This window comes from Lemur catta, chromosome 18 (assembly GCF_020740605.2).
Source record: "Lemur catta isolate mLemCat1 chromosome 18, mLemCat1.pri, whole genome shotgun sequence".
Lineage (NCBI taxonomy): Eukaryota > Metazoa > Chordata > Mammalia > Primates > Lemuridae > Lemur > Lemur catta.
In genome coordinates, this window is record NC_059145.1 from 43,652,599 (window position 1) to 43,716,372 (window position 63,774).

General features: G+C 47.5%; 2 protein-coding genes across 2 annotated transcripts; one reads left to right on the forward strand and one right to left on the reverse strand.

Annotated features, from left to right (window-relative positions):
- The first annotated feature begins 2,758 nt into the window (after positions 1–2,758).
- Positions 2,759–4,695, forward strand: CCRL2 (C-C motif chemokine receptor like 2). Its single transcript, XM_045529834.1, has 2 exons — positions 2,759–3,018; positions 3,575–4,695. The coding sequence occupies exon 2, from the start codon at positions 3,587–3,589 to the stop codon at positions 4,640–4,642; it is 1,056 nt and encodes a 351-aa protein (XP_045385790.1). The 5' UTR covers positions 2,759–3,018; positions 3,575–3,586; the 3' UTR covers positions 4,643–4,695.
- A 12,461-nt stretch (positions 4,696–17,156) lies between these two features.
- LTF (lactotransferrin) lies at positions 17,157–47,260 on the reverse strand. Its single transcript, XM_045529835.1, has 17 exons — positions 47,146–47,260; positions 42,106–42,269; positions 39,818–39,926; positions 39,297–39,479; positions 38,797–38,944; positions 37,685–37,740; positions 34,317–34,495; positions 33,680–33,854; positions 32,693–32,847; positions 31,567–31,657; positions 30,717–30,764; positions 29,581–29,736; positions 27,689–27,830; positions 23,320–23,387; positions 20,100–20,284; positions 18,751–18,940; positions 17,157–17,373 (listed from the first exon to the last, which is right to left on the reverse strand). The coding sequence occupies exons 1-17, from the start codon at positions 47,186–47,188 to the stop codon at positions 17,339–17,341; spliced, it is 2,127 nt and encodes a 708-aa protein (XP_045385791.1). The 5' UTR covers positions 47,189–47,260; the 3' UTR covers positions 17,157–17,338.
- Positions 47,261–63,774: the final 16,514 nt, after the last annotated feature.

Here is a 63,774-nt window from a genome sequence, read left to right on the forward strand (position 1 = left end):
TGTTTTAAAGAGACAGAAAATATTTTTGCCAATTTTTCCAGGCCATTCTCTCTGTTACATATTCCCCACTGTCAATATTTCCCTTCCATATCTCTGGGAGGAGGGGTGACTGCTCTGTTATACACACAGCACCAGCAGGTCAGCCCAAGGAGCAAACACAAAATAAAAACAAATTCTAGAACTGGAAAGAAAAGACCTTGCTTCTTATTGTGACCCTCCCATGACTTCTACACCAGCTGGCAAAGGAGAAATGCGTGCAGTGTTCAGCTCTAGAATCACAAAGCAGGGCAAAGATGAGTGAGATTAGGGTCTGGAAGACAATAAATTGACAACTGGTGCCTTTTGCTTTTTTATTGAGGGTCAGTGTACTAGGAGGAATATTGCTGCATCGTCTGTAAAATTATTGCTAACGTTTTCACCCAGTGTGTGTTTTCAACCTCCCTGATATAAGAACTTAGTAACGAGAAAGAATGAGATGATGAGCATTAATTATTGGACCTAATCATTTGCTGCTTCGGCGCCCATCTCCTTGCAAGGCTTCCCCTGACTACTCTATTTAGAATGTGAGCCCCTGGCCCATCTTATTCTCCTTCCCTGCTTTGCTTCTCTCCATAGCACTTCTCTCCTACTAACCTACAATTTAGTTACTTATTTTGTCTTCTGTCTGTAGAATATGAGCTCCATGAAGGTCAAGATTTTATCTTCAGCACCTAGAACAGGGCTGGGCACTCTATAAACATTGTAGAATAAATGAATTGAGCAAATGAGTGATCTCCACATAGGGAGGAATGAAAGTATAAAGTGATGGTTTCTTAGGCTGAAACTAGTGTTGAATGATAGCGACAAAGAGGAACCCAGACCTTCAAAGGTAAGATCTGTGGGCCGCATCCCAAAGCCATAGCATGTAGTGTGGTTTCACCAACACGGATGGCCCTATTGGGGTTTAGATTTGGGAATGGTACATAGAACTTTCCTTCTGCCTCAACTTGAGATTGTAAACTATTCCTTCCTACCAATTTAGAAGAAGTTTTAAGAATCCATGGCTGGAATGTGGGTATGCAGCACGTTGGGAATTGAGCCAAAATAAAAGAATACTGAAAATGAAGGCCTTGCTAGTATTGTGAAATTAGGGAGATCCCAAATTTACACAACAGTGTTTTTCTTTGGGAAACTTCACATTTCACATGATTCTGTGGCATAGAGTATATGAGGTGCCTGCCTGCCGGGTTTTTCCTCCATTGAACCATCTAATGACCAGTGTGTATAAATTCATGGGGTTTTTCAAGTTTCAGAGTTTGACCCGACTCTCCTTCCCTTGTCTGGGACTGATCAGTGAGTGTCGGGAATAAAGCATCATGAGCCACCACCGCCTACTCACTCAAGGCGCTGGATGTCCTGTTGTGGCTCCAAGTCACCCAGCTGCGGGAGGGAGAGCCCCTAGGAAGAGGGACCACTGCTGACCCCAGGCTGTAGCCACCACCAGTGGGCAGGTAGAGCTTCCCAGGGCATGGTGGCCCTCACTCACTCCCAGGAACCTCACCCCAGGGAAGAAGAAGATAGTCACAGCCCGGATTCCCACGCGCACACACCCTTCTGAGGTCAAGCATCATTACGTTTAGTTTTTTGCCTTGGCTGCCGTAGGCTTGGGGTTAAATTTAGTGCTCAACCACATATCTGCCTGGGCTCTTTTTATGTTTGTTTTTCTCTTAATGGTTTCTTCATTTTCTATTTTGACAGGTACACATTTTGCATTGAATGCTACCGCAAACACATCTTTGGCATGAAAAAGCATGTCATTTAACCAGACATAAGGGCTAAGCACATAGGTGGGACTGGTCCCAAATTAAGTCAGTTACAGCTACGGAGAGTTCTTGACCTGAGAGGAGCGCATCCAGGTATGTTCAGTCCTTTCAAGTTGCTCTTCTCAATTCATCCTTCTTCCAAGCTGCACCCTGCCCCTCCTGCTTCCCCGCCTCCCACCATTCACAGTCTGGGCTGCTCTGTTCCCCTCCTCTCTGGCCTTGGATCCACCCCAACCCCAGCCTCAGTTTGGGGTTAAACTTGTCCTCCTTGGATTCTCTCCCGCCTGACTTGAAGACTTGACGTCGCCTCAAAAACCTCACCCGGGGATTTCCCTCCGTGGTTCTCCTTTGCAGAGCAGGGTCAGCTCCCCCAAGTGTCCCTGCACTAATTGCTCACCACTGCTTACAAAACTCCTTGCTTTCCTCAATATCAGTGTCAGGGCTGCCCTACACTCACTGTCACTGAGGCCCCATTTTTGTCCCCCACCCCCCGCCTCCTTCCCAACCAACACTTTCCCAAAATTCTCTCTTGAGACCTCATCCCTCAACCAAAGCACACAGTACCACTCAAAAATGACAGTAAAAACCCAAGCACACACCACTCACTGTGGTTCTCACTGCAGCTTCCTGACCCCTGCAGTAAATCAGGGAGTGGGCTTCTGCAAGTGCTGGTGACAAACTGCATGGGAGGGTCACGACCCTGAGGTCTGGGCTCAGGGTTGCAATGAACATTCCTCTCCTCGGGTGGTAGCTGGTAGCTGTCACCTACTCAGAAAGTCACATGTCAGCAGCCGGAGGGGTCTCCGTTTGTCTCAGCCCTTGACATCACTCCCTCCGTATCACTCGGAGCAGCATAATTGGTTTCCTTATCTGGGCAGCCAGGCCACGGCTGTCTGCAGGCCACAGAGAAATCAAAGGCGGGGTGCAGGCACCGGGGGTGGGGGAGGAGAGAGCAACTTCCCGGTTTCTGGCAGGCACTCGAGAGAACCTCCGGAGGTCCGAGGGAGCTTTAGAGTTGCTTTATTTCCGTTGGTCCCTGAGAGCTGAGACTGGTGGGGTAGAGCCACCAGAGGAATAAACAGCGGTTTCTTGTGCCCCTCGGGGTCAGGAACGGTCTGCTCAAAAGGAAGCCATCCACCGCCCGGGGCCATTCCCACGGCTCTACGGATGCCAGGTCGGCAGGCTGTGTCCTCGCCCCCAGGAACCCGCTCCGGTGGTAAGTCATCTATGTATTTAGCCAGTTATGGCCATGTTGGTGCTTAGTGTGGTTTCACTTTTGCAAACATTTGTCTATGTCCTTCGAGAGAAAGACATTTCAGCCTGTCACAGGCAGCTGCTTCGGGGGGGTGAGTAGACTTTTGAAACACATAAAAATTAGTTTCTACACCAATTTCTTGAAATTAAGCCGCAATACTTGGTTCTCTTTCATTGTGTATTTTCTTACATGTTGTTTTCAAGTCGACAAGTCTTGTTTCTCCCAAAAGAATATTATACGTTCTGTGAAGATAGTGTCATGCCTGCTTTATTCCCGTGGCGGCTGGAACCCCGCAGGGCACCTGTGTGCTCTGACAACTGATCCGGGGTAGCAGCTGCTCCGGGGAAGTGGGCACATGCCGAAGAAATGTTTATCTTCTGAGATGGAGACCCGTTGTGGCTAAAATTAAGTGCCAGAAAAGAGAACGTGGGGCTGTATGGGCACTAGTCCTGTTTGCTGTTTCCTCCAGGACAACATAGCTGTAGGAAGGGAAAGATAATCTCCCATTTCTCCACAGGGCAGCCTGAGGATGGCTAATTACACGTCAGCACCAGAGGATGAGTATGATGTCCTCATAGAGGGTGATCTAAAGGACAACGAGGCAGAACAATGTGACAAGTACGACGCCCAGGTCCTCTCAGCCCAGCTGGCGCCGCTGCTCTTCTCCCTGGTGTTCCTGGCCGGGCTCCTGGGCAATATCGTGGTTGTGCTTATCCTGGTAAAATATAAAGGACTCAAACACGTGGAAAATATCTATTTTTTAAACTTGGCAGTTTCAAACTTGTGTTTCTCGCTTACCCTGCCATTCTGGGCTTACACTGCTTCCCACGGGGGCGGTCTCAGTGATCCCATGTGTAAAATTCTCGTTGGACTCTGCTCCGTAGGCCCATATGCTGGGGCACTGTTCAATGTCCTCCTGACTGTGCAAAGATACCTGGTGTTTTCCCACACGCGATGCTTTTCCCGGGCCACCAGGAAGGTGCCCTGCCGCATCATTACAAGTGTCCTGGCGTGGGTAACAGTCATCATTCTGGTCATTTTGCCTGAATGCATGTTTTATAAACCTCAGATGGAAGCCCCAGTCTACAAGTGCACCTTTAGCAGACCTCCCTTCCTGCCAATGGAAGAGACATTCCGGAAGAATTTTCTGACTTTAATGATGAACATTTCAGTTATTGTCTTCCCGTTGTTCGTTTTGATATTTTTCTATGTGCCAATGAGAAAAACACTAAGGTTCAGGGAGAGGAGGTTTGACCTTTTCAAGCTTGTGTTTGCCACAGTGGTTGTCTTCCTTCTGATTTGGGCACCCTACAATGTAGCACTTTTCCTGTCTGCTTTCAAAGAATACTTTTCCCTGGATGACTGCGAGAGCAACTACAATCTGGACAGAAGTGTTCAGATAACAAAAATCATCACCACCACTCACTGCTGTGTCAACCCTCTCCTCTACGTGTTTCTCGAAGAGGCATTTAGAAAATACCTCCGGCACCTTCTCCACCTGCGTAATAGCACCCCACTTCAATCCAGTGAGGAATCTGTACAAGGCACATCAAGGGACAAACATAGCCATTCCACCCAACTGTGAACTAGTATCCATCAATGGCAAGACAAATAAACATGGGTTTTTGTGTCTTTGAATTGTTTTGTGTTTTTTACACATTTGTATATCAAATAGAACGGAGGAAGACAAAGGGGGTAAACATTTACTGAGCACTGAATTTGTCTCAGGCACTGTGCTAGGCTCTTTACAAATGTGAGCACCTTCACCTCTCCTTACATGTCCATGGTGTGGATGGGACTGGTCTCATTTCTCTGAGAAGGACACCATGGCTCAGAAATTTGGCCAAGCTCATACAACTAGAAAATGACAGGACTGAGACACAAATCCAGGTACCACTTGCTCCAGCATGCCAAAATTCCAACATTGGGCAACAAGATACATGAAATCAATATATTTTAAAACATTTATTAAATGTATCTTAAAACAATTAAGAAATTGCTTTTAAAATCAATTTGACCACATTCCAAATTGGAAGCAACCTGTTTATATGGAAGTAGCTTTTCAGACACATTTTCTTGCATGTAATTAAAAAAAACTGTCTAGTTAGAGGCTATGGGGAAAAGATGTATGTTCTATGGAAGTTCTCTTGGCTACCTGCCACACCCCAAGTCCCTGGACCCCACACCGGCACCCCAACCTGTGAGCTTCCCAAGGTTTCTAGATTTTCTCCTATTTTATCTTCAAGGCTATGGAATCTTAGGACATTTAACACAGTAAGTGCACAAAATTATGTTTAGAAATGTGTAATAAAATGGATGCTATGCCCTTTTAAATATAACACATACCTCAGGCCTCACCAACCTGTTGTTATAAAATGATGTCTCACTTCCTTCCTATGGCTGAGTTAGTAGAGCATAGGCTCTCCCCAGCCACATCAATGGAAAGCCAACTTGTCATGTAGAGTTATGTCCCCTGGGATCCCCCAGATCTGTAAGGGTGGCTCATCCTTGATTCTAAAACCATCCTCCTGTCTCTGGCGTTCAGAGCCGGACTCCACACTTACTGATCTCTTGATAATCTTGCCCCTGGTTCTTGAGGCCTCAAAGCCACCACTGCCTTGCTGATATGGAACAGCCATTGCTCGTGACTGAGTCCTGCAGACACAGGTCCTCAGCTGGCTGCCTCCTTCTGCTGGTCCAGCTTCGCGCTTGCCCTGGACAGAACTCGAGGCTCAGCAGTGATCCTTGCTGAAGGCCTAACCAGGTTGCCCTCTCCTGCTGCACTCCAGAGCACAGCACACTCTGCTCCCCTCCCGGATCAGGCATCCGCTCCTGCCATCGAGCCTTCGAGGAAAATGGTGGGTCCCTGTCCCTCCTTCACAGGAGGCTCCTTTCTCCCCAGCTGAAATCGATGGTGCAGACTGGGACACATGGAGACCTCTGGCCCGCCGAAACCACACTGGCCAACGAAAAAGTGTCCTTAATTTCTTCCTCAAGAATAATGGATAGAAATTTGCTGTATATTGATGAAATGAGGTGGAAAAAATCTTGTTTTCCAAACATAGGAATTCGCCATGTACTACCTCATAACCCAAAGACCTCGTTTGTGTTAGAGGAAATATCTGAAAAGCTTATTAGAATGGTGGAAGAGCACCTCAAGTGACATGCTTGGATAACAACAAATGGCTCCCAGCTAGATTCCATGGCCGTGGGTCTCAAGCATTAGCACACATCACAACTACCATGTTGAAACACAGATTGCTGAGCCCACCCCAGAGGTTCCGACTCAGTATGTCTGGGGTGGGTGCCCAGAATGTGCATTGCTGACACGTTCCCAGAGGATGCTGATGCTGCTGGCCTGGGGACGTCACTCTGAGAACCACGGTGCTAGGGAGAAGGAACTCAGCTGACTAATGACTTTGGTCTTGTGCTGAAGACTCTGTGGAATTTATAGCCAGCAGTGAATTGTTCAGGAAAGTAAAGGGGTTTGTGACATGGGGTGGGGAGTGTGATAGAAGGGGGCAGAGAGGATAAATGAAGCAGCTGTTGGTTGGAGAGGAATTAGGAAGAGGAACAAAATGACTTACGCCAGTGATTTCAATTTTGCTGAACCCATGATGAAAACCTCTTCTCTGGCACCTTGCACCACTCACTGAGGCCTTGCGGCTGGGTTTACTCTTTGTAGATAGGGCTATGGGTCTGGCCCCAAGCTGGGCTGGAGTGAGCCCAAGTAACAGGTATAACTAAAAGAAGTCACTCACGGTTCCTTCCCAGAACAAAGGATCCCTCTATCCCAAAGGTGAATGCTAGTCCCCACCATAAAAGAAAAGAAAGAAAGAAACTAATGGTGACATTTGAAATGGCAGTTTTTCTAACTTCAGAAAGATGTGGAACAATTGGAACTCTCATACGCTGCTGGTAGGAATGTAAAATGGTGCAACCACTTTGGAAAATGTGGCAGTGTTGTAAAAAGTTAAGCCTATACCTACCAGACATTCTGCCCCTGAGTGTTTACCCAAGAGAAATGAAAACGTACGCCCACACACAGGCTTGCACACAGGTGTTCAGAGCAGCTTATTTACGTAAGTAAATAAGGGACAGTTGGGAAATAACCCAACTGTCCCTCCACAGGTGAATGGATAAACAGACAGTGGTACATCTGTATAATGGAATACTGCTCATCAATAAAAAGGAACAAACGACTGACATACACAGTCACATGCATGAAACCTCAAAATGCTGAGGGAAGGAAGCCAGATTTTTTTTAAAAGAATATTTATGATTCCATTTATATAAAATTCTAGAAAATGCAAATGAATCCATAGTGACAGCAAATCAGTGGTTCTGAGGATGTTGGGGGTGAGGGGGGGGAGGAGAGATTACAAAGGGGCACAAAGCAACCTGGGGGGATGGTGGATATGTTTGCTATTTTGATGGTGGCGATGGTTTCACTGGCATATACATGTGTGAAAACTTATGATATTGTATGTCTTAAATATGCCATTTATTGTATGTCAACTATACCCTGAGACAATAATTTAAAAAGCCTCTAAGATCTTCCTGTTACTCCATTATGTGAGTGCAACTTGTCTTGGCAAGGCACTGTAAACATTCACCTGAGGTGATCCAGTGCCCACGTCTCTGTCATGTCTCCAGAGCTTCCAGTAAAATACAGGACGCTCGAGGACCTCAACTTCCCACCTCCTTCACTGACCAGGGGGAGGGGGAGGGTGCTGGGGGTGACCCCACAGGGAGACCAGTCTCAACCAGAATGACGTTAAAGGGGAAAGCAAAACACCATGACAAGATAAGAGACAGACCAGGGAAGAAAGCATCCCAGTAGATTAAAAAAAAAAAAAAAAAGCTAGAAAAGCTCAAGAGGAGAAGAATAAAGAACAGAGAAATTCTCTTCATAAATTTATAGAAGTAGGTCTGGACTCTTCACCCACTTCTCCTATTATACCATAGGACAGAAATCTCAGAGCAAATGGACTATCTTCAGATATTTCCAGACACAATGATGAGCTCAAAGAAAAATCTCGTCCGAATTTTCAAAATGAAAACACGGAGTTTATAGAGAATAAAGCTCTATAAATTCTTACCGTGATTGAGAGTGTGTTGAAAATCAAAAGTTCCTGAGGGGTGATCCAGCTACGACGGCCCACTTAGGTAGCATGTTTGAGACGTTAATAGTCCAACAAGGTCTTCCTGTCACGTCAGACCAAGAAGACAGTTTCCTAAGGATGAAACAGTGTGTGCTTTTCCACTTTTGCACAAACTACTGCATTAAAGAGCTAACAAACAATGAAAAGCAAAAGAGAAGATGGATAATGTGTTTAAGAAAAACTGACAGTGATTCTGTTTTGCCTGTAAATTATTTTGTAATGAAAAAACGTTTCCTATGAGGTAAAAATAATTCTGATGAGGGCCACTTGAGAGAAAGATTGAAACACATCTCACAAACTGTCTCCTGTGCATCTCAATTCTGTGTATTTGTGGGTACAAATGGAACTAATTTAAAAATGGGAAACAAAGTTGATGTGGTGAATGGAAAAACAATACAGTTTGAAGCTGAAAAAACAATACAAGATGCCCAGTTAAATTTGAGTGTCAGTTAAGCAACAAATAATTTTTAAGTATAGGTATGTCCCATAAACCACAATTACAGTATTTGTTGATTGTCTGAAATTCAAACTCAACTGGATGTCTTATAGAGGGGGAGGATTCCTAAACCTGGCAACTTTAATTTCAACGTATTTACTCATTTTTACAAAATAGATCTTTTATGACAGCCAGGACGAGAGCAAAGATAAACGGCCCCAGGACTCCTTTTAACGGGCTGTTAAAAAGCGCTACCATGTGGTGGGTGGCAGCCCCTGACCAAGCCTTTCCTCTCCCCGTTGCCCTAAACTGACGCAGGGTGACTGCAACACTTAGGACTCCCAGAGCCTGTGTGGGCAGCCACATTGGTGTCTGGAAGGAATCAGTGCTTTAGCTTGAGGAGCTGGGAATGACTCTCCCAGTTTTCTTGTTGGTCGAGCGAAAATCAGCTCAAAGGTGGCCTACACTAAATGTACTGTAGAAGTGCCAGAACTTCCTTGGTGTAGTAGAGAAGAAAGTGTCCAAGTACTTAGGGAGATTAGCATGCTGGCAGATCTGCTGTGTCAGGTAAGACTCGCTCACCCACCCAGGAAGGGCCTGGAGGACATTCCCTTTGCCGCACTGTGAAGGATAAATGAGTTCCAACATCCTTAAGGAACTCTGTGTGGCTCTTCTGTGTAGGTCAGGAACTGTAGTGAGAGTTGCTACTGTCAAACTGGGATTCCTAAATACACTGGGGATGGTGGCACTCTAAAGATGCAGGGACCATATGGTGACACTGAATTGCCAGAGACAATGTGTGTGTGGCTACCATGATGGACAGTGGAGCCGAGGCAGTGATCAGAGCAGTCTGACCCCCAGAGATCTTTGGCATTGACTATTGATCACGGTGTCCCTACAACGGAAACCCAGGGACAGTCTACTAAACTCTTACTTGATCTGTATAAGCAGAAGAGTTTTATCTCTAGTGAACAGAAGTCTAACTTCAATCACCAAAACGAGGAGGGGACTTTTAAAATTTGTTCTTGTGGTCACCTGCTATAGACTGAATGTTTATGTCCCCTCGGCCACCTACTCTTTGGAACACAGCCTGGAGCCATTCTCTAGGTGGGACCCTTTCGGAGGGTCTGTGAGGTCAAACTATTTTCATCGTGATACTGAGAACTTATTCCTCTCTCATTACCTCATGAGTGGCATTTTCCAGAGGCTATTTGGCATTTGATATTCCAACAGATTGGAGGAAGAAGGAGATAGAGAATCCAGCTTCTTTTATTAAGTCAGACATTAAAAGGAATTTGCAAAAATGTAAAATAATGCCTCTCTTGTCGCTAAAGTTTTTTCTTCTGAAAAATACAGATATTTTTCATAATAATATTTATGTTAGTGTGTAATAGGCTTATTATTGTTTAAAAAATCAATTAATGCTATCAATATTTAAAAATTTTTGTGTTTAAATGTCTAGTGCTGTAACTAGCCCACATAAACAGAAGCTCTATGGTGTCCTCAAGTTTTAAGCACATAAAAGGGTTCTGATATCCAAAAAGTTTAGAACCACTGCCCTGAAACTCTCTCTGGGTGCACAAGGAGATGTTTGTAAGAATGTCCAGTCAGGACATAATAAGAAACCAGAAATAGTGGAAATCTCAATGCCTATCATCAGGAGAGAAGACAGATAAATTGTGGCCTATTTCTACAGTAGGTACCATACAGGAGTCAATGGGTCAGTGCCTATCATAGATACTGCAAAATGAGCTAGTAGGAGGACTAGATTATGAGACTATATGCATAATTTTAAAAGCATAGTAAACCACACTGTGTTCTGTTTATGAGTACCTGAGCTAAAAACAAAAAAACATGACTCAGAGGGAGTGAGCAGGTGTATAAGGTGCTGGGCAGGTGCTTTCTTGCTCAAAGGACAAAATGTGCAGGCCCTCCCTGGGAGCAGCTCCTGGGCTAGGCCTTGGCTGGAGACAGTGAGGGGGCCAGTACCTGTCCTTGCCCAGGCATCTGGTGTGATGGGAGACTGGGACTTCTCTCTCCTTAGGGTATATTGCTGGCCTTGCCCGCTGCAAACAAGCGGCTTCTGATGTTCTTTACTAACAGGATTAGAGAAAAGGAAATTTGCCAGCTGCAAACCAGGTGCGAGGGGAAGTGCTGATTTGCCCCAGCAATGAAACCACACCTGACGCTGCAGCTGCAGTGGCAGCCCCCACTTGATTAAGTTTGCAGTGATCCACTTTCGTTCTCCAAGATGCCTTTGTCTCCTGCCCAGGACAAATAGGCAAGCTGAATGGGGGTGTGGTGGGAATCTTCACCCTTGGTCTTTCAAGTTCCTGCTGCAGTTCCTCCAGACATGCGGTATTGCCTTCGGTATTTGGCTGGTAGAGGCGGTTCCAAAGGCTTCCACTTGGCCCTCACTCTGTGGGTCAGAGAACCAGTGTGGGGACTCTGCCAGTTGCTGAGCATCTCTATTCCAATTACGCATCCTGAAACTGGGGACATAACTATAGGATGGACACAGGGACCCTCCGGGCCCGTTGTGAGACAGACCTGAGCTAAAACTCCGGGATCAATGACATCCAGAAACTCCTGCTTTGCCTGGTAGACCACGGAGATGTTTTAGGTCCCTTGGAATTAGTGTCAGTGCAGAGCCGTGTCCAGGAATCTCCAAAAAGCCTAATTTATTCATATTTCCTTTTCCCCAGTGCCCAGTCACCCTGGTAAATGGCCCTGGGTTCCTTTAGGGAAGGCTGGGAGAAAGATGCTGGGAATAAATTGCTTACAATGTCACAGGATCTTTCGTCAAGAAGATCCAGCCTCCCTTTCATTCAAGGGGTCTGGGGCTGCAAACTGCCTCCAACCTGGGAATTGATGGAAGGGCCATGACTCAGTTTTGGTGATTAAAGTTAGACTTCAATCTGTTGCAGTCAGACTCTGTAGGAGCACTGTGGAGAGAACAAGCCCATGCTTCTGATTTTACCCACAAAGGAAGCTGAGCCCAGAGAAGTTAAGGGACTGACCCAAGGTCACACAGCCACGACCCAGCAGCAAAGCTGGGACTGGGCTAGATGTCCTGCTGCACAGGCCACTTCTTTCTCCCACTCAGGCCTGGGCTGTGATTATTTCTGAACACAATGATCTGCCAAACGAGTCTGATGCCCTTTACGGGTAAAAGCCAATTCCGTGAGAAAGAAGTATGCACCACCTCAGGCCCTCAGTCGGCTTTCCCAAGACCTAGGAGCACATGGCATTCCTCCTGGTGTGACGTGGTGGGAGGTTCACAGCCCCACAGAGTACATGACTTGTCCAAAGCAAACCCACACTACCAGTGAAGAGGCCTGCATCAGAGCACACCACGGGGGCCCTGCGGCGGGCACGGGGACCAGCTTGAAGCCCACTGCCTCTCAGATCTCACCAGCACCCCTGGGCATCAGTGCTGAGGCACCGGCAGCAGAGAATGTTCTCAGGCAAAATGTCGACAGATGCTGCTAAAACGTCCCCGTAAATCTCTGTGTGAATGTACAGTCCTGCCAACACTACCTAAGATCACCTGCTTCATCACATCCTCATCGTTAATAACTTCAATTGTAAATCATGGTAATCTAACCAAAGAAAAGTGATTACCTTATTACTAGTGAGTTGGGTATCTTTTTAAAAGGTTATGTAACATCAATATTCCTTCTTCTGCTGTAGTATTTTCACTTATCATATTTTACATACATTCTATATGTATATAAATATCAGTAGAACATCTGGCCCAGTTTTCATTGTTCTTCACATGTTTAGAAACACACTAAGCACAAGGCAGGGAACCGATGGGGACTGACCCAGGGCTGCTTGGCGCTTGTCTGCAGCCGCTCTGAGGCCCTCAGCGACCCCCACCACACGCTCCTCAGCTTCCCCTGGTTTGTGCATTAGGTAAGTCCAACAATTTGCATGGGTATACGTAACAAAGACTCAGCTCCAATGGAAAATGGTGAGCTGGATTTTATGACTGGAAAAAGAAGGTAAAAAGAAATATGGGATTTGATTACATGGGGCAGGGGTGAAGGAGTTCAAACCCCGGTGGAAAAAAACATTCATTGGAATTGTTTGAAAATTCAAGGATTAAATAAAATTCTTTTTCCATTCAATAGGAATTAGATTACTCTAAATCCACAGACTATTTTGTAGAATGCACAGAAACATGGGAACAAGAAAAGCAAAGAAAGGAAGGCATGGCAAATAAGCTGGAAGAGGGAACAACTTCTTTTGAGAAAGCTCTGGGCCTGAGAGGCCCCAGGAGACAGATATAAAAATGATAAGAGGGTGTGCCCAAACCAGTCTTAGAGTTGTGGCCCGGAGTGGGGGGAGATGAAGCCATTACTGGGTGGCTGAGTGTGTCTGGTGTTACAGCTGGGTTTGGCGGTGGGCTAACATTGCTAGGTTTGGCAATGGAGGAGGGGTTTCTGAAATCAAACGTGAATGATTCCCCTGCAGGGAGCCCCATCTTGGAAGCCACCACAGCGCTCTGTGGGGAAGTGTCACCAGTGCAGGGTAAATTGTGAAATGTCACAGGAAGTGCTGAGGAAGGGGCTCGGGCATCCTGTACCTGGTCAGTGTTCTGTTTCGGGGTGGCCTGCGCAGCAGGCAGGCAGAGCCCTGACAGCGGCCTCCTGACCAGGGGCACATGGGACTGAGATCCAGCCACCGTGCTCATCAGGCTGTGCTCCCTGCAAGGGACAGTAGGTACCCGGGCAGAGGGCACCTCCCGAGGACCGCACAGAGCCCTGGGTGGCAGGCAGGGCATCCTGTGCCTCCTGGGCATATTCCCCGGTGCTAGCACACTGCACCCCGTGCCACGTGTGTGCACATGTGTGCCCGGGGCTTTTCCTGTAACACTGGCCCTGCCAGTGATTCCGTTTGCTCGGAAACGTCACACGTGTAGCAGGTTAATTCCACTTAGGGGAGATGAGAAGTCGTGACTTCCTCTTGAAAGGTCAGGCTCAAAAAAGAGCCTGATGTACCATTTTTGGCTTTCCTCTCACAGTTCTGAGAAGTGGAGTTAGACCACCCAGCCCAAGCCCGGAAGGCGGTAGGGGACGGGCAGGGGAGGGCTGAGAAAGGCTCGCCTGGCCACAGGGGCTCAGGTCTGTGGGGGACGTGCCTGTCCCGGGAGGAGAGCCTGGAACAACAGCGTCCTCGGTGCCTCTCTCCCTTCTCCCCACGTCCCTGGGGGGTAGAGAGTGCAGGAGCACACGCACCCCAACAGTTTAATAACTGGAAATAGGGCATTAGAGGGTGACCAGGAAATGACACGTTCGGGCTTTCTCTCAGCTCAACAGGGGGGAACAGAAAATCTCTCTGCTTACCTCAAAGTTCACACGCTGGTTCCTCCCAGTGACTAGAAAGCTCGGACTGTCGCCCTGGCAAAGCCGAGGCTGAGGAAACGTGCTTTCTCTTCCTTTTCTCCGTCTGTCCCTGCCTTCCCCAAGAGTCTCCCCATCCTCTAACATTTGGGGGTGAAATTCTCCCTTAAAATCCACATACTGTATCCCGGGCCCACCTCCTGTCCTGCAGACAGCCCAGGGCCCTCCTCAGAACCCCCTCACCTTCCCTGCCGCCTCTCACCTCCGCGTCCCCGCTGCCCCTCAGCTGTCGTCCTCCCACCCTCTCCTCTCGGGCCGCTGTCATCTGTCCACATGCTTGCCCCACAGGCAGACACTGGCTGGGTGGCCTGGGTGCTCCCCAAAGGGACACCACAGCTGACAAAGGCCAGTCGTGGATCTGTTCTAGGTGTCCACGACGAAGCTCCCTGGCAGTTTTCTAGTTGCTGTGTCTCTGGGGCCCACTGGTCCTCTCCAAGCAGGCTTTTCTGCCGCCTCCTTGCCTCTCCCACCTGTGGTCAGCAGAGAGTTCCCTGTTCATTTAGTAGAGCAGGTCGGCTCTCCTAGGCTGGAACCTGTCACCGCGGGGGTAGAGGGCTCACCTTGCCCCACTGACATGGCCTCACACACGCTTTCCTATCAGACTTCTCCTTTAAGATGGACTCTCTGGTTCTACCCTAAAATTCAGATGCAGCTTCTGGTGTTATTTTCATTTCTGCTCAAATAGTAGTAACAACCGGCCTCGGGACGGGGAGCTCATAGCCCAGTAGGACTGTCACTTTCAAGGGAAGGGGCAGGAGGTGCTCGGGCCACGGCTGCCACAGTGCCTGCTGAGCGCCTACGCTCCCTGCGTTCATGGACGTGGCGGGCCTGCGGTGCGGACGTTCCCCTGAATTCTGTTAACCCCAATGAATGTTAGAAAGAGGGACATACAGGGCTGTGGGGTTGAGATCACTGAAAGAACTGCCCCGGCTTTAGAGGTGAAAGGAAAGTAGAGTGTCCTATTTCCAAAATATTCACTGCCCCTTCCTACTGGGCCTTCAACCTCATTGAAGTTGCAGCCACATGGATGGCTTTGGCCAAGGAAATAATGGAGATGATAAGGCCTCTCCCAAGCAGAAATTTTAAGAGTCATGTCCCCCAACTTCACGTGAGCAGACAGATATGGTGACGGTAGATTTCATTTCAACCACGAAAAGGGGACTTCACTGGTAGGCCTTTAATTTTATTTCAGTATCTTATTTACAGAAGAAGTTTCATCCTATTCTAATATTCTGTTCTGGCATCATACCTGCTATGCTGCTCACTGAATAGTCTCAGACCAGTGACGATGGACAATATATCTGGCCATAATTCAAAGCAGCAAATAGAAAAGAAAGTGAATTTTCATCCTAGGATTATGGGCTCTTACCTACTGTCCTTTCCTGATAGGTTTCAGACCTACCTATGTCACTGACGGTGGGAAACGGTGGCCGGGTGCTCACCCCTTGCTGGAGGATTTCAGGACCCTCGTCTGACCTCTGCCTGCGAAGGGACAGTCTCACCCCGGTTGATGGATTTTGACTGTCGGCTCTGATGAGCCGATAGAAAAGCTAAAAGCAGGAAAATGATCCTTTCCCAGGGGAAGGTTGTGAATCTGAGAGAGCAGATGCCTGGACACCACCGGGCCCCTTCTACTGGTGAAGGGACTCTGCACAGTAGTAGCTAAAACGGGCCATGTGGTTCTGTCTTAACTCCCCTCCCTGTGTCGAGACAGTGGGTCAGAAACATGACTCTGGAGGAGAAAACTGTGGGGGGACGTGTTTAAAGGACAAAGCATGAACTGTCAAAAAGGCAGAGGTGGAATTCTATTAAGCCATAAGAAGAATGAAATCCTGTCATTTGCAGCAACATGGATGGAGCTGGAGGCCGTTATGCTAAGTGAAATCAGCCAAGCACAAAGAGACAAATGTCATGTTTTCCCTCATATGTGGGAGTTAAATCAGTGGATCTCAGGGAGGGAAAGGGTAGCGTGACAGATACTGGAGGCTGGGAAGGGTGAGGGGGTGAAGAGAGTTGTTGGTTAATGGGAACAAACATACAGTTAGAGAGGAGGAGTGAGTTCTAGTGTTTGATAGCACAGTAGGGTGACTACAGTTGACAACAATAGAGTGCATATTCCCAAATAGTTAGAAGAGAGGATTTGAAATGTTCTCAACACAAATAATGGTAAATGTTCGAGGTGGTGGATATCCTAAACAACCTGATTTGATCGTTACACATTCTATGCACGTATCAAAATATCACATGTACCCCACAAATATGCACAATTATGATGATGTAGCAAGTAAAATTTTTTTAAAGGCAGGGGAAGGAAGGCCAGAAAGGGGGAAGGGTACCACGGAAGGCAAGAGAACAGGTTTCAAGGAAAGCATGGTCAGCGGGACAGAGGGTGCCAAGGGGTCCCTTGCGGAGACAGCCGAAAAGCCCTGTGAGCTTGGTGACCAGGAGGGTGGGGTGTCCTTTTCCAGAACCTTTCAGGAGAGTGAATAGGTTAGATAGAGTCAAACTGCAGCGGGGGGAAGAGAGAACAAAAAGGGAGAAAGCGTCGTCAGCTTAGACTATGCTTCAAAGAGTGTGGTGGAGAAAAGTAGGTAAAAAACCAGCGACTAGAGGTTAACAGAAGTTGAGGACCACTCAGGCTGAGGGACAGAAGTATTTCACACATTATCCTAGTTTGTCCAAATCTGTACATTTACTATACCGGATGATATTTATTTAAAATGCCAAGTAATCGTATATCTTCCTGATATTCAGTTTCCTTCATTAACCCTTTGATTCCTAGGCTATCTATTTCTGCCCTGCCCTGGAAACACACACACACACACACACACACACACACACGCACGCACGCACTCCCAGGCATACTCATGCACACACGCTGAGACAACTATGTCAATAACCAGCCAGATCCCCTTGGGGAGAACAGTTGCTCGGGCCAGCCTGGCCTTAGGTTCCAGACCACTGGGCAGGAGAGAGGAGGAGCTGGGCCCGGAACACTTGGGAGGAAAGGTCCAACTGCACTCGGGCTTGTTCAGACACGGGATTTCAATATAAAATTCTAGAAAAGATGAAGGACACTTTATAAGGAGAGAAAGTCAACAATTTTTCTAATTTTATTTCTTGCGGAGATGAAAGCAGGGAATTGTGAAAACAGATGGCTTGGCAAACGCTGCCCTCACCGGGGAGGGCGAGGCCCAGCGCGGGACAAGGCTGAGCGCACAGTGGCTGCAGGCTCCCTGGGGAGGCTGTCCTCTCCTCCTTCTTCTTGGGTTTTACTTCTTGAGGAAAGCGCAGGCTTCCAGGAGTGCTGTGGGACACAACAGAGCAGGAGACTCAGAAACTGATTTCTTTACTTTAAATCAACAAATCAATTTGTAAAATCAATAAATCAAGGAGGATACCGAGGCAGTTTTCTCTGCCACACTCATGTTTTCCCCACTCGCCTACTCCTATTATTGCAGCCTCGGTGTCCAGGGGAGCACAGCCGGCCCTCGCCAGCCAGGGTCTTCACTGCTCTGGTCGGAGGGACACAGCCACCCCACCCCACTTGTCTCTAGCTGAATCAAGGTCACACTCAAGTTCATAAGACATTGGTAGTCCTCTAACTTCTTCTGGAATGTGAACAATTAAGGATGTCATCTTCATGCAAATCTGTCTGCAGTAGTGTTCATCTACTCATTCACTCATTCATTCACAAATACTGGCCGAGCACCTGCTCTGTGTCAGTCACTGTGCTAAGTGCTGGGGACACAGCTGGACAGACAGGTCCTGCCCTCGAGAGGTATGCAGTCTGTGCCGTCCTGAGCTGGCTGCTCACAAGAACGGTCCTGTAGCCGTATTTCTCAAAGTGGGGTCCTTACCCACATCACAGTGACCTGAACCTTGGCACTATTGACATTTGGGCCCTGATGATAATTCTTTGCTGTGGGGGCCGTCCTGTGCAGCGTTCAGGGGCATCCCTGGCCTCTGTCTACTGGATATCGGCAACACCACCACCTAAGTTGTGAGAATCAAAAGTGCTTCCAGGCATTGCCAATTGTCCTCTCGGGGGCAAAATTGGCCCTAGCTGAGAGTCACTGATGAAGAGATTCCTGGCCCTATCCCCACCCCTGGACCAACAGCACCCCAATGCCCCGGGCTCTCTGGCTGAGGGATCAGGAGTGTGAATCTGAATGATCACTGTGCACAGGGGAGTTGGTGCACACTGAATCTCAGAATTGTCACCGGGAGCCTTACAACAAACACTCTGTGATACTTAAAGGATTAAATTATTATCAGGATATTTTCCTGGTTAAGATATTTTTTCCTACATTTTAATTTTTGAGAATTCATATTCTCCATGATTGCTATCTATGGTAACTGTCTAGAAACCAGTTTTTGTCATTTCTCAATGCACATGTATGTAGATACATTTCATTTTACTGAATAAAATGGATTATCAGTTTCCAAAAACTTCATGACAATCATTATCAGCATTATAAAAATTTAGCATATTGTATACTGCTTTATTTTGTTCTCTAATTCTTTCACCCTGTCAATGAGATTATAATTTCCTGAAGTATAGAGATATTATATTGCCTTAACATTTTTAAAGCCATCTTCACTCCCAGAATGCTGTTTGACCCTCAAGACTTGACCTTCCTGCCTGGTGGTTTCTCAGGGATGCTAGCTGGGGTCTACTTACCAGAGGGTGAACATCGTCTCAGCTTAGCAGTGGCTGTGACATATTGTGGTCCCAGATATTTTTCATATGTTGTTTTGCCTTGGAGCTTGGCCAGACACTCAGTGTTGTCATTAAACAGAAGGTTTTTGGTTTCAGACTGGAATAAGCAAAATTCGCCCGGGCAGCCAGATCCACCTTTTCCAAACAGAGCCTGAGTTGAAAGGACAGATGATAAGTGTGTAGCCAAGGAAACAAAGAAGGCTCATGAATTAGGAGAGGTCAAGGGTATTTCTTCCATCCAGGACCAGCTCTGGGAAAACCAAGGTGGGGCAAAAGGAGCTCAGTTCTGGAGTGGTTCTGCCTCCATGGCAGACTCTTGCCCTGCCACGTTCATGGTGGCAGGCCCACCCTGGGAAGTGCCCAAGCCCCCCACCACTTCTGATTTCATCTCCTGCCATCTTTCCTTCCTTCTCAATTGGTGACCTCTTCCCATACGGCTTCTTATGGGTGACTAGGTGACAGCCAAGGATTTTTGAGATCTGCTCCCAAAAGCTGATTGCCTAGAACATTCTAAGATGCAGCTCTCCCAGAAAGGCAGACTTCATAGGAAAACCCAGTTTTTGCCACTAACCAGGCAGGTCCCTCTGCCTCCCTCAGCCACGGTTCCTCCTCCATGCCCAGAGCTCCCACCTGGGGAGCTGAGACAGCCAAACGCCCCAGTGACGGTAGAGCCCCTCCACACCAGTGAGTGTGCGCAGTAAGGACTCCATAAAGGCAGTTATTGAGGCCATGATTATCCCAAGGCCATTGCCTTTAACAGCACACTTAGAGACACGATGTTGTAATATAAAATAGAAGTTCTAATAGAGAATCCCAGATCTTAAGGAAATTTTAGGATTTCCTTCAAATCACATTCACATAGCTCTAAATCTACAGAGCAGGTTGCTCTGGGTCTGTGGTTTCAGAGGCCTTGCCCAGGACATTGCTCTGTCAGCCCAGGGGCGGGGAAACACCACCAGAGTAAACCACTCCTGCCCAGGCCTGCAGGAGGGAGGCTCATTTGCCTGAAGAACAACAGGAGGGAGCACGACAGTGACAGTCTCTGAGCCAGGCAGCGAGTGCACAAGCCCAGGGGCACAGAGACTCAGGGCAGAAACTGAATCCCAGAAAGCCCAGAGTCAAAGCCTCTGTGGTTTTTGTTGAGACTCTTGGCAGCCCCACGGCATGGAGCAAACACTGTCACCACCGGCTCCAAGCAGAGGGACTAGAAAGAAAGGCCTGAGTGTGCTGGTTCACCTAGCTCTGTGATCTCCCCACCTAACAGGAGTCCACACAGTTAAGAAAGAGCTGGAGGCCCTGAAGGTCCACACCTGCTGTTGGAACAACACTTCTTGAAGGCGTTCCACCTTATCTTTCCGAGATACCACAGCATGATTTGGGGCTACGGCCAGGTGGCAGCTCTGAGCTTCAGTCACAGGCTTCCGGGTGCCATCGAGGCAGAGCAGTTCAAAGTCCTCCAATTTCAAATCCTTAGCCCATGCTTCAGTATTCTTTCCTGGGGAGACAGAAAAGGCAGCATCGGCCTCGATGCCCTGCTGAGCCAAATAGCCCTTTCTGGGTGGGTGTGGCCATCCCACCAGCCTCTCAGATGCACACGCCGGGGTGGTGGTGATGTGGTGGAGAGAAGGAAGCTTTGTCTGCACAAGCTACACGAACTTCACATATATAAACATTAGTGCTAATAACCAGAATCTACGAAGAACTCAAGCGAATCAGCAAGAAAAAAAAACAAACAACCCCATTAGAAAGTAGGCAAAAGACACGAACAGAAGCTTTTCAAAAGATGATAGACAAATAGCCAATAAACATGAAAAAATGCAAAATCAAAGCTAATGAAAAATCACATTCACATAGCCCTAAATCTATGGAGCAAGTTGTTCTGGGTTTGTGGTTTCAGAAGCCTCACCTAGAACATTGCTCAGTCAGCCCAGGTCTGGGAAATACCACCAGAGTAAACCTCCCTTGCCCAGGCCTGCAGGGGGGAGGCTCAGTCTCCTCCCTCATTTGCCTGAAGAACAACAGGAGAGAGCAGGACAGTAACAGCTGTAATGTCAGCTATCATCAGGGAAATGCAAGTTAATGCCACTAATGTCAGTAATGTCTCTAATCATCAAGGAAATGCAAATCAAAATCACAGTGAGATATCACCTTACCCTGTTAGAATGGCTTTTGTTAAAATGTCCAAAAACAATAGATGCTGGCATGGATGCAGAGAGAAAGGAACACTTATACACTGTTGGTGGGACTGCAAATTAGTACAACCTCTATGGAAAACAGTACAGAGATTCCCCAAAGAACTAAAAGTAGACCTACCGTTCGATCCAGCAATCCCACTACTGGGTAGCCACCCAAAGGAAAAGAAGTCACTTTATCAAAAAGACACCTGCACTCAAATGTTTACTGCAGCACAATTCACAGTTGCAAAGATGTGGAATCAATCCAAGTGCCCATCAATTCAGAAGTGGATTAACAAAATGTGGTGTATATATATATATATATATATACACATATATGTCACAGACTACTCCGTAGCCATAAAAAAGAATGAATTAATGTCTTTTACAACAATTTGGATGGAACTATAGACCATTATCCTAAGTACCTAAAGAATGGAAAAACAAATACCACATGTACTCACTATTAAATTGGAACTAACTGATGAGCACACATGAGCACAGAGGGAAGTAAAATTCAGTGGAAATCAAGTGGGGGGGGAGGGAGAGGAGGGGATGGGTGAAAACCTACCTGACGGGTATGATGAACACTATTTAGGTGATAGACACACTTATAGCTGTGACTCAAGCATTACTAAAGCGATCCCATTACCAAAAACATTTGTATCCCTTAATATTTTGAAATTAAAAAAAAATTAGTGCTATGTCCATACAGTGGAATATTATTTGGCAATATAAGGGGGCAAAGTGCTGATACATGCTGCAATATAGGTGAGCCCTGAAAACATGATGCTAAGTGAAAGAAGCAGCCAGTCACAAAAGACCACATATTGTATGAGTCCATTTATGTAAAATGTCCAGAACAGGCAAACCTACAGAGACAGAAAGTGAAGTGATGGCTGCCAGCACTTAAGGGAGCAGCAGGGCAGGGGAGAGTGACTGCCTATAGGTGAGGGGGTTTCTTTATGGGGGGACATGAGCATTCCAGAGTTGGACTGTGATTGCACAATCTGTGAATGTGCTCAGACCATTGAGTTGTATACTTTGAATGGAGGATTTTATAGTAAGTGAATTCTATTCCAATAAAGCTGTTAAAAGTTCTCTTTTAACGTTTTAAAAAAGAAAACCCTCTACCTATGCTATATTTCCCAGTGAGTTCCGGAAAAAGAATAGCTGGCTTATATTCAGGGAGAAATTGTTTTCTCTTTTCTTTCATATTCAAATGCTCTTAGAGCAACCAGAGAAAGGACAAGAACCTCCATGGGTTTAGCAAATACGTTTCACTGATTCCAATAAAATACAGTCGTAAAGTATCAGAGAACCTTAAAGTTAAATTTCACATCAGTCAGATCCCTGGAGATGGCTTGGATGGAAGGGTTCATAGACTGTAAATGTAACTGGGTGCGTGTCCACGTGTGTCAAATGGGCACGGTGCACGGCTCAGCCTCTGCTTGTCTCTCTGCTCTCTCCCCATGAGAAGACCTTCTCTTGGGTTCCTCTATTTGATATTGAAACAATTTCAGACGTGTATGTCTGGCTTTTATCCCTGTCCTGAGCGCCATGAGGAGGGGCAGGAGGAGAAGGGAGAAGTGGCTGTGACTGCAGACATCACTGAAGGAGAGAGGCAGAAGGTGGAGGCAGTTCTTTCAGAGGGAACAAGACAGCCAGCCATCTGCCGTGGTTGAGGGGTGAGGGTGCCGGGTGGGGCCTACAGAGAGACATTCAGCTTGGAAGGTAGCAAATGACTGAGGAGTCCTGAATTTGGTCATTATTTTTTTCATCCAGAGATCGGAAGAGAGAATGATTTTTCAAACCCTGACTGGTAGATTATCTTCTGTCATCTGCAACCACCTGTGATTTTGTCCCCACTAACTCCCAAGGAGTTTACAAACCCAGGGCTCACATGGGGCTGAAGGATGGTCTCTACTTCCTTTTTTAAAAAAGGAAACTTTATTGGCGTATGTTCGGTTTGTTAGTATCATCCACGCTGTTTCCCACAGGCATGTGCCATCTGGTGCCGGGAGATGGAGTGTTTCTGCAATTGACTAGACAAAGCCAGGGAGACATTTGCCACCGAGTATGACTAGTATCTGTGTGTGTGTTGTGTGTGTGTGTGTGTGTGTGTGTGTGTGTGTGTGTGTGTGTGTGTGTGTGTGCGTGCGCATTCTGTTTTCAAATCAATGTAATGCCTACAGATGTTACCATGTTGCCTGCTGCGGTAAAGAATTTTGGAATTCTTTTAATCAAAAGTCCAGAAAATGTTATAACAACTTCCCAACTGCAAATATGAATACTAAGATGTGTTGTGATGCCAAAGACTCTACTTTGAAGGAGAAAAGGAAACATCTCCACCTACCATCAGTGTTCTGCACGATAGTTACATCTTTCAAAAATGCAACGTCTCCAGCGTTCTCAGCCAGGCACCTAAAATGTTCCAGAAAATAAACACATCACTGGAGAAGAGAAACTATTAGGATTTTCATAAATATTTGTAATCTACATTCCAAAAAATGGAAACATGGATGTAAACACGCAAAATATAAAGACAAATATTTCCAGGAACTTATACTTTAAAATGACAGATTGAACACATATCTGGAACTTCCCTCCTTCTAAAGTGCCAATAAGATGATATTATTAAGATTTTTTAAAAGCTATAAACCCAGAAAAGAGAGTGAGAGAATAATGACAATGTTTGGAAGTTACACAGCAAATTGATAAGCAGTGATTGACCCAACAGAGCAAAGAAAGATGTAAGTTAAATTGGAAGTGAGAGATGCTCAGCAGCAAGTGGATGTGTACCACAGAATTCCAGAAAGGCTTAGCAATGAGAGGTGCTAGGCATTATTAAAAGTGGCTGGGAACAGGAAAAATGAGTAGAGCCTATATACGATGCAGCTCAGGTACCCTAATATCCCAAGCAGCTGGGAGATTGCTCCCTCCCCTTGGCAGAAGAGCGAAGGTTTATTCCCTGGGGAGGTTGAACCTGAACAACACTGTGGATTAGAGAATCAAACACAGCTGAGGGCAGAGGTGCAACACTAAAAACAGAATGGAGTGAAAAATCTATATCTTGGAAAGTTAAATCACAGCTACTTTTCCATCAGCTTCCAGAAAGCTAGCTGTTAGGGTTATATCCCCCAAGAAGCAGACAGCAGGATTTCTTCTCTGAAGAATCTGTTCAGCTGAAGAAAAACACCTATAGATTCCTATATTTGGATGCCTACAATGAAATGACACAAACCAATCGCTCTACAGTGAGTCTCAGTACTCACAAAAGCTTGGCAACTGACACAGAGCTAACAATCAGCTCTTAAAGTTCTTTAAGGCTCTGTAAAGTTTAAAGAGAATTCAGAGAAAATAGAAGGATGGAAATTATCAAAGAAATAATGACATAAAATTTCACAGAATAGAATAACTTGAGTTTCCAGATGAAAAAAGCCCATCAAGTGCCCAATCCAATGAATTAACGGAAGAGTCCCATAAAAAAAATTATTGTAAAGTTTTAGAACACTGGAGATAAAAATGGCTCAAAAAGTTTTTGAGAAAAAAGAAAGTCATTTATGAAGAATCAGGAAGCAAAAACAGTATCAGATTTCTCAACAACTCTAGAAACTAGAAGACAATGGATGAATGTTTTTAAATTTTTGAATTTGCTATATTTTCCATGCTACATTCTGGATAATTTTTTTCACATATCTTTCACTTCATTAATTTACTTTTTAGCTATGTCTAATCTGCTACGCTGGTCAGTTGCATAGTTAACTTCAGTTGCTGTGGGTTTTTTCCTTTCTAACAGTTTTATTTATTCCTTTTTAAAAATATTGACTTGTTTTTTCTGTTGGATTTTGCTTCTGGCAACTTTTTTCTCCTGTGTGTTTGTTAATATTATTATAATTACTTTTAACTGTGTACTGCTCATTGTCATTGAAAGAATACTTTGGAGTAGTCTTTGAAGACTAATCTGAAGACACTGTCTTCTAGACATGTTCATGGAGGGACCATTAAGTCTGGAACCACTTTAAAAAATATGTATGAGTTGAGAATTTTCGGACCTAAGGGACATGAGTTTGAATTACAAATCCATGCAAGAATTAATCTATGGTTTCTATTTCTCAGGAATGGTGTTCTTCCCTGTTTTCCTCAACACATGGGCAACTTAAAGCCCCCTGGGAGTGAGCACAGACGTTACTAGAAGAGTTCACTCTTACCTTAAGAGTATATGTAACCTCTTGGGGTCAAATTTGTCAGAATAGGTAAATGTCCTCAGGACAAAGTGGCTCCACTTAGCTCTCTGAATTCCTGTTCTCCCTTAGATTTTAGTCTGATAGTTCCTTATTATTTTGTCAGTTACTTAATGCTTTTTAATTTAATTTAAATTTTTTTTTTTTTTTGAGACAGAGTCCCACTCTGTTGCCTGAGCTAAAGTGCCCTGGTGTCAGCCTAGCTCACAGCAACCTCAAACTCCTGGGCTCAGGCAATCCTCCGGCCTCAGCCTCCTGAGTAGCTGGGACTACAGGCATGCACCACCATGCCCGGATATTTTTTTCTATATATTTTTAGTTGTCCAGCTAAGTTCTTTCTATTTTTTTAGTAGAGACGGGGTCTCACTCTTGCTCAGGCTGGTCTCAAACTCCTGAGCTCAAACGATCCACCTACCTCGGCCTCCCAGAGTGCTAGGATTACAGGAGTGAGCCACCGCGCCCAGCTATTTAATGCTTTTAAGATGTGTACTGTGAATGCGTGTGTATGTGTATTAATCCAGCATTTTCACTTGTTTTTAGTGGGCAAGTTGATCAAAATAGCTTAATGCTGCCCTTTCCCAGATATAGAAATCCTGTCAAAATTCCTAGGGAAAATCTTTCCCAACCTAGACTTAGTTATCTAGCCAATCTACAAATCATTTCAAAGGTTCAGATGTGTTCAGACATGTAAATATATGTAAAAAATAGCAACTCTCATTCACCCTTTCTCAAGGAGGTGCTGTGGGATGTGTTCTGTCCCAACAAAACCAAGAAAGTTGAAGATGTGGGATCTAGGAAACAGGCAACCTGACATGAAGTAAGGTCACGGGAATCCCAGAATGAGGGTCAGCAGGACCCACAGGACCACAGAAGTGCAGGAGGCCTGGAGGGCAGCCAGCCCAGACTGGAGCGGGAGGATGGAGGCCTCAGGAGCGACATCTCCCTGCAAATGATGAAACTGAGACAGTACCCAGGGGGTGTGTATACATGCAGTTAGGAGATTTGCACTACTGGCAGAGAGTTTTGAGATGACTTAGTGTTTAAATTTTTAAAAAAAGCACAAGAAATAAGCAAGTAAAAAAAAAGAAATTCCAGAGCAAACAAAAAGTTTGTACAATAGGGGAAATATAATCCTGTTACACCACATGTTTCATATGAGAATAATGAGTACATAGTCCTAATAAATGTAAGCACTGAATATGACATAATCTTGTTGGATGCTAAAGAGAGTTGATGTGGGGGTGGAACCAGCACAGGGAAGAGTGTGAAGGGCTAGATCTTCTTCCACAGTAGAAAGTTAGCAGAAAATAGCTGAAAGGAAAAATTAAAAACCAGAGGTATAAGGATGTTAGTTGGAAATATGGGGGTGAATAAGACTTTGGGTTTCAGCTTTCAATTATTTTGCTATAAATTTCCCCAATCTAGATTCCAGATGTAATTTGAACAACAGACAAAGTATAATGTTTAGTATAAATAGGAATACTAAAATGTAGCTGTTTTCAGTGAAATAATACCTTGCTTCAGGTCTGGAAAAAAAGAGGACCACATGATTCCTCTGGATTCTTACCAGATGAGTCTATTGAATATTTTTCAGTGGAATCACATCACAACTTTTCCATTCGCAAATCCTTAGTCCCTTAAAGATATTTTTGTACATTCACAAAATTTTTTGGTTTTGTTTTTTGGGGAATTTTTACAAGTCACTATGAGTATAGCCAAAGCTACTTTTATATCATTCCATCATAAAGTCAGAAGCAAAGGCTACCGAATTTATATTTAAAAATTCAAAGGCCATATAGTTTGTCAGATACATGACGCCATCTAGTGATGAAATATACTCTTGGTGAATGGAGAAAAAGGCCTAAATAGTACCACTGAGAAGCAGCGCCCAAAAGAATGAAACTGTAAAATGTGGGGTGTGGATAGTTTTTATGAATCACTAAGTGGTTATAATCACTAAGTGAATTCTGAAAACTTATTTTTGGTTTATTTTTCACTTCACTGCTGGAGAATAACACCACTATTCACTACTGTGCTTTCTTTTTGCCACTTCTAAGGTCAAAGTCAAAGAAAAAAGTGAAAAATATAAGACATGATGGGGATCTATAGGCGGGGAGAGAGTGGTGGCTATGGGAAAAAGAATTCTTCCCAGTAAAACTGAATTGCAGAGAGCAGGTAGGACACCACATACTCTAGCCATTTGAGAATGAAGATGGGGAGGCCCACTGCGGCTGACTTGGCTCAAAGCCACGGGGAGAGGCACAGCAGAGCTGAGGTCAGACAGCCCCAGTGCCAGCCTCCACTCTCTGGGGTGGTGGGGGTGGTGGGGGAGGCCTCACTGGTGCTGCCCAGCAGCAAACTCACAGGGTGCCCCCGGCTCTGCTGTGCCAGGCCACATCTGACCCCTTAGAACTGCAGTGCCCACACGCGGGAGGATGAGGGACGAGGCCCTGTCCTGATGGAGCTCAGTCACAGACTCACCTGAAGGCCCCGGTGTAGCCGTAGTACCTCTCGTTGCTGTTGGGCACACACTTGTCCTCTCCCCTGTCGTTGCCAACACACAGAGCACAGAGACTGGATCCCGGGGCAGACCCAGGGGCACAGCTTTCACTGAAGAATTCGTCTGGGCAGAAGGAACATGGGAAGTCAGCTCTTCCGACCTGAGTCAGTGTAAATGGCTTTTATCTAACAGGTGACGCAGCTTGTTTTCAGTTCATTATGCTGCCCAGGACACACAGAACACGCTATCACAAAGTGACAGTCTACCACCAACACAGGACCCACCAGAAATCAGAAGAGCTGCAGACTGTAGGCACTGACAGAAAACCCAACTGAGGCTGGGAACGAGAGCCGTGACTGCACAGAGGGTCCCATCATCACTGCCTTGAGCTGGGGACTCCTCTGGTGACAGTATGGCCATTAGCTGCAGAGCTGCTAGCTAACTGCCTACTCCAGGATCTGCCTTCTCTTTTGCTCAGGAACGGAAACCCTACTTTTTCCCTGGGCACCTGGCCCTTTGGTATAAAGACTGGACTCATCGGGTGCCCTGGGGCTGGTATAGCCATGTGGCCAGGTGCTGGCCAGTGAAATATGAGCAGGAGTGTTGGATGTCAGCTTCTTGGGAACACCCTTAAAAGACAGTTGGCACATGCCTTTTGCCCTTCTCATTCCTGTTCTTCATCTTGCTCCTGCATGTGGAATGCAGAAGCAGGGACCAGACCTCCAGCTGTGATGCAGGCCATGAGGTGACCTTGAGCATGGAAGCCACAAATGGTGGAATAGCCAGATGTTTGAAGCCCTGGTCCCTGACACCAAGATCTCATTATACCAACTCTGGACAACCCATCTCTGGACTTCACTTACATGATAGAGAAACTAACTTTTGTCTTGTTTAAACCTCTGTAATTTCAGAGGTTTTCTCTTCTTCCTTGCAGTTGAACCTAATCTGAATTAACCTATTGTGAGATTTAACCCAAGAAAGAAGAAATAAAGGTGACAAGAAGAAAGCCTTGCCCTTGCCCCATGGAGCAAGTGCCACGCGTCCAAAGGCTCCTGCAGCCTCTGCCACTGGAAGAGCCACACTACGTGCCTCAGGAAAGGCTGGAAGCTCCCACCACATCCTGGCAGCTTCCCTACGGCTTGGAGGCTGCCGTGGGGCTGGCAAGAGCAGTGTGCACTGCCGGTGAGGAGCAGAGCCGCGTGGAACCTGCCCAGCCAGCACCAAAACCCATTCATAACACAGCGGGGCCCCTGCTCTAGGAGATGCCTGCACAAGAGGGGAGCCACGCTGAAAACACGCCACCCACTTCCATGTCACCGGGCCCACAGCAGGCGGGGAGGGCAGGGCTCATGCTGACCAATGTGAGGGTGGAGTGTGGTAGAAAGAGAAGGCCCAGAAGCAGGATGAGCCAGACCTTGGAGGTCTTGTTCAGGTTCTTTTGCAATGTGGAATAAGCAGTCACTTCTGTTCAGTAACAGAAGTCACCTTTCATGAGGCAGGCAGGTGCCTTTCCCCAAGTTGGGAAGCCAGGGCTATGATGAATTTAGATCTGGAGCTCCATGAGGTAAAATTAAAAAAAATAGTACTTCTTGGAACCTGCATCAATTCTTAGGGTGCAGAGAAACAGGCAGACATTCGAATCTTTTATTCTGGGGTAGGGTGGATGGAACATGGAAAGTGTCATGCAGGGAACCTCCCAGTGCATCCAAGACTGCAGGAGGCAGCCACAGGGAGAATTGCTTATGCCAAAAGAGACCTGTGAGCCATAATCAGCCTGCAAATCCCCTGTCTCCCACCCTTCCTTAAGGTTCCACAGCACAATGTGCCTGGCCCTCCAGGATGGCCCACCCAGGACACCCTCAGGACCCCTTACCAAATTTGCAGGAGTCTGTCTGGCTGAAGAGCAGGCCTATGGGGATGTTCCAGCCTGCTGTCCTGTCCACGGCTGTGTGGCAGGACTTCTTGCCTTTCAGAGAGTTCCAGGTGATGTCAGCATTTGATTTCCTAACCGCTGCCACAGCAAGATATCCTTGTACAACAGATGACAGAAGAGAAAGTCTTAACCTCCCAGAGGCCTGGCATATGGATTCTAGTACAGCTATTTGCAACCCGGCCAAAATAGGTCAAGAAGCATCTCTAGGCAACAATTCCCCCAAGTAGCTGGCCAACGTTAGGTAGACCAAAAGAGCATAAGCTGCTTCCCTACATTAAGGTGAGACTGATCTGAGCTATGAAATAAAATAGTAAGAAAGGCTGATTTTTAAGTGATTGCAGGAGACTGTCTTCCACTAGCCATACAATGTCTCCCAGGTACAAACCAGCAATTCACCTTTAGATGTGGGCTACTAAAGCAACAGACACTGAACAACACTGACCCCAAAATTGCACAAGTCTCCAACTACAATATGCATCAGGCAAGATTAACTGCTGTGTGGATGCAGGAGAGGGTATCTCCAAGAACTGGCCTGAGTTGAGTGTGAACCAGCCCTGCACTGTGACAGGGTTAACATGGTGGCCATCCTCCTCCCGATAGAGTGCACCTGACAGGTGCCCACTGAGGGCAAGTGCCAAGTCTCTTCCAAAGCTGTGTGAGCACCAGCTCTAGTGGGCAGGTGGTGGTGGTGGTACACAGAGCACTGGATTTGGCACGAGAGACCCTGGTTCAGGGCCAGGCTCTGCCATAGTATTAACTAAGGCTGTGTGTGAAATCCTGGGCACTTGGGGACTCTCCAGGCCACTGTTTCCTCATACATATAAAATGGGAAGCACCCCTCCTTCCATGTGACCAGGACACAATGAGGAACCACATGAATGTTCTCTGCCAAGCATGAAGGTCAATATAAACATGACTTATAATTATTATTCTTCTATGAATTATTTGCATCTTTAAAAGTCCCTATGGCTTCTGTGGCTGCAATTTTTTCTGTGAGTTTTTAAAAGTTCCTGCCACCTCCTCCTCCAGCAACAAGAACTTAGCCTCGTCCCTTAAAGTGACTAATGCCAACTCACCTTCCGCTGGTCTATCCACACAAGCAAGGTTGCTGTTTTGGGGGGATTCTGAAAGAATAAAGCAAGCAAGACATCATTAAACACTCAGATGTACTGAGAAGAAACAAACTTTTAAATCTCAACAATGGAGAATCAAATCCAAAGAGACTGTTCCCCGAGTTCCATGCAGCAGAAATGTATATAAGTGTTCACCAAAAGACACGGACACGGATATTCAATAGCAGCACTGCTCACAACAGCCACCAACTGGAAATGACCCAAATGCCCGTGCACAGTCAAATGGCTACATAACTGTGGTAGACTCACACCACAGAATGCTATACAGCAACGAAATTGAACGGTCTACACCTGCACATCTAGATGGATGAATACCACTAGCATGAAGCTGAGCAAGAGAAACCAGACATAAAAAGCAAGTGCTTTATAACTCCTTTAACGTAAAGTTCAAAAATAGGCAGGAATGATCTGTGCCCTTAGAAGTCAGAAGAGTGGCTGCCTTGCAAGAATGACAGGAGGACACAGAGGACTTCTGAAATTTGCTGTGTCTTCATCACCTCCACAACCGCATGGGGTGTACAGTTGCTGAAGTGCACTTTCCTGCGTGTATGTTATACTTCACTAAAATCTTTTTTCAAATTAAGAAAATGAAACCAATCTGTGCTTTGTCAGTTTTCAACACGATAGGCTCTATGGGTAACATGGCCCCCTGCATTTATTCTTTCTCCTGATTCTCCCATGTGAATGTATCCACCTATCTTACTGTCTTCACCTGGATCCACTGAGTGGGGTTACTACCCCCACCCCTATGGTCCAGAGGGGATAAACCAGACAGGACACTAACTCCACTTACGGGAGTTCTCCGCCAGGACAGGCACCAAACCGCATTTGCCCGCAGTGTAGATATATCCTCCATCCAAACTCATGGCATCAGCTTCTCCTTTCTGCAAAGACAGAGCAGATCTCAGCACCACAGGGGGGCTGCTTCCTGTCCTGCCTGTCTTTATAGCTCTCGGGAGAATGGCTTTATGTCAGGCATCCCAGTGAAACCAGCCCCACCTGCCTTTTGTGCTGTCGATTCAACTGGAAAGACCAAGCACAGGTTGCACTAGCCCTGTGTCCTCTGAACAAAATCCTTTCTGTGTCCCAGGCGCTCTTGGGCCAGCTTCCTGCCAGCCCCACTAACTGAAGACACAGATGGGAACAGCTGGCCTCGTCTAATCTGAGCTCACTAGTACTACACTCAAAGTGCCACCCAGAAGTTGTCCAACAAAGGAGAACTGGCTCGCCATTTGAATGGCCGAGCCCTGGCTCCAACACAGGAACATGGACTCAGAAAGATTGCAGAATTCCCTCTTTGGCCCAGTAATAATTTTTTTACAACTACATTAGAAATAATTAGAGACGTGGATAAAGATTTCTATTCAAAAACGGACATCACAGGGTTACTGATAATAGCAAATTAAGGGGACAAGGAGGAATAGGGTCATGACTAAACTGAGCCACATCCAAGAGATACTCTGAAATAATTTTTTAAAAGTTTTCCAAGAATAAGTATTCATGTGAGAGAATGCCCTGTTTAGTGAATAGGGCTTAAAAAACTACGTAACTGATACCACGCAGTGTCATGTCGTGCAAAACTGCAGGTGCACAGAGAAATCCTGGAATCGCAAATTATCAAAACTTTGCCTGTGCCTCTCTGTGTGAGATCAGAAGTGGTTTTCTTAGTTTGGTGGGTTTACTTAATTATTTAACATCATATCTTTCCATGTTTGCCAAACTACCTACAATAATTTTGAGTTGTTCTGGTAACCAGAGGAGTGGGAAAGCGGCGGTAAACTGCTTTTTCCACAGCGGGTTTACCCGCAGCGCACCGTCTCCGCAGCCCTGCCTCCCGGGCGCTGCGGAGGCCGGCCGGCCCGGACTTGGCTTAAACAGACCGGCGAGCCGGTCTCCCTCCCCGGTGCCAGGGCCCCTACCAGGACCAGGGCGATGCAGTCGTCGGTGCTGGGCGCCGAGGCGCAGGTCACGTTGCCGCGGCTCGCGCTGCTCCACTGTCTGCATTTCTTCAGTTCCTGCTCGCCCACAGCGCACCACGAGACCCGGTCGCGCCGGGCCTTGGCCTCCGCCTCGCCTGCAGGAAGGGACGACAGCGGGTTGCGGGGCACCCGGAGCCTGGCCAGGTCATGCGGCCTCCCCGGAGCGCTTCCTGCTTAGACCCTCCCTGGGTCGGGAGCTGCGGGTGTGTGGATTTGTGTGGACTCGTCCTCTCCTCCGCTCTGGGCTCCCAGCTCCAGCCTCAGGCCTCCAGAGCGCCCTTCGTTTGGAGACCTACCCTGGCTTCTAATCATCCATCAGTCCTTAGTGTAAGGACCTGCCTATCTGTCTCTGGAGATAAAAGTTCCATGACGAAGAGATCAGTGGCAGCCCCAAGAGAAGGCCTAGGGGACCTTCAGCTCAGTCAGCCCTGACCTCCCCCCGCCAAGTCTGGCATCCTCCTGGTTCACCCAGACGCCCACCCCAAGCCCCCCAGTAGGGCAAGAGCCACTGTGGTGGCCCCAGCTAAGTTCAGGGCCCGGGCACAGGGAGGTATTCCATTAGGCTTCTGGATTCATCCCAGGAGGGGCCCTGGCTTTCTTGGCTGATGTTCATATTTCTCACTTAGTAGGAAGGAGGCAAGTTGATTTCTGTCAGGGATGGGGAGCCTGATGGACACAGGGGCATAAGGAGGCATTGATCAGGTGACCAGGACATTCTTTTGGAGACACCTCTCACAATTGCCCTGACTTGGTCAACAGAAAACACTTGCACCTGCATCAAATCTGCCATGATGAAGGCCCTGCAGTGGCCAAGAGACAGAGGAGTGACCGCCACAGAGCAGGGCCGCACTACCCTGAACTAGGCAGCCTGGCGCACACGCCCCACCCACACCAGGCGGCCTCAGGACCCTGCCTGGCCTCACTCACTTTCCTTCTGGTTCTGGATGGCAGTGAAGTACTCGAAGCCAAGGTACAGCCTAGCATCTATGTTCGAGGGGATCCTCGAAAACCCGATGGCAGAGTCCTTGAACAACAGATCCTTCTGCCCACGAGGGGAGCCAAAGAGCTGGAACGCCGGTGATTTGTTCTTTCCAAACTTCTCCTAATTTAGAAAAAATAGAAATAATGGTGTTGGTGGGAAATCGGTGGGAAACAAAAAATCGATGTTAAAAAAGAGTATCTGGAACTTTTAGATGATTCTGAGAGCAGGAACTTTGATTAACATCCTGCAGCAGAGGGACTCATGCCACCCCTGAGACATAAGCTCAGCTATGGCTTATGCTTGGGAAAGTTGCTGGGGTCCAAGCACCTTAGGGTGCTGAGAGTATTGCATCATCCGTCCCCTGCTTCTGCTCCAGCCATGTGGTACTGTCAGTCAGCGATGCTAGAGGAGTTCCGTGGCCTCTGCTATCCAGAGCGCAGCCCGGGCCAGCAGCCCAGTGCCTTGGTGAGTGCTCCTGGCACTCACCACAGAAGGACTTCTACAGTGGCAGAAGTGATGGAAGGAAGGAAACTTGCCCCCAACCCCAATCCAAGCAGATGGGAGGACTGTGGGTGAGGATACCTGTGCCTGGCGGAGAAGCTCCCAGATAGCATCCTCTTTGCCGTCCACACTTCGTGCCACAACAGCATGAGAAGGGACCCGGGCCATGTTGCACTCCTGGAACTTGTCCAAGGGCTTCCGGGTATTGTCTGGGCAGAGCAGCTCATACTGGTCTCTTTCCGCCTCGTCTGGCAGGTCCTCTGGGGAAAGGGGGAGGTGGAAGAGAGTCCAGATGGGCTGACTCCAAGCAGTAACCATGAGCTGTAGTTCCCCTTCTCCCCATAGAATTTTGAGCTAGGGGAGACATCTTACACCTTTGACAAAACTGAGGGTCAAAAGGCAATGAATTGCTCCAGAGCACTCAGAAAGGTAAAGCTAGTGCCCCAAAAGCCTCGGGGTGATCCTCTGACAAAATCGCATAGGCCACCCTGGGATTCTAATACAGCTGCTGCTTGGCAAGCCAAAGAGTCCCAGTCAGACCCTATGTGTTTCCATGGCAACTCTAGAAAAGAGTCACTTTGTAGAGACAAGTCCAGGGCCTTACCCACATCTCTGGAAAGATTAAAAATGACAAAAATGGTAAGGCAGGAAATACAGTTGAGTCACCTTCCAACACCGAGTATATCAAAAGAAGGGAAAAGAATGTTTTTATGAGTGACTTGAGTCAAATTTGGAACTGTTTATTTATATCATATATAAATTGCTTCAGAAAGTGTAAAGTGACAGAAACCTGCCCAAGTCACTTTATGAGATTAGTACAACCTTGATGTCAAAAATAGAGAAAGAAGAATAGGAGGGAAGAATTCAGGGCCTATTTTACTTAAATGCAAAAATTAAAAATAACATATTAGCTAACTTGATCTAACAGAGTATTTAAAAAACTAATTGATCAGGATTAAAGCTTACCAGTTTATTCATTTCACAAGAGAATGGCTGAATGTCAAAAAAAGCTAAATTAATCCAACAGATTAATGGATTAAAGGAGAAAGTCATGAGATAATCTTAATAGGTGCAGAAAAATGATTTATGTGCTCAACATCTATTTGTGATTTTTTTTAGTTTTGGAAAAATAGTAATATAGAGAAGTTGGTAAAGTTACAGAACTTGATAAGTGCCATTAGTCATAATATCTACACCAAAATCATATTAAATATTAAATATTTAGACATTCACTGCAAACTCAGAAACAAGGCAAAGATGCCAACTATCACATTACCAACACAAGACTAGATATCTGCATTACACAATTTACAAAAGAAATAAGACATGTAAACACTGGAAGGAAAAAGACAAAAAGATGATATAATCATCTATAGAGAAAAGCCAACAAAACCAACAGAAATTACTGAAACTAACAAGAGTGTTCAGAAGGGTAACAAGTTACAAGTCAACCTATAAAAATCAAGTGTTATCGTCATTAGCAATAGCCAAACAGAAAACAATATAGAATGTAAGATGTTACAATAGCATCTAAAACCATTAATAGCCATTAATTGGCCTCACACAAAGATGCATGAGACCCATAAAGAAAAAAAGTGTTAAGTTCTATCAAAGGCTATAAAAAGGTGTGATCAAATGGGGAGATTTGAATCAGACAACTCAACATTATAAATATGTCAATTTTTTGTGGGTCAATTTAAATTCAATACACTTCCCATCAAAATTATACTATGATTTTTTTTTAGACATTCAACAAAATAATTGTAAAATTTTCACTAAGAATGTTTGAAAATAGCAATGTGAGAAGGAAGAACAGGGTCTCTCTCTACCAGATAGTAAGACCCACTGTAAGCCAGGGTAATAAAAGCAGAAAAATACAAATATGCCAATGAAACAAAATAGCTCAGAAACTGATCCACTTGGATATATACCAAGTTGGTGTAGAATTTACTTCGTGTATCACTAGAAAAAAGATGGATTTTTTTATAGTTGTCTTTGTAGGGAAAATTGCCTCACTGCAACGGGGTCAAAATGCTAACGCCAAACCTATACCTGATTTCCTAGGTAGAGTACATACAGATAAATGTGCAAAGAGGGGAGGGTCTTCAAACCTTGTTGTAGGAAATCATTATGATTTTGGTGTGAGGAAGGGCATCTTTAAAAGACTCCAAAACTCAAACCAACAGGGCAAAATGGATGGACTTGACCCTATCAATATTAAAGATTTTTTATCAACAGAGGGTGATACTGTCAGATTTTTGACTAAGAAAAGATCTTACTAAAATCTAAAACACACAACAGTTTGATACCTAGATAGAAGGAACACCGGTCCTTGAATCAAAATCATACAGAAACAAGGCATGACACCTAACAAAAATAGTCAAATGTTACAAAATAAGAAAGGAAGTCTAAGTTACTAGCAAATATATTGAGATGATCTAACTCACTAGATGTCAGAGAAATAAAAATTAAACCAACAATGAAATATCTGTTCCATTATAGCCATCATTTGGACAAAAAAAAAATGTGAAAGTCAAAAATACTCCAAACTGGAATTGTAGGAAAACGAGAACTTGCAGACTGTCATTCCAGACAATGGCTTAATAGTCTTGGGTGACGTGGGGGCCTCTTTCCGGTGGTCCCAGGTGGATGTGGTGGGCCTATCTCAGTGGTCCTGGGTGAATTTGGTGGGGCTGTCCCTGGTCATCCTTGCTCGAATGTGGTGGGGCCTGTGTCTGGGGGTCCTGGGTGGAATATGGTAGCCTGTGTCTAGTGATCTTGCATGGAATATGGTGGGCTTGTCTCCACTGATCCTGTGTGCAATGTGTTCAGCCTACACACACCCATGAGTTGTGCTTTCATGTAGGTCCCTGAGGGACATCGTCCAGAAGGACAGTAAAGGAACACAGGCCAGGGTATCAGTCATGTAGCTATGCGTGGTCGAAGGAGGGAAAGCACAACCTGGCTGTCCCTCACTACAGTGACAGAGAAGTCACATGTGGTAGGCGCATTCCATGAAACATTCCTCAGCTGTTAGGACCACAAACTAGACGTGAACACAACGATACCCATAAGTCTCTAAAACAAAATGCTGAGCTGAAAACCTTAGAAGCAGCCTGGTTTTGAATGCTCAGTAAAACGTCCGTGAAGTTAGACCCCAGAAACACAGACCAGCGCTACCCATGCTGCTGACCACACACATCTCTGAAGACACGCTGTGGAGCGCCTGGGTGTGGGTGGCTATCAGGGGACAGGGAAAGGCAGTGAGCATGGGAGATTTAAAGGAAACTTATTTAAAATGTGAGAGAACATAAAATAAGAGCTGCGCCCTGCAGGGAATCTGGATGACAGTGTGCCAGGAACTGAGGAACTTAATCAGCTCAACTGTCAGAGCCTGATGAACTGAGATAAAAGGAGTGTTCCCATGGCTCCCCCCCACCATCTCTTACCAAACACAGTGCTCTCCCTGATAAAAGCCACATCTCCAGCCCCGTCTTTCAGACACCTGAAATGAGAAAGCAGCAGAGGGTGAGCGCAGGCAGCCCCTCCCCAACCCCTTCCCTTGGAACAGCCGGCCCTGGCACTCCTGTGGGGGCCCTGGCACTCGGCTCCCCACCCCCCAACAAGCGTCTGCCCCCAGGGCAGGGCTCTGAGGCTCTGGGGCCTCTTGGCTGGGAAGGCGGCAGGACCCCTCCAGGTAGGTTCTGAAGAAGGGCTCAGGTGCCGGCCAGAGGCCCCCACCTTCTGCTCTGAGGGCCAAGAGAGAAAAACTTTTTTTTCTATGTAAAAGAGAGGTTTGTTTTTTTTTTCTTTAATTTCAAAATATTAAGGGGGTACAAATGTTTGAGGTTACATGGATAGCTTCTGTAGGTGTGTCTGTCACCCAGATAGTGTCCATTGTACCCGTTAGGTAGGTTTTTGCCCCTCCCCTCCGCTCTCCTGCCCCTGGTTGATTTCCACTGAGTTTTACTTCTCTCTGTTAAGATGAATTAACACCTTTTGCAACAATCTGGATGGAACTAGAGACCATCCTCCTAAGTAAAGCATCTCAAGAATGGAAAAACAAACACCACGTGTACTCACTATGAAAAGAGAGTTTTGAAGCCTCTACCCAAGGGCATAAAGCTTGCTATCCCTGGCCATGTGGCTCTGCCTCTCAGAACTGAGTGTGTAAACGTGCCCTGGCTAGTGGGGAAGCAGGGATGCCTCCTTCTGCAAAAACGCCTGAGCCCCAGCAGGCAGAACAGGATAAGGGGAGCGCATCCTCAGCGTGGGGCAGAGACTATGGTCAGCCAGGGCTCACCGTCCTGAGCTCTGGGGAGAAGCCCAGACGGGGCAGAATGACATCAGCCTGGACAGTGTGGCTGACCTGCCCAGCTGGGAGCCAGGACTGGACGTCTCATGACAAGATTCCTTCTGTCCCACTGTGGTAAGGGAGGAGGCAGAAATTAGCAAGAGGAGCCCAGGACAACAGAGGAGCAAAATCAGATTCAGGGTTCTCTGGGGAGACAGAAGGGACCACAGCTAAGGTGGCCACTGGGAAGGCGACAGTATCACTCACTTGAAGGCACCAGAGTAGCCAAAGTACGGTTCCTGGGAGGAGAAGGCACATTTATTTTCCCCTGTCCCTGTACATAGGCGACACAGGTTGGGGAACTGTCCTCCATCTGCACCAGGAACACAGCTGGCTGAGAAGAACCTGGCCACAGCTGTTGAACACAGAGAAATGGACCAAGGTGTGAGCCAGCCCTGGCCACACCAGTGATGCTTCCCAGCATGTGCTCCCCAGGGCAGAGAGCCCTTTCCTCCACCCCTGCAGGACAGCCTCTGTCATGGGGCTGGGAGCTCAGAGACACGCACCTTTGCTGAGGGCAGACTCGGCTGCCACCTCCCAAGGGCTGCAGGTGTAATGGACCCTGCCGGTACATGGGTCGCACTGGCTAACCTCATCCCCCCGCCCCCCTTGTATTCATCCCACACGTTCACCCACGTGATCCGTGTGGCCTGTGCCTGCAGCTGGAGTAGAGACCCCTCCTGAGACCTACCCCCTGGCCATCTTACCTGCCTGAAGGGGCTCAGGTGGCCCTGCCCAATCCAAGAATGGACGGAGTGTCCCTATAGGGACATTCCACCCGGCGGTCCTGCCAAGACCCGTGTGGCAGGACTTTCGACCTCGTAGTTGGTTCAGCTGAAAGCCACTGCCTTTCTTCACCACAGCCACAGCATAATAGTGGGTTCGTGGCTCTGCAGAGGGACAGAGAGAAATGAAAGCTCTTAGCCTGGACCAGAGGGAGAAAAACAACCCACCCTGAGAAACCTCCAGTCAAAGGGGGAACCCATGTGCTGCAGTTTGACCCGATGCGGAGCCTGTTCTGTTCCCCAGGGAGCACACGTGTCCCCCTCTCACGGGTCGGCATCAGGAGAAACGACCTTCATCCAGCCCCAGGAGCCCGGCGACTTCCCTGCCTGCATGTGGGCTGCGACCAAGCCCCCACCCCCACACCTTCATCCACTCTCACTCCACAGAGCCCCGGGCCCAGGCCAAGGCCACCGCAGCTTCTGGGTCCCCAGGCAGAACTCACGCGCTTCCGTCCCATAGACTTCCGCCACCACAGGGCGCAGTTTGTAGGGGGCCAGTCCTGCCTCAAACACCAAACCACCATCAAGGGTCACAGCATCTGCCTTATTTCCCTGAAAGAAAAGAGGCCAGCCCGGCTTCAGGAGGAAACACACCCAAACCCAGGTAAGCGCGATTTCAGAAAGTCTCCGTGGTTGGAAGGGTCTTCAAAAGGGTCAGCTTTCCATTGTGTCCACTCATGCCCTATGAGAGATGGTGGGAGCCAAGGGCCCCTCTTTGGGGGCCACAAGCCCCAGCCCTTTCACTCCCGAGCTGGGCACGTGCCCTCTTTTTCCTGTGCTTTCCGGGTCACGGGTCACGTCTACATTTAAAGTTGTTTGTTCTACATGCTTTCCCCCCATTTTTGCTCTACATTCATTTCTTTTAAGTTCTTTTATATTGACTAGAAAATATATCTATCAAGGGATTTTAAAATTATCACAAGAAACCATGTTCTTCCACTCTGGCATATTGCGTTCCACATGCCGGTGTTTCTTGTGTTTGCAGTGTGGTCCGGGTCATAGTTTGTGGACTGCTTTATGCATCTAAAACTGCACAGTTTCTTACTTCTGCAGAGCCTTCACTGATTCCATTGACTGCGTAGTGTTTTATTATAATGTAGATGTTCCATAATGTATTAAATAATTCCCCCAATGGTCAGCACGGGGGGTATTTCTAACTTTGGGCTGTTAAGACTCTGCTTTCGTGGGTGTCTTTGCCCTTAGCGTATTTTCTTCGGGCCGTCTGTGTCCGTGGGATGGGCCCCTGGGGAACCCTAGAAACAAGGAGCACATTTCTCTCTAGGGCCCTGGCTGCTGTTGCCGTTCTGCCTTCTAGAAGATTCATGGCGCCAATTTAGAATGGCCCCGACCGTGAGGACCAGTTTCACTATAAAGTCACCAGCAGGATAGGCTGTCACTCTATTATATTAACTGTTATTACTGTAGAAAGTTTGAGAGCTAACAAATAGCTAAGGTCTGATTGTTAAGGGGAACATTTCACAAGTATTTTTATTAATTATGAATTCCCTCTTACTAATATCCTGTTCACATCATTTTTCTTATATGATTCTACATTTTTTTTCCAATTTGAATTAGTTCTTTACCAAGTGCAAGTATGACAACAATCACTTGTCAGAGCTGGTGCATATTCATTCATTCTGGTGCTTTATAAATTTTTTATTTAAATATTTTCTATTTGGCTATGAATTACATTTTCTATATTTTAAAATGTCGGTTTGTTTCATGACTTAGTTCATGGCTTAAAGCTGAGAGATTTCTATTCCCTCTACAGTTCTGCTAGTTAGCCTGTCCCCTAGTTTTTTGATAACACAAGTTTTATTTTTAACCATTTAATCTATCTCAACTTTATTTGGGCTAATGGTATGCGGTACTGATCTCAAATGGGGATCTTATTTAAAAGGCAGATTTTGTGGCTTCCTTCACACATATTTAGAATGAGTAGGTTAGCACAGGGCCTAGGAATCTGCATTTTAAACAAGCAGGAGATGCTGGCGCCAAGCCATTGTAAAACAGTAGCCCAAACCATTGATCAGACTAGGTTTTTTCCCTAAGTACTTTCCTAGTAACTCTATCACGTTTGCAAAATAGCCCTTCAAGCTTAACTTGGAGGCTTTTACACAAAGCACCCACTCCGTGCTGGAGTCAAGTACACACAACCTTGGCACGTGCAAGGCAGGTACACAGAACATACCTGTGGAGTGAATGAGTAAAAATTATTTCAGTAGATCTTATATCTCAACCAACAAAAGGAATCAGAAATCACGTACAAGTCACGATCCCCTTTTCTCTGTCTCTGAAAGTGTCTTGGACAAAACTCTGTCTGCTGCCCGGTGCCCAGGCAGGTCCTGCCCCTGCTACGTGATGTGGTGGCCGTGACTGGCATGAGCTCATTCCTCACAGGGCTTGAAAGTCATGATTCTTCCGGAGGTTTCACCTTTCAGAGCAAGCTTGACTTTTGCCCACGTCACACAGTTGTCAAATATGACTACTTAGGCTTCATTTTTGAATAGTTGTTATTAACAATTTATGTTGAGGCCTCAGTTTCCCCACACGTGGACTTAGGCCCGCTTCTTTCTGCTCTCAAAGCAGCACCGTTTCCTATGAGAGAGGACTGCTCCCACCCGCCTGAGAAGGAAAGCCGAGGGAGCAGGGGAGAGCACATCTTCTCCCTCATTCCATTCCTTTCCCTCCCATTCAGTTTGGTCCCACCCAACACATGGCATTGACTTACCGCAATGGCCTGGATACATCCGCGGGAATCGTCTTTCCTTATGCAGGAAATAGGAGGGCCGTTCACTTTTCTCAAATTCCTTTGGAATTTGAAGCATTTTGCTGACTCGGCTTGTGATGTGGTGCACCATCGAACTTTTTCCGGACGGGCAGCCAGACACAGTCCTGGGAGAGAGAGGCCAAGGAGGAAGGATTCAACCACTGTCCGTAAAGTGACTGCCTCCCCCTGTGATGGAGTTTTCCAGACTCCTCCCCCACTCTCAGCAGTCCCCCTTCCCTCTGCATTCCATGGCTAAGCCCCGCCATTCACCTGAAGTGGAGGCGTCTTGATGGACTAAGGGGATTTCTGTGATTCCCAATAAATCAGAGGAGACAGAGCCTCTAGATTCTTTTCCTTCCTATGATTTTGACATGATTCCCACCCCTTAAAAAATGATGACAATTGCTCAAATCTGTTTATGGAATTCTTCTGCCTGCTTAATCCCATTTGAACCTGGGAGGCAGGCAGGAAGGGGATCGTTGCTCTTGTTTTGCTGATATGGGAACTGGCTCTTAAGGAGACTGAGTGAGTTGCTGCTCAGCGGTGCAAAGTTCAGCCCAAGATCTAGGTCTCTCTAGATTGTTGTGTCTAGAAGCATCTCCCCAGAGGGTGCCAGGGAACAAGGGAAAATACACTTGATTCTGCAGTCAATGGCAGGGGGCGGGGGTGGGGAGGAGCCAAAGGGTCAGTGTTCCGAGTTACCACCATTCACTCTGCACAGAAAGACTGGTTCTCCTGTTGAGCCTGGCTTTGTTGCTAGAATCTACACAATTAGGGAGGAGGCTGAATCAGATTTGCTCACCTGGTTGCCCGATAAAAGGCATCTACAAAAAACCTGCAAAGTGAACATCATGCTAAACTGGTAAAAGACTGAATGTTTTCCCCCTAAGATTAGAAATAATGTAAGGGTGTCCACTCTCACCTCTTCTATTCAACATAATACCAGAGGTTTTAATCAAGCCAATAAAGGAAGAAAAAGAAATAAAAGACAACCACATTGAAAAGGAAGAAGTAAAACTGCCTTTATTTGCAGATGGCATGATCCTCTATGTAGAAAATCCTAAAGAATCCACTAATATTAGTACTGTGAGAACTAATAAACAAGTGCAACCAGGTCACAGAGTACAAGATCAACATATAAAAACCAATCATATTTTTGCATACAAGCATGGAACAACCTAAAAATGAAATTAAAGACATAATTCTATATACAACAACATCAAAAAGAGTCAAATATTTAATGGGCAAATCCTATGGGCAGACATTTTGCCAAGGAAGATATATGAGTGGCTAATAAGCACATGAAAAGATGTTCAACATCATTAGTCATTAGAAAAAATGCAATTTAAAAATGCAATAAAATATCATTTCACACCCACTGGCATAGTTATAACATGTAAAACAGACAATAACACATGTTGGCAGGGATGGGGAGAAATGGGAGCCCTCACACATTGCTGAGTATATAAAACGGTGCAGCCACTTTGTGAAACAGATTGGCAGCTTGTCAAAATGTTAAACATGGAGTTACCATATGACCCTGCAGTTGCACTTCTAAGCATATACAAGAGAAATAAAAACTTATGTCCACGTAAACACTTAGGCATGAATATTCATAGCAGCATTATTCATAATAGTAAAACTTTGGAAACAACCTAAATGTCCAATAACTGGTCAAAATGTGGTACATCCACAAGAGAATATTATTCAGCAATAGAAAGGAAAGAACTGACATGCACTACAACTTTAATGAGCCTCCTTTATGCTAAGTGAAAGAAGCCAGATACAAGAGACCACATATTGTATGATGCCACTTGTATGAAATGTCCAGAAAAGGCAAATTTACAGTGACAAGAAAGTATATTAGTGGTTGCCTGATGCTGGGGTGGGAATCAGGATTAACTATAAACAGACATAAGAGATCTTCACTGGGGTATGAAAGTACTCCAAAACTGACTTATGGCGATTTTATGGTGATGGTTGCACCATTCGGGAAGGTTACTAAAAAATCATTGAATTGTACACAAATGGGTGAATGTTTATGATATAGAAAATATGCCTCAGTAAAGCTGTCAGCAAAAATAAAATAAAATAAAATAAAACATGGTTGCAAAAGCCCCATCCCCCCTTGGATGTACTTCGGGGTAGAAAGCGCAGCCTCTGCGTCTTCCTATTTCTGAGCCATCCCCTCGGTGAGAGCCACCCATGGCACATGAGGAGCGCTGGGAGGCTTTGGGCAGGAGGCCTGTGGCACCCAGGCTGAGTGTGCAGGGGTGCAGAGCACGTGGCTGCCACACTCCTCCGACACCCCCCTCATCCCAGGGAAATCCCAGAGGATGTAAACTGGCCTTGGAAGCTCTCAGGGAATTGTCCCACAGTGAGAATTAACCCAATCAGATGCAGCCATTTGTGACCCAGTGAACATTCACTGGATGCCTGCTGTATACACATGTCATGCAGAGGAATGTGTAAGCAGGCAGGACCAGATCTCACCTCTCACTGGAGAGGCATAAAGCCAAAAGGAGGAAGCTAAGGACGGTGAATGCACTAAAAGAGAACAAATACCAAACCAGGAATGAGGTCCCCATGTCCTCAGCTAGTAATTAGGGTGGGGGGCATTCCAGGAGGTGGGAACAGTGGGCCCATGTGTACAGCTAATGTCACAAGCATGTTCTGTGCCAGGTGCTTTACTCAGCACCTCACGTGCTGTCTCTCCATTAATCTCCCCAGCTGCTCTTCATTGAGAGATCTGCCAATATCCCCATTCTCTAGGGAAAGGAATTGAAGCTTTCACTAGTTATGTGGCTTATGGAAGTTGCCACAGCTAACATGTGTGTGATCTAATATTTGAACCTCGGTGATCAGGCACCAAACCCCCCTGCTCTTACCACTGGGCTAGCCTGCCTGCTGAGCTTGGCTAGGTGAGAGACAGGCTGCGGTGGCGATGGGGCTGGTAAAGGGTCTGGGGTCAGGTAATGGACCATCTCCAGTGCTGCTCCAGGGAGGTCTTATTTGGGATACAGGGAAGCTATGACTCATGGAAGAGGGTGGAGACTGGAGCTCTGCCCAGGGCAGGGGCAGAGTGGACTGAAACCTGGGAACAGGCAGGGAGGCTGTGACCAAGGAAGGCACGAGGGAAGGGATGGTCTGAGGGGGGAGTGGAGACAGCATGAAGAATGGAGAAGGACGAGCATGCATGCCAAGGGCGAGCATGCAGAAACACAGAGGTGGTGTCAGAAATCAGCTTGGCAAGGGGTGGGTGTTGGGGGTGATGGGAGAGAGCAAAACAGAAGACCATGCCTCAAGCCCAGAGTAGGGGTCAGCGGTGGCGAGAACTTGGGGGCAGAGCTTGCTTCTTCCCCTGCAGGGACTGAACCAGAGTGACTAAAGGACCACTGAGCACCCTTCCAGAATCCCTGTCCCCAGCCCCTGAAACACTGGATGCTGGATGCAGAAATCCCTGCCTAAGCCCCCACCTAACAGCTCTGGAGCTGAGTATGCCCCTCAAGACCAAGTGTTCCCTACAGCAGATCTGCATCTGGCCTCTCCCAAATCCCCAACCCAGCGCCTGCACCCAGCATCGACCACTCAGATGCTGCCCACCCATGCCTGCTGGACTCTTGCTAAAGCACAAATTCCCTGCAGACATGTAGTGCCTTGGCCTCGAAGGCAGGGGCCAGGACAGGAATTCCCACCCACCCACGGCTCGCGGGAGGGCCCAGGCAGACTGCTCAGTCTAAGGGGAAGCCTCACGAGTGCCTGCCAATCATGACTCCAGGGGCTGAACCGACTGACTCCCCGACCTGCTCCCATGGCTCCTGCCCAACCCCTGCCATCTGGGCACCTGCGGGGAGCAGGGCAGGAATCTCACGGGGCAGTGCCGCCCTTTTCTCAGGGTAGGACAAGGGTTTTAGTGTCACTTTGTGATGAAGACCACCATCCTATTGACTGCGGGATTTAAACTGCAGATCTCTGTAAGGGCCAAGACAGCCAAAGGTCCAAGTGGTGCCACTGTGAGTGAGATTCCTGGACCACGTCCAGGAAAGCAAGGCTTTCCACCTCTCCGGCGCCTCCCAGGTAGTCCCAGCCCTGTGCAGCAGACCTGGGAAGGAACTTGGAGAAGGGGACCCGAGGGGCAGGGACAGGGATAGGATCATACTCCCTGGGTTTGGGGTTGTGAAATCACCACTGCTCTCCCACCACCGGCTCCCTCCCAGGAAGCTCCCAGCCCTGAGCAGATGCGCTAGACAGAGGTGTGACACTGGGCTTCCACTGCCTAGCTTCTAATGCCCAAGGCAGCCCTTTGCTCCGCTGCCTGGGACCCTCCTCCCGCCCACACCGCAGGCAGCTCCGCACTCAACACGGTTACAGCACTCACCTACCACTGGGGAATGCCCTCCGAGCAGCCCAGAAATCACTTCAGATACCTGGGTATGGAACTAACGATTGTTCAGTCCCTTCTATTCAGGCCCTTCTATTTCAAAGGCAAAATCAGTCATTTCCCCCACATACACTCTGATACAAGGATCCCACCAGGAGGGTCTGCACCCCTCTGCCATGGGAGGTGTGCACGCACCTGTGCCTGGTACTGAGCAGGCACCCCACCTCCTCCCGCACCCTGCGGACCCACATTTAGGCCGTTTTTAACATGGAAAAACTAAGTCTCAGAGAGGCTCTATCTTGCCCAGGTCACACGGTCCTTGCAGGAGCCAGGATCTGAACTCGGGTGGTCTGTGTGTCTTCAGCAAGGGGCTCACCCTCTCTGCGCCTCATTTTCCTCCCATGTAAAACACATGTAAGGGTACAACGGGTGCCAAATCCATGGGCAGGACACAATGGGACAGGGTCCCTGGGCTTAGAAGAGCTCTGCTCCTGCTGCTCCCCAGGCGGGCTGGCGAGACCGGCCCCACCTCCCCGGCCGCAGACGCGGGGACCAAGGCGGCCACCAGGCGGGGCGCAGGGACCAGAGCCGCCGGCGGGGCGCGAGGCACCAGCACTCACCAAGGGCCCCGAGGAACAGCAGAGCCGGGAAGACGAGCTTCATGTCTGCAGTCCTGAGGCGACTCTGCAAACGAAGGCTCTGCCACCCGCGCCCGCCCTGCGCCCCTTTATCCGGAGCTTGGTGACCTCACGGGGTGTGCCCCGCCCTGTTGCCCAACGCGCGCCCCCTTCCCCCCCCACGCCCCGCGGCCAGGTCTACCTGTTCCGTGGGGGGCGGGGTAGGGAGGACCGGTACCTGGGCGTGACCCTGCGCCTGCCGCTGTCTCTAGTCCCCAAGCCCGCGGGGAGTCGCAGCCCCTGGGTCTTGTCCCTGCTCTGGTCTCAGTGCCTTGTAGAGGGCAGGACACAGCAGGGTGTCTTTCTTGGTGGATCGCCTTGGCCTGTGAGGCTGTTTTCTTTAGCAGAAAGTGTTGAAAGTGCCTAGGAGCCAGTTAGGGCAGGTGGGTGCACTTCCACCTTGGCTCAGCAGAGAGCTGGGAGTTCTAGAAAGGACTCAGCTACGCCTGGCAGCAGCCTGGGGACAACTGACAGGGGTGACAGAGGCTGTCCAGTCCCCATGCCCATGAGGTCTCTTCCCGCCCTGCTGAGACAGGCGATACAGCTTCCAGGAAACAGTCAGGGCCCTCGGGGGGAATGACTGCCACCCAGTCCTGGCTCCGTGTCCTCTCATTTGCCAGTGGGAAAGACGCCCTACAGCTTGTTTTATTTTGGGTGATTTTGTTTTCCAGTGTTGGTGGTATGAGGTGGGAAATGGGAACCTCATTTTAATAAATGGCTTAAATGCCATCCTCCGAAGTGAGGTATCACAAGAACGGAAGAATAGGCACCACATGTGCTCGCCATCAAACTGGCACTGACTGGTCAACACTAAGGTGCTCACACAGTAGTGATATTCTTTGGGGGTGGGTAAACTCACAACTAATGGACGCACTGAGCATTGTAGGGGGGGAAAGGGCACGTCTCAAATCATGGCTGGGATGTGGCAAAGTCATAACATGTAACCAATATATTTGTAGCCCCATAATTTCCTGAAATAAAAAAATAAAAAATAAACAAATGAATAAATAAATAAAAATGGCATAAATGTCATATTTGGGGAGAAGCCATTTTTCAAAAACTAGAACACTGCTTCTAAGAATTTATCTTGTAAATACACTCCCAGGATGCACGACAACTCAGGTACGAAAGTCTCCAGGGCACCACTGCATGTCACTAATCCATCTCTGGAGGGTGTCATACAGAGTGTGGTGCCCATGCATGCACTGGGGTATGCTGGGGCCCTCAGAAAGAACAAGGCAACCCTGTGTGTACGGATGTGAATACGGATGTGAATTTAGCCCAAGAGTTACTGGGAAGTAAGATCCTAACCATGAGGGAAGTCCAGGTCACCTGGACGCCTCTCTTGGCAGGTCAGCCTGGCCAATATGTGACTCTGAAATCTGCTTGTCCTGAAAGACTGGTCTTGGCTCTTTGTTTAGGCTACTTGGTACTAAAAAGCATTTCCTGGAGTAGGTGGGCAGTACCGCAGGGAGCCAGCTCTGCCAAGGGTGAGCATGCAGCAGGCACTCAGCCACGCGGAAGCAGACCCAGCCTGAGCCTGGGGGGCCATCGAGGAGGCTGCAGGGCCCCTCCATCCCTGGGCACGGATCCTGCCAAGGCAAAAGGGTGGGGACCGATCAGGGATCCTACTTGCCTGGCGCAAGAGCGGGGTCTGGGGTTTGGTGCTGGAATCACCAGCTGGGTTTTGGGGTAACAGAGTCAGGGTCTCTCTCATTGTTTGGAAACACAATGTTGTAACACTAAAAGTTGTCTTCATCAATGATTGCAATAAACTATTTCAAAAGTACTGAAGAAATACAAAATTGACTAATTCTCAGGAGTGCTGAAGCATCTTCGTACCTAAATTAGCAACTAGGCTTTGCTTTTTCATGATTATAAAAAAATTACAAAACATCACAACCCATGTCTCTATCTCTGAGTGCAAATTAGAAGATGGCTGGGGAGGTCGGACGGTCCTAGACCCTCTTAAGTACATTACAGTGTTGGCAAGAACACGGAGAACCCAGGACCACAACCAAGAGGCTCAGCTTAAGGGGTGTCCTGGAGGCAGAACAGTAAAGCAACAGGGCAGAATGTTTCCCTGCTGTGGCTGCTGGGAATGGCGCAGCCCCGGAGCAGGAATGTGTGCATCTAGACCCAGGCAGAGCAGTCCCCAAGGCCGTCTGCAGAGGAAGCTGATGTAGGGGATGGGTCTGCCCAGAAAAACAAATGAGGTTCAACTGACCTATTACCAACATTCATTCATTCATTCATTCATGCCAGTTCTGGCAGATGCCATGAGAGACACAGAGAAGAAGGGTCTCCTTGCCCTTGGGAGCTCACAGCACAATGGGGGAGAGGCAGGCACAGGCACACAATTCTGCCACACAAGCCACCTAGGCCAAGCAGCATAAACCAAGTGAGGGTAGGGGTGCAGAGGAGGAATGACCAAATCCCATCACGAGGGCCCCAGAGGAGTGTGAGGAAGAGCTTTTGACCTGGGTACATGAATGAAGAGTAGGATTTACACAGGTAGAGTACTCGGTAAACAGCCACGTAAAAGCTTAGGAGTATGTACCCAGTGACCAATTACCTGGGCACCCGGGACAACAAAATTCACTCTGGGCTTTCTGGCCTGGAACTCTTGATGGAAGAAGGATCAACAAAGTCCTCCTTCTGTGTGCTGAGCTCCATGTCTTATGTCCATCTGTCTCTGGACAGGTCCTCTTGCAGGTCCTGGAGGCACCTAAATTTAATGTATCTAAAATGCAAGTCACTGGCTCCCTTTAGCCCTGCACCTTCTCTCATATTTCCTACTACATTCCACCAAACTGACCAGACAAAGAGCAACAGAGGCATCCCCAAATTCCCTGACCAGCTAGCTCTGTGCATGTTATGGGCTCTTGATGATCAATATCAGTTGAAGGAATGAATGAATGAGGGGAGGAACAGGCTAGGAGGGGGACAAAGGATCCTGCTTGAAATGTGTTGGGTCTGAAGGGCAGTGAAGGGCAGGCCTGGCTAAGCCAGGCCACCCCAGAACCTGCGTACATGGACTCGTTAATTTATTCATTCATTTAACACTGATCTATAGGGCATCTCCAACGTGCCAGGAGCTGAGCCAGATCTTGAAGAGCCTGCAAAAAAGTAGAATGCAGGTTTTCAGATGCTGGGACAGTGGCATGAATATAAAGAGCACAAAGAAGGTAGCTGCTGTGCAAACGGCCTTGCAGTGGCAAGAGCTGGTGTTTCACAGGCAGGTGTGGGGGCTGACTCCCTTCTCCTCCTCCGCTCCACCCCTACCCTCAAAACTTGCACAGAGAGCCTTTGCAGACAGCAGGCCATGACCAGGCCCAAGCCCCATCAGCAGGGCAACAGTCTCTGGCCAAGCCACAGACTAGTAACCCCACACCCCACCCTCTATGAATCCTCTGCCTTCAAACCCCAAGAGGAGTGTTGGTAAGGAAGTGTGCGATCCGGGCAGAACCAGCTCTAGATGGCAAAAAGGAGAAAAGAAGTTCCCAAGACATCCATCCCATCTGGACACAAGCCTGGCCAACAGGAGACCCCAGACCTTGTTTCTTGTCCCTGCCAGTGGGATGAGGTGGCTGACTTGGCAGAGAGCCATTTGCTAAGCATTTAAGGATTTTGTGGCAGAGGAACTGATAGTAGCTTGGTTATCAGTCATGATGTATTTACACCATAGAAATTAGTAAACGCCACCGCCACCACCAGAGGGCGGGTGTACCAGCACACCACCGCCTGTGTTTGTCACTGTTTGGTGCCATGCAGTGCCCATGTTAGTGTGGGCCTGTTTGTGTGTAGCTGGCTGTGCCATCCCCAGCAGAGAGGTAAGATAATGATCCTTAGCATTTGGATGGTACTTCTAACTTCAAAGAGAGCTGTCAGTGACTTTGTCTCATGTGGCTGTAACGGCAGCCCTGTGTGTTAAGACAGTCACTGTTCCCATTCTAAAAACAGGTACCCTAAGGGTTGCCTGAGGACACACAGCGAGTGAGCTGTAGAGATGGAACTGCCCCAAGTCTCCCCTTAGGCCCGCAGCCAGGGGCTTTCTCTCCCACGGGGCCCAGGAGTCCTCTGGGAGCTCCGGATGCAGATAGTGAGGCCCAGGGACGTGCCTGCTCTTGTGAATCTCAGCGGAAGGAAAGCTAGCAAGGGCTGAACCCCTCGGGGAACCAGGCACTGTCCAGCCCCTTCCGCCATGAGGCGCCTCACCAGAGCTCTCCCCAGATGAGTGGATTAAGGCAATGCGACTGGCCACACTCACCGGCTGGTAGTGGCAGATCTAGAAATCCACCCAGACCCCATCCAGTGACCCTTAGGGCCCTTGGTGCTTTGGTATTGACCATTCCTTTGCTGATTGCCCTGAAGAGGGGGCAGAAAATGAGCAAGAATGAGAAGGAAATGCAGAGCTGCCTGCATCTCTACCAACCCAAGTCCCTGCAGGACTCCATCACAGGGACAATGACTTCCAGAGAAAGCCCTGGACGCTCGGCCCCACGTTGGCCTCTTGAACAGAACCGAAGGCCCTGGAGAGTCTGGGCGAGTCTCTGTCGCTGGCGGGCCCTGTCGTCAGGAGGGCAGCTCAGCTGAAGGGCAGCCCCAGGAAAACAGTGGCCTTGTTAACCAATACACATGGTTGCCAAATGTTGCCCAATTTCCAAAGGACCCACAGAGGTCCGCTCGGATCAGCCTCTTCTTCCTCTTCCGCCTCCCAGCCCCTCCCGCCCCTCCTCTTCACCTGGACCCCGCGCCCCTCTGGGCTCGCTCCTCACAGGCACAGGCCTCCTGCTGTTGAGATGCTTACACAACGCTCAGTACAGGTGCGTTGTCAATATTTGCAGACACCCATGAGCCCCCGTCGTGTGCAAGATCCTCAGCTCGGCTTAGGGGTTCAGGGAAGTGGCCCCACCTTGGAGGCATCTGGTCCAGCAGGAGGGTCTGTGTGGACCCGGAGAGTGGCCGTCCAGTGTGCAGAGCATGTTGACCAGGTTGCTGGGAGCTTTGGGAGCAGAGGCAAGAGTGGCGGAGTCATTTTTCCCACGTGCCCCTCATTCTAACAGAGCACATGCTGCCCCCAGGGCCCATTTTTTCGAGAGTGTTCTGAGTCTTACCCTGTCCTGCTCTCTGTTTGTGTCTCTGCCCTAATCCCTGCCTTCTCCCTCTCCTCTGTCTCTCTCCCTCTCTTTGGCTTTTTTCTCCATCCCTGGCTCTCTGTCTCGTGCTCGCTCCCATAAACATGTGTGTCTGCAGGTGCCATGGATGCTCTCCACTGGGAGGGCTCCAACCCTGGCTGGCCTTGCGCTAGCACAGCACTTGTGACTACTGCCCCTGTCCCATGCCCATCCTCTCCCTCTGAGCTCAGGAGGAAAGGACTGTGGCTGATGTATCTCTGCAAGACCTGGCCCCAGGAAGAGCCTCCCCCAGGGCTTGCGGACCAGGTGAGCGTGGAGAGCAGAGGAGGCCAAGCTCTGCGTAAAGGCATATGGAGAGTTGAGAAGAAGTTGGAGAGCTGTGCAGCGTCTGCCTGTCATATCCTGAGGATGGGAAGGCTAGAGAGGAGATTTCTCCATCACTCCCAGCACCCAGCACCCTCCTGCAGGGAAGCTAAGACCTACTTCTACTGAAGGGCCTCCTCCTGTATAGCCCCATCAGCTTCCAAGAACAAGGAGTGAGGGTGCCAGGAGAGTACCAGAGCAGTGCCAGTGATGAGCTGGGAGAACTCTGGAGGCTGGAGGCCTTGGGGATAGACCCAAACCCTAACATGCCCCCCTTTCGAGGCCAGAGATGCTGTCATCTTAGTCGATTACTTTTGCAATCAGAGGCTTGTTGGAGTCTCCAGGAGGTCCTTGGCAGCTTGGGCCCTCTCCATGTAGCTCCCTCCTGGCACAGGTCTTCTTCAGGGACCCTCGCTTCTGCCCCTCCCCTCCCTTCTCTCTCCCTCCCAGTTCTAGATTCTACTCTCCCCACTCCTCCTTCCACTCTGGTTCAGCTGAAACCAGAAGTGAAATGAGCACAAACTCGGATGACTTTAGGAGGTGTTTGCCATGAGCTGTGACATTTATAACCACAAGTGTGTGTCTTTACTGAAGTTACACCCTCCCAAGGCACACAGCAGGCAAAGAATTCTAGTCCAGAATTCTCTCCAGGGCATCCTGTGCTCTCGTGCTCAACCTCCTGTGGGTTCCCCTCAAAGGACAGAGAAGGGGTAGAGTGGGGAGAAAGACACCCCCTTTTCTTGATCCACTGAGCAAATCTTGATCCTGACTGTGCAAAGACTTCCTCCAGAGAGCATTAATTTCCAGAAAAATCAATTTTGGAAAGGACTCTTGAAGTTCAGCCACCTAATTGGCCTCTGATCTCCTGGAGCAAGTGCTACTGGGGGATGAGGAGGAAGCTGAGGGTGTGGGGAGCTGGGAGCACAGGAGAGCAATGCTTCTGAGCCAATGATGTTGCTCAATGTTGCCCCATCTGTAAAGGAAACTCAGCAATCAAAGAGCTTCTCTCTGCTTGGACCTGTCCCTCCTGCTCCTTCTCCATGTCTTCCTCCTCCCTCCTGGACCCCTCCCATGGCCTTCTCACTGCATTCAGGCAAGGCGGGGGCTGGACGCTCAGTCTCTCTAGGCCCATACTTGTGTGTCCTCACCCATTCTCCCTTCTCTTCCAGTCACTCCGTGTCACCTGGGGCCCATCATCCTGCCTCTGTGCCACCTGCTGCTTTCCATTCCCTGGTCATGAGATGACCTTGGGCTCCTGCCTGGGCTTCTGACTGTCTCCCTGTCCCTCGCCTCCCCACTGCAGCCCACCCCTGAGGGAACTCTCAGAACCGCAGAGTGGACAGCGGTCCCAAGGCCTCTTCCCTTGCTTCTCCTCTCTTCTCTCTGTAGTCTGACCCTGGGGAAGCACATCCTCTTTCCCCCTTTGGATTAATGCCCTCTCTGTGCTGAACACGACTGGGCTATGCTCTGCTCTGCACTCCACCGAGCAGAGCCTCAGCCTGGGAGCCCACCAGCACCTAAAAGCAGCATGTCCCACTTCTGGTTCTGGATCAAGATGGAGTGGACATACCTTTCCCAATTCCTTCCACTAAATACCAGATTAAAACCCAGAGATTATAGATATAGGGTCTTAAAACAACACAGATTTGTTATCTGATAATTCTCAAGGTCAGAATTTCGAAATCAGTCTCACTGGACTAAGAACACAGGGCTGAGTTCCTTCTGGAGGCTCTGGGAGAATTTTTTTTTTTTCCTTTTTCAGCTTCAAGGGAATGACCACATTTCTTGGATCTCTAGCAAGACAAAAACAAAAACAAAAAAAGAGAGAAATTACCAATATCAAGAATGAAACAAGAGCTATCAGTACAGATCCTGAAGATAACAACAGGATAATTAAAGGACTATGAAAACATCTTTACATACATAAAGTTGAAAATTCATATGAAAAAGACCAATTTCTCCAAAGTAATGAACTACCATAACTTACCCAATATGAAATAGATCATTTGAATAGCTCTATAACTATTTAATAAACTGAATTTGTAGTTTTTAAACTTCCCAAAAATAAATCTTCAGACTCAGATGGTTTCACTGTTGAATTCTACCTCATGTTTAAAAAATTATCACCAATTCTATACAACCTCTTCCAAAAACTGTAAGAGGAAATACTCTCTAACTCATATGAGGCCTGTTTGTTAGAGAGAGCGAGAAAACACTATTATTCTTCAGGGAAACCGCCTATGAGATGTCAATCACTTTCTTCTGCCCTCCCCTGCACACACACACACACACACACACACACACACACACACACACCACCTCTCTCTGCCCTACTGCCCGGCACGAGGCTACCCTATGAAGCAGATGGCTCTTTTGATCTGGCTACAGCCAACTGACCATTAGAGATCAGTAACTCAAGCTGGCCAGGTAATCTTTTTTAACTTTTTTAAAAAAAACTCTCAGGTAGAAAAATGTAAAAACATAAATGTACAATCGAGCAAATTATCCCAAAGAGAACACTCGTATAACCACCATCCAGGTCAAGAAAGAAAACATTACCAACGTCCAGAAGCCCCCTTATCCCTCCACCCAATCTCACAGCCTCCTCCTGCCCCCAAAGCTAGCTACTATCCTACTAGCTACTAAACTACTAGTCTATTTTTTTGCCTAGTTTTGAATTTTATATAAATAGAATCAATCATACAATATATACTCTTTTGTATCTGATTTCTTTCATTCAACATTATGTTTGTGAGATCATTCGTTTTTTGTTTTCTAATTTTTATTTCATTTTATAATAACTGCTAGTATTGGGAATATAATCTATTTTTGTGTATTATCCTTATGTTTGGCAACTTTGTTAAATTCACTTACAAATTCTAATTACTTGGGAATTTCCACAAACGTAACAATGGAAGCTTTATTACTTCCTTTCCAATTGTTTTGCACTGGATGGGACTTTCAGTACAATGTTGAGTAGATATGAAGATAACAATATCCGGGTCTCGTTCCTGATCTCAGAAGGAAAGCTGTCAACGTTTGCCTTAAGTATGATTTCTGCTTGCTGTAGTTTTTTGTAGACTTGTAGATTAGGAAAGTTCCCTTAGATACCTAGTTTTAAACATAAATGGATGTTGAATTTCAGCATCTATTGAGATAATCATTTGGAGTTTTCTCTTTTGTGATGAATTGTACCAATTTATTATATTTCCAAATGCCAAGTCAAACTTACATTCCTCATCCAGTTTGTATATGGTAATATTTGGCTTTTCAATGCAAACTTTTAATTGAAGTATAATAAGCATATGCATACATAACACAACAAATACATGAGTCATAAATGTACACTTTGATGAAGTTTTAAAATGTGAACGCCTCCCTGTGAAACAGATCTCAGTTCAAAGACTAGAACATCACCAGCTGCCAGAAACCCTCAACATACCTCTTTCCGATCACTACCCCAAAGGGAATCACTATCCTGACATCTAACACAATATATTAATTTCGACTGTGTTTGAAATTTTTATAAATGGAATTGTATGGACTGTGCCTGAGTTCTTTTGTTTAAAATTTCATGAGATTCTCCTATGCTATTCCATGAAGAAACGGTTCTTATATTCTCATTGTTGTATAGCCTTTGTTTATATGAATGTACCAAAATTATCTGTCTATTCTATTGGTAATAGACATTTGGGTCATTTCTTTTTTTTTTTTTTTTTTGAGACAGGGTCTTACCCAGGGTTGGAGTGCAGTGGTGTCAGCCCAGCTCACAGCAACCTCAAACTCTTGGCCTCAAGCAATCCTCCTGCCTCAACCTCTTGAGTAGCTGGGACTACAGGTGTGTGCCACCACACCCAGCTAATTTTTTCTATTTTTAGTTGCCCAGCTAATTTCTTTCTATTTTTAGTAGAGACAGGATCTCACTCTTGCTGAGGCTGGACTAAAACTCCTGACCTCAAGCAATCCTCCCGCCTTGGCCTCCCAGAGTGCTAGGATTACAGGTGTGAGCCACCGTGCCTAGCCTGGATCATTTCTAACTTGGGGTTGTGAACAATAGTGCTGAGGTGGACATATGTATTCATTTCTGCTGGGCATATACCTAGGAATGGAATTTCACAGCATATGCATGTGTTCTGCTTTAGAAAATTCTACCAGTTTTCCAAAATTAGTTGTAATAATTCACATTCCCACCAACATATTTGAGAATACCAGTTGCTTCACATCTTGTCTCTGTCTTTTTCATTTTAGCCGTTCTGTTGGGGAATGTCTTTTGTGTATTTTTTGATCGGTTGGCCCGTCTTTTTCTTACCGGCTGATAAGAGTTCTTTATTCTCCAGAGTCACGGTCTCCCTCCCCTGCCCTCCGTGAGCCCAGCACTTCCCTCCCTCAGCTCTTCTAGGTCCGGCTCTTCTGAGCACGTCCCAGTGCAACACCTGTGTCCCAGGCGATTCCCTCGCCCCTTCGTCATTGACTGGGTAGCCTGGCACCCGAAAGACAGGAGCAGTGACGGGACTGGTTTGAAACCAGCTCTACTTCTTCCTCACCTCCCAGATCTAGGCATATCATTCAACCTGCCTGAGCCTCAGTCTCTCCATGTGAAAATAGGAAGAGTAAAAGTACCTTTCTCATGAGATTGTTAGGATTTAACGAAGTAACTTATATAAGATGCTCAGTGCAAAGGCAAGCCATATTTTGAAAACTCAGTAAATATTAACTATTATTGTTATTGTCTCCAGACGTTTCTGATCCCCACTGGGAGCCAGACCATGCAGAACCCTGAGGATCTGCGAGGGGGTCCCTTTCCACAGGCTCAAGGTGCATCATGATCCAGCATGAGGAAGATGTTAGGAGAGGCAAGTCACCCTGCAGGCAGGACTTGGGGGCAGAGCAGGAGCCGCTTTCCCTACAGTCTCCTTCTTGAAGCTGAACCGAGCAGTCTGCCCCAGTCCTTGACTCCGGTCATCTGTCTTTGCCATCCTTAGGTGCCCAGCCCCACCTGGTTCCCCTGCCACATTCTGTCCTATTATCTGTAACTGTAGTTCTCTCCTTCTCTCTCTTTTATGACCCCCTTTCTCAATCTCTCTCTGCCCCTCATCCTCTCTCTGTCTCTCACCATCGCGCCCCTCCCTGGGCCCAACAGACTTTCCCAAGGGCCCCTCCCTGTAGCCTCAGTGGCTCCTCTTGGCACGATCACTCACCTGTCTCCCCGCCGGCTCCCTCCCGACTCTCAGCCCTGCCTCTGCTGCACAACACCTTCTCTCTACCCCTCCAGGGTTCTCTGGGCTGCAAGGGAAGACTTCCCAGAACCCGTGTGGCTACTCGGTCACTCCCCCAGGAGCGGAAGATCACCATGTTGGTGACAAGGGCGGGCAATGAGCTTTGCCTCTCCCTGGAGGCTGCCATCACCAAGGGGTGAGTGCAGAACCACCTGCTTCTGCACCACATTCCCTGTCATCACAGAAAGTGCAGCCTGAAAAGGAGACAGCAGCGGGATGCAAGATGGATGCCAGAGGGCTAAGGTGAGGACATACGGGCAGAAGGTGACGGATAGAATGAGGAACCAGGGAGCAAGCCCGGGGGCCTGGCAGATGAAGCAGAACCTGGTGGCTATTTGGAAATAGAGGAAAGAGTCAGGGAAATGAGCAATTTCCAGGATATTTGGAAATACTCTGGCTTGAGGTTGCTCCTGTGAAATAATTTGACCAAGAAAATCAGACACTCTCAGAAAAGAATATTTCCTTTGACACCATTTTACAAATGGGGTCTCTCAGCCCAGAGGGAGCATGTGGCCTGCCCAGACCTGCCCTGGTGGGGCCAGGTAGAATCAGGCTTCCTGTCTCCTTGCACTTAGTAGGCTCCCTTCAATCAGGCAGCCTGGCCTGCGGCAGGTGGGGAAAGTCGCACACGGCCCCACTCTGGCATCCTCCAGCAGCCTCCACAATGTGGGCCTGGCTGGAACCAAGTGACTTGGGAGAGAGTACAGGGACCAGGAACCGTGGGGCCCTGTGGGTGCAGAAGAACGTCTGCTTCTGCTCTGTAGAGGCAGGAGCCGTGCAGGGGCTCAGAATGGATGGAGAGGGAGGGAAGGGGGTGCAGAGACATGACTGTGGGGCTTCGGCAGTGACCGAGGAGAGAGGTGGAGTGGCTTAGACTAGGGTGTGGCAGTGGGGAAGTGGTGAGATGGTTGGTTCTAGACATTTCTCAAAGGCAGAGGTCGTGGGGTAGGAAGAAGAGGAGTTGGGGACGGTGCCAAGGTGTCTGGCCTGAGAAACATTAACTGAGAGGGGAAGACTGCAGGTGACCCACACTGGGGGGGGTCGGGGCCAGAAGCTCCATTCTGACCACCGCGAGATCACCGCTCAGAGCGGCACTGGTGCTGCGGACGGTAAAGGCAGGGGTCTAGAACTTTTTTTTTTTTTTGGAGGAGGAAAGAGGAATTTATTAATTTACTGGCAAATGAGGACAATGGAGACTCCTGTCTCAAAATGTCATCATCTTAATAATAAACAGAAATACAGAGCTTTTACAGGGACTGTTTTCAGTTCTAGGCTATTGTCGTTCAACTATGAGTAATGATTCTGATCATTCCATCTCCGCAGAAGACAATCCTGTGACTTCTGCCAGGACAGCTCCCTTGAGCCATCTCCTGTAGCACAAAGAACAAAAGACATTTCCCTGCCCTGAGGCAGGGATGCGGGTTTTAGTTTTCCAAAAGGGTGAGGTTTTAAAGAGACAAAACATTTTTGCCAGTGTTTTTTATTAGGCTGTTCCCTCTGTAACATATTCCCCGCTGTCAGTATTACCCTTCTGTACCTACGGGAGGAAGGGCAATGTAGCCATCAAGCTACTTCCTGATGAATTGGAGCGATGATGTTTTAGATGGAAGGTTCATGCTTTAGTTTTTGGACCACGTGCCCATTTTCTCCCCAGGACGATGCAGGTGTCCCTTCACACAAAACGCTGTGTCCAACTCCCAGGGTTCTAGAGCACTCTGTAGCATGTCTGTGGCTGTTCTCACATTTCGGGAGTCTGGACTCCACAGCTTTCCTCATCACCCGACTCTGCCCTTTCTGCTGCCCCCTACCAAGTGCCTGTGGTGTGGAATGGGCAGCCAGCCCCCCTTTCAAGCTGTCCGCTACAGGAACCTGCCACTCCCCTGCCCTGTTTCATGCACTTTGGTTCCTTCCTTGCTCGTGGACCCAGAGGGGGGCTGAAGCTTTTCTCTGCACGGCCCCCATCTGGCACTGGGCCTAGCTCTGGGAATTTTATAACTAAAGCTTATTTGTAGTTGATTATTGACCTCATCATGGCCTCTATGTGAGAGAAAGAGCAGGAAATGTGTGTCCTGGCTATGAGGACAATGGCATATTCACAGGCCTCAGAAGGGTTTGTGTGCAGTTTTAGACAATGTTGATTTATTATTTTACGGGCCACTCTGCATTGGCCACAGGTGTCAGTGCACAAAAGAATTTATTGAGACTATATCTGAGCAGTGACATACAAGACACGAGAATTAAACCTATGACAGAAGCCGTAAGTAGGGAGCACAGCTTCCTCAAATGAGGGAACCACCCCAGGATTTAGTGATTCTCTTGTTTTGTTTTCCAGAGTCCTGACAAACTTTAAGTAAATAACAAGTTTAGCTGATGATGAGGCAGGTCTGACATCCCCCCCTTGTGGCAGACAACTGAGTTTTAGGACATAGCCTTAGCCAGGAGGGATCCATTCAGTCAGCCAGTGCGGGGGAGACTTAAGATTTTATTTTAGTTCACAGCAGTTTTGCAGTGATCACTGAATTTTTGGTCTGAAAAGATACAGGATCTGTGTGCCTGTGGGACCAAGGGCACTTTCGTGGATGCAACTGTCTCCAATGTCAGCACATAGAGAGTGATTACTAAGGGAAGCAAGAAAAACTGCAAATTAGACCCTTGCTTCCTACCACAGCCAATGTGAAAAAGAAAACAGAAGCCACCTAGACAGCGAGATGGTCCAAAACAAAGCTATGTGGGGGGTGGGGGTGGGGAGAAAACACTACGAAGTTGTCTCACACACATTTCATCCGACTTTTATCACCGTTTGTAATCAATTTCCAAGGCTTCGTAATACCCTTTAACTTTAGTTGTTCAACCTACTAAGCAAGTCATGGCTGTGTTGCCCCATTAGAAGGAAGAATGGAGACTCATTTGATGTTGACAAGAGAAAGAAAAAGGAGTCCCCTCAGGAGAGGAAAGTGTTCTGAGGAAACACCTGGAGCCTAAGGGTGAGAAGTGGTGATACTTTGTCACTTGCCTTAACCCTTTCCAAGGTTCATCAAACCAGAACGTAGAAATTCATGTAATTAATGAATACGACTTTTCACTTTAAAAAACCAGAAATTTTTCTTTACAAAAAGAGAACAGAAATCAATGATATCTTATTACACACCCATTTAGGTCTGCCTCTTGGCCATTGTTCTCCAGTGGCTTCTGCTTTCTGCAACACGAAAAAGGAAGTCATTATAGTTTCCTGACATTATTTGTAAGTAGGGCCCTACAGGACACGTTTCAAGTAAGAATGTTCTGGTTTGCAGAGGAGGTATCTAGATTATTGTAACAACCTCTTACTCCTGTAAGGCTCATCTTTTTCTGCATTTTTGAGTAGATTCTTCCTCTCTATTTTTTTTTTCACTGCATGATGTAAAGGGCTATCTAGGCAACCGCTTGCCCTAAAAGTCTCCTCCAGAGAGATCTGATCTGATATGCTATGTGAGGTCTACCAATGCTGGGCTGGGCCACAGGAGGACAAGGGAACCTGTTGGGGCCACATGATGGAGACAGAGCCCACAGGAGGGCAAGGAGGAACAGAACGTGACCGTCCTTGTGCTACTGGGCTCTGCAAAGGAGAGAGCTTTCAGATTAAGGCCATGAGGAAACAGGACACCAGGTCTTGAGCCCTGCTGAGGCAAGACATCGGAAAAGAGATAGAACTTGATGGATAGACCCCCAAGGAAAAGGCAGATGGGAAAATCTGCACCCCCACCTCCCAGCAAAGCTAGACAACAAGCAAGCAGGTCTGTTGCAGCCAGAGCAGAAGCTGGGGGCTGCCGGGGTTGTGGGGAATCCAGGATCTCCTGGAAATCCGTAGCGACATTCCTGCCTTTGCACGGATTAAAGACTCTAGTTTACCCCCCTGCATGCGCTAAGGGCTCCAGGCGAGTGGGAAGACTCACCCCGTCTAGTGATTCCTGAGACCCCAGAGGAACAAAGAGAAAGGTGCCTCCACCCAGGGTACCAGCTTACATGCCAGAGTATCCACTGCACAAAACAAAACACCAGGGGAGACAGCCAACATCGAGATTAGATCCTCAAGGACATCAGCAAAAAGAACAATCAGCTGGAGAGGGGGCAGAAGTCTCTGTTCCACTGCTTTCTAGCTGTGTGACCTTGGGTGAGTCACTTAACCTCTCTGTGCTTCAGTTCCTCCACTGTAAAATGAGGTGACAACAGTATCCACTTTATTAGGCTGGTTGAGAGGACTAGAAAGAATTAACAATGGTAAACCACTTAGGTAAGAGCTTGGCATGAGAAAGGGGTCCCAAATACTAGAGTTTCTACAATTTTTTGTTAATAATTGATGACAGTAGTAAGAGATTTTTACAAGAGGCTCAGAGGTAAGGTGTAGAGGTCTTCATTAATCTTCATTGACAGTTGAAGAAACTGAAGCCAAGAGAAAGGTCTGACTTGCCCAGACACAGAGCTGAGCTGTAGATGTGGCCTCTGGACACCCCATAGGGACCCAGGGATCAAATGACTCGAAGGTGCAGCAGGCAGTCACTCTGGCCGGCTGCGGCAGCTGAAAGGCGACTGTGTCCGCTTTATCAGACTGAGAACAGAGCGTGCAAGGAGAGCAGGGGCAGGAGCCTGGGTCCTCTTCCCAGCCACAGGATCTTGGGTGAATTGGGTGAATTAATTCACCTCTCAAGGCTTCAGTTTCCTCATTTGTAAAGTGGGGATAATAAAATTCCTGCCTCCTAAGTTTGTTTGGAGGATTAAGTGAGCCAATGTGCCTGACAGGCTTGGCCCACATCCGGGAAGCTCTTATGAGATGCAGTTAGAGCCACATCCATCAAGCCATGGCTCCCAAGTCCCCTCCTCTGAGGGCCTCCCTCATGTCCCCTCCCTCCACTTGTGGCCCAGCACCTTATCCTTCCTCATTTTGTATGGAATTGGATTATCATTCTCTCCCCACTAGGGCAGAGAATGCAGAAAAGAATGCAGCCATTCCCAGGAGCACAGGGCAGGAAATCACCATTTCTTTGCAGATGATAATGCTGGAGACATAGCAAATTTCTGTGTGTGCAGAAAATTTGATTATCTTCCTACATCCTATCTCCCCTGATTAAATCCCACTGACAAATCCCCTGCCAAGCAAACCCCCTGAGTCTGGTGCCCAAACTGTGGGATGGCTTGGTCCCACCTCATTTGCCATCGTTGCCTGCCCTCCTACCCCAAACCTGGAGTCCCCGTGCCAGGCTGCCCTGGATGCCCAGGGCTTCCGTCTGGGTCGCACCGCCAGGCCTTTCCTGCGGCTCCTCTCCCCACCCCCACCCGGCATGGACGGCCCCGACTCCAGGTGACCCAGCAGGCAGCCTCTGGACTCATTCTCCCAGTGCCTTCTCCTCTTCCACCAGGTCCCCAGAGCAGTTTTCAGCCAAAGATATTTATCTGAAATGATTTCCTTAAACCTGATAACAGTCAGTGGTGAAACCGTAGAGGTGTTCTCATGGCAGTCATGACGAAGATGCAGATGGTTGCTATTATCGCTGTTAGTCAGCTTTCCTCCAGAGAGACCCCAACCAAAATAAGAAGACAACAGAAATAAATGAGAGGTGTGCACACACACACCCTCACACACATTTGTAAAACAAAAATGTAAAATTATCATTATTTGAATGTATGATTTTCCACTTAAAAACTCTAAGATATGCATTTAAAAATCTATTTAGAAAACAATCTAATCCAGCAAAGAACTCAATAGCAGTAAAAATTATGAAATATCTTTTAAGTGAGCTTATTTGTTGAAGAGAACTTTA

Excerpts from the sequence above, each read along its gene's own strand:
- CCRL2 (XM_045529834.1), top strand. The coding sequence starts at position 3,587 with ATGGCTAATTACACGTCAGCACCAGAGGATGAGTATGATGTCCTCATA.
- LTF (XM_045529835.1), bottom strand. The coding sequence starts at position 47,188 with ATGAAGCTCGTCTTCCCGGCTCTGCTGTTCCTCGGGGCCCTTG. Across the intron at positions 39,480-39,817 it reads AGTCTATGGGACGGAAGCGC|AGCCACGAACCCACTATTAT; the intron begins GTGAGTTCTGCC and ends GTCCCTCTGCAG. Across the intron at positions 32,848-33,679 it reads CATCCAGAACCAGAAGGAAA|GCGAGGCGGAGGCCAAGGCC; the intron begins GTGAGTGAGGCC and ends CCCTTCCTGCAG.